The sequence below is a fragment of the Lotus japonicus genome, chromosome 2 (assembly GCF_012489685.1).
Source record: "Lotus japonicus ecotype B-129 chromosome 2, LjGifu_v1.2".
NCBI lineage: Eukaryota > Viridiplantae > Streptophyta > Magnoliopsida > Fabales > Fabaceae > Lotus > Lotus japonicus.
This window is the reverse complement of record NC_080042.1, coordinates 90947943-91008890: the sequence shown is the minus strand read 5'-3', so window position 1 is coordinate 91008890 and position 60948 is coordinate 90947943. Positions and strand designations below refer to the sequence as shown.

Below are 60948 nucleotides of genomic sequence, written 5' to 3'. Positions count from 1 at the left end.
TATAGGTGTGTTAGGATTGTTAAGACAAAATAACATGTTTTATTGTATCGGCGGAGAGCCCTTATCTTATGCATTGCAATTATGCAAATCATGTAATTACATTGTGAAAGGGGAAAGAATAAGAAAATTAATAAGAAATGCATGGTGGATCTAAGGGGATTGACAAAGGAGATAGCACCTCAAGAATTTTAATTTATTTTCCGCTTATAGGCTTTTACATATAATCTTTTTAATTCTTACTACGACTTTCGAAATATTTTGTAGATTTCTTAGTCCCCCAATTATGTTTGTAGATTTCTTCACTTTGTAGAATTTTTGATGTTTTGTCGTCTTTTTACGTCATTCCTTTTCCAATTGATATTATTGCTACCTCGTATAGGTTTTGGGCTTTACCCCAAAGATGCATTAAGAAATCTTTTCATTTTTGTCAATATTTTAGATGCTCACATACAGACCTTAAAAAAAAGACGGATCTCGATATGAATAAGCAAATAGTGAGGTTCTAGTTTTGATGGGTTTGGGCCTATCGCAGTATGGACCCATAAATAGTGACATATATAAACTAATGTATATCGTTGACCAAAACAAAAATGAATTAATGCGTAGCACATCGAAAAAAAAAATTAAAGAAAGATATTGCAAAATGCAAATGAACTATACATTCGAAGCATTTTATTTTAGAAGAACCAACTCTTTTGTACTATGAGATACCGTGAATATACTTATAAGGCTATAAGATGAGTGTCGTCGTCTAATAGAGGATGTGTAGGTACGTAAACACGAACATCAACAAGAGCAAGCATCCCTTAAGGGCTTCCCTTAACCTGACCTTATGTTCCTCTTCAGAATCCGCTACCATTATCTTCTCGGCAATATATGGGGAAGCGCTTCCCGTAATGATATGCAACCACAAGATAAAGAGAAAGATTTTTTCTGTTCGTAAGAGTAGAGTATAAACTTGGATAGAACTAAAGGGTGTATGTAAATGCATTTGAGTAAACAGTTTAATTAAGTGCTTATGATAAACACTTATTTATAAGCTAGTTTAAAAAATTTGTTGAAATATGATGAAATTAGATAAGGGATAAACATAGTTTTATTCATAAGGAATAGCTTAAGAAAATAATTTTAACAACTTATAAGCGTCTATCTCAAACAACTTAAGAAAATAATCTCAAGAGCTAAAGCTCTTCCAAATTCTTCCAACGAAATATTTTCAATGCATTACAATCAACAAAATACATTGTTCTCTTTCTTTCTTTCTTTCTTTCTCTTATTTCACTCTCTTCCATACAAAACAAAATGAGAAAACAAACCCACAATTTCAAAATAAGTTCTCTTTAAAATCAAATAGCCCGAGGACAAGTTCAAGCCACTCATTTCATATTTGGTTTGAACATAGCAACCAATTATGTATCTATCTATCTAGTATACAAGATTAACCAATTCTCAAACATTTTTTACTACATTTAACCCTATATATACCCCTCCCACTCTACACCATCCACCCCAAAAAAATGCCTTTTTATTACTATTTTTCAGGAAAGAAACTTTGATCCTTCCAACAAGCCTACTACATAATTAACTTACAGATACAATCATATGTCAAGAAAATATGCAAATTATAATAAAAGCATGGCAAGTAATGCGAACCCAAGCAAACGTAAAGATAAATGAAAACAACAATACAAATAAGGTCTTACAACATGAAAATGACATCGTCTCTTAACATTAAAACAAATGCCCTAACAAATATTGAAATAGAGCTCCAAAAGGCCCAAACTCTCACTGAATCTGCACTCCAGTTCAAGCTAGTGCACTAGATAACCTGGAATTGCAAACATAAATGAATGAATTACCTTTTAGTGTAAGACCAACCATGTCCTACAATGAACCCTTCTAACAAACAAATTTCAAGTTTGCATAATTAAAAAAGTTAGCATAATTAAAAAAAGAATCACATAGTTCTTTTTTTCTGACCAAATACTAGATTTGAATACCCAAGGAAGAAAAGATCACATAGCAATAAAGAATACATAATCCAAATATACAAGAATACAAATAATAGCAAACATAAATTGAGTCCTCATATAACATTTCATTTAGAATAAAAAAAGGGAGAAAGGACACACCTAAGATTTTCAATCCCCGTCTCTACCCCTCTTGCAAGGAAGGAGTAGGCATCCATTTTCATCTTGTTTATCACGCGAGGGGCCGACCTCGGGACATCCGGGAAGGAGATCTTGATCGCCACCCCCACCGCCAAGGAAAGGCGGTAGGAAAAATTGCGCCGCCCAGGCCGCGACGTCTTCAACTTCCTCATATCCTTCAACTTTCTCATCTCGTTCAACTTCATCATCCCTGACCATATTCTGAATATCGGCACCGGGTCCATCTCCAAGAACATGCACATGGACATCTCCATACGCATAGACGTGGTTCTGAACAACGTCGTCCTCCTGGAGGACGACGTTACCATGGCCGAACTTATTCACTCTGCGACCTCTTCTCGCTCCAACAACACCAACAGGGAGGGGGAGCGGGGACCAGCAATAGCAAATGTGCGAGTTTAGCAGATTTTGAGCAGGTGGTGATGCACACACTGCCCTGTCAATAGCCAAGTACAAACTCTTAGCTTCCTAGATAGTCTTGTATCTAGGAAGATTTAGAATCATCTACCCTGTCAATAAGTGTTTATCATAAACACTTAATTAAATTGTTTACTCAAATGCATTTAAATACACCATTTATCATTTTTCTGAAGATAGAAAAGGATATGGATAATAGTTCTGAGGTAAGAGATGATTTTGTGGTGGTATATAACGGTCATTCTGCTGAAAACTTGTGTAGTGAAAACTAAAGCAGCCGATTTTATCACTATTTTAGAACCAAAGCAATACTACACCAATTTTTAGATATATCTCTTAGAGATGTTAGTTTTCTTGTAAAGTAATTTTCTCAAGCGAGTTTGTTCATAAGAGATCATCAAACCTAACCTATACTCGGGCACAACGAACAAGAGACTAAAGCAGTTGCACAATACAGTGACATATATAGTCTTGAATACACCTATAAGGCTATAAGATGAGTGTCGTTGTCCAGTAGAGGAAGTGCAGGCACGTAAACGCGATCAGCAAGAGCAAGCATCCCTTACGGACATACAGAGTTTGCTTTAAGTGGCCCTGATGAAACAATGTAATTTTCAATAGTTTTTTTTTCTTACAGCTCAGAAATTATGTGCATTGCTTTTTTTTCTCAAGCTAGAGAGATGTTCAGCAAAACGTGTTTTAGGGATTGTGTGACATCATCAAACCTTACTCGGGTAGAACAAAGAAGAGACTGAAGCGGTTGCAAAGTGAACTAAGACAAGTCAGAGAAATACAGAGTAATACAGAGAGTATATTATATTAAAAGATGCTTTTTGTATAGTGTTGAACAAACACACATGTGTTGCAAAAAAAATTAAAGGGGAGGAATATAACACTTTTTGTCGGCCCTATATGAAAAAAATCTCCCCCTAAACTGGACGGAAAACAGTGGGAGTCTTGTAGGTTGACAAGGACATAACACCTCAAGAATTTTAATTTATTTTCCGCCTATAGGCTTTTACATATATTTTTTTATTTCTTACTACGATCAATTATCAGTCCCCCAATTATCACTATTAGAAAATGCGGGACTTAGTGGTAGATGACCATCTAACATTTATACTTCGCGTTGGTTGCCCAACCGATGTTAGATACTGGCGTTTTATTTTACTTATTGGCGTTTCAAACCACTAGAAAATTTATTATAGTTAAAAAATGAACTAAAATTACATAAACCTATTCGATCAGTTCTCTCACTCCTCACATAAGCTCTCCATCACCATCGTCCCTCTCCCTGGCACCACCGCCCCCTCCTTGGCGCCACCGTCCCTATCCGCCATCGCCTCAAGTTCACCTCTCTGCTTTCTTCCGATCTGTTCGATCTCTTCTTCACCTTGAACATCTCTCTTCCCGAAGGTTAGTTTTATTTCCAAATCTGAGATGATTTTCGATCTCTTCTCTTCACATGTTTAAGTTTCTTTCAGTTATTTTTCTTCAATTGCCAATCTGAGTTCACTTTCATTTCAAAATAGGGTTTTGTTCAGCCTGATTTTTCTTGCAATGGTGTTACAAGTGGGATCCGTAGCTTTCTATGCTGTCCTGCAGAATCTGAGTTCACTTTGATTTCAAATTAGGGTTTGTTTTTGTTGTGTTTTTGCTGCACTTTCTGTGTTCCTTTGTGTTGCCTCTTCAACCTGTTTGTTGTGTTTGCATGATGTGTCAGTATGTACTTACATGCATAAATTTCTACTGAGATATATACATTAATATCAGTAGAATTGTACTTCTTCCACAATATGTTTTCCATCAAGGTGTAGGTAGAGAATAATGAACAATATTTCTAAGCTTATAAAGTTCGAATATGAAGTTTATGCAGAGATTTTAGCAAAATGAGTAGGTAGTGCAAATTCTTTATTATCCTGATTGTGTTTGATTCATGCTATTTGTTGTATTATTGATTGTTGACATTTGAGGATTACCCTATGAAATGTATTTTTTGTCATTTGGGGATTACCCTCTTTATTTTGCCTCTAGAACTTATGTCTATCTTGATGAAAATGTTATTATGTATTTGGGATTGCTAAATATGTATCTTATGTCTAGGAAATGTGCTAGGGTGCTAGATATAAGTCATGTTGCTTTTACTAAATAAAATTTGAAAGTAGAAATTCAAAAAAAAAACATAATAATAAATGATAAGGTTATCGCAATGGTTTTATGCAGAATAAATTGCAGCAGTTTAAACCGCCAAAAAGTATAGGATTTAATTCTTCGTTAACTCGCGGCGGTTTAAACCGACGCCATTATGTAGAACAAGTTGCAGCGGTTTCAAACCGCCAAACAAAGTGGACCGTCATGAATCTGGGCCGGTTGGGCGAATCTTGGATTATTGGGCCTAGAGGAACTTAGTCATAAGCTCACACCATGCTTGAGAAAGGTAGAGAGGTCAACAAATAATTGGGTGTCCCTCAATCCCGGACGCAGTTGAGGAAAGTAATCATGACCTCTCCTTTATTGGTGCAACTTGTATGTTTGGTCGACCAATGTATTAAATGTTTCACTTAGGGTTGGGGGCCCACCTACTATAAAAGGGGGCCTCCAACACTCAATGTATGTTCATACTATCACCAGAATAATACTCTTGAGCTTCTTTGCTCTGTCTTACAATTTTATTCTAGAACACAAAGTATATGATAAAATACTTTATTAACTCGCGACGGTTGCAGCCGATGCTATGTTTAAATTGTTCCTTTGCGGCGGTTTAAACCGTCGTTACGACGGCTGCTAAAAAACAGCGTTAAGGTCACTCACGACGCACAAAGCAATGACGGTTGGACAACCGACATGAACTTTTTTTGCGGCGGTTTAAATTGCCGCTATTTACAAATCCAACCGCCGCTAAATAGGGCATTTTGGTGTAGTGTATGTTTGTAGATTTCTTCACTTTGGGTTGGGTTTTTTATGTTTTGCAGTCTTTTTATGCCATACCTTTTATAATTGATACTATTGCTTCCTCCTATAATAGACTTTTGGCTTTACCCCGTAGATCCATAAAAAAAATTCTTTTCATTTTTGTCTATGCTATTTTTGACAATATATATTTTAGATGCTCATATACAGACCTTAAAAAAAAGAACTGGATCCCGATATGAATAATCAAAGAGTGAGATTCTAGTTTTGATGGGTTTGGGCCTATCACAGTGTGGACCAAGAAATATGGACATATATAAAATAATGCATATGGTTGACCAAAAAATGAATTAATGCATACCACGTCGGGGAAAAAAATATTGCAAAATGCAAATGAACTTTGCATTGGAAACATTCTATTCTAGAAGAAACAATTCTTTTGTACTATGAGATATCCTGAATACACCTATAACTCATGAGAAACCATAAAAGCCTCACATGCCATAGTAGATGACTTTTCTGAAGATAAGAAAAAATAGAAATCCGAAAGCTATTCCTTGTGGTTATAATGCCAAAATATCAAGTCGGCTCATTTGTCTTTATCTTGGGGGAGGGTTATATTTCTGGGAGCGAACTCCAGGCGAATATGAAGCGCATGGATACAAGTTATGCTTTGGAATAAAAGAGAATTCCAAATTAGCTTTGTCTACGGTAGACGTGTAAGGATGGAAGAAATTTGAGGCGAGAGGAGAATTAACTTTTCATTTACACAATCTGAAGCAATGTAGTTATGAATATATATTTCATAATCATCTGGCTGAGTGAGCTGGGAAACATTAAGGAAAAGGCTAATTTGCAATGTCACTTTCATGGGAAGAAATTTTATTTACGTTTTGTGCACAACATCTATGATCCGAATTTTATGGTGAGATTAAGATATTATATTAGAAGTCATGACTTAGCGCTGGAAATTTATAAAACAGTGAGAAGGGAATTGTGGGGATGGGGATTCAAGGTCATTGTCAAAATAATTAAGCCAACATGAAATCAAATTAGATTTATTACAATTGGCATCCATTTTTGTAAGGATATATACATGCATGAGTACATCGTAATCTTCTCCTCACACTAGGCCATTCTATGTTATGGGAATTATTTGGCATATAATATTAGAAAGCCCTGAATGGACATTGTATTGTATTAATATATTGTTAATATGATCCTTGCTTTATCGCACTTTTACCTATAAAATGAATGCGGGGAGTACAGCGGAGTAGACACTAATGATTTAATATATAGTTATTCAACAAATAACATTGTACTCCCTCCATTCCCTATTATAAGTCACATTTTTTGAAAATATTTTGTTACAAAATATAAGTCACTTTCTAATATTTAGGAAGCATTAAATAATTTTTTCCAAGTTCACCCTCATATTTAATATGAAAGAGATGATAAACTTTAGAAGTATTAACTTGGAGAGAGAAAATCATAGGAAAGTAAATAAGGGTAATCTAGGAAAGTAAATCATTTTTTTTACAAATTTATTACTAGTAACTACTTTTCTTAATCTAAGAGAATTAGTTATTTGTGACTTATATATAGGAACGGAGGGAGTATCATTGAGTTCAAAAAAACATTGTATCATTAACTAAATTTAATACTTAAGATTTTTATTATATATATGAAAATTATTAGTTATATTTAATTTAATTTGTTGGTTTCTTTTATTAAGTTTTTTTTATTACATCGGAAAAATAAATTGCACCAGCTAGGAATCGATCCCTGGACCTCCCTACCCACTCATATCTTCCCAATTACCACTCGAGCTATCCTATGATAACTTCATCAAGTTTTTATTGTGATAAATTCATAAGTTACACAATTAATAGTTAATATAATTAATAACTAACTATTATTATTTATCATTAATGTGAAACTCGAGACAATTTTACAATATGTATTTAATTTTTTTTTAACTCAAATTTTAAAATGTTAATTATACATATGATAAACTCATAAGTTACACAATTGATAGTCAAAATAATTAATAACTAGTTAATATTATCATTCATTTCAAAAAAATATATATTATCATTCATTAATGTGTTTTTTTTAACCATCATTCATTCATTAATGTAAAACTCAAGATAAGTTTACTTATAAATATAGCCATAGATAGATTACCTTAAGGTTCATGCACAAGTACAACCGCTAATAAATAGTACTATTAATGTTTTTCTTTTACTTTCAAAAAAAAATTAATGTTTTTCTTTTATTAAAATATTTATCTAATTTTTTATAGTAAATTATAATTATAATTTTTTTACTAATAATGTTATTTTGAGAGTCAAACTAGTGTTTCTCTCTCTCTCACAAACAGAACAGTAGTAACTACGTAACGCAATAAGTGTAATCTCTCTTCTTTGAACCGTTCCCCTCATACAAACAAAACACACCGACCTCACTTTCATTCACTCGTACAATGGCCACCGTAACCAACGGCGGCGGAGACAAACCAAAACCACCAAGGCCCAAACGAATTTGCTTCTCATTCGCAGCCTACGCCACCGACCTCATCGAACGCCTCAAATCCACCAACGCTGTGGTCGAGGAAGGCCTCTCCGACACCGAATTCTCATCCATCGAATCCAATTTCGGATTCACCTTCCCGCCGGACCTCCGCGCCATCCTCCAACAAGGCCTCCCAATCTCGCCTGGATTCCCCAATTGGCGCTCCTCCTCCGGGCAACAGCTCCTCAACCTCCCCGCCTCCTCCATCCTCCGCCGTGTCTCCAATAATCAATTCTGGCATCCATCATGGGGCCCGCACCCGGAGGATCCAGTCCAAGCCGCGCGCCGATTATTGAGCGACGCGCCGCGACTTGTTCCAATCTACCGGCATTGCTACATGCCTTGCTCCCCTAACGTCGCCGGGAACCCTGTTTTCCACATCGATCACGACGGGCACGTCAGAGTAGTGAGTTTCGATGTGGCTGGATTCTTCTGTGAGGTGTCGAAGGAGGAGGGGCCGGTGTGGGCAGCGACGTCGGCGAGGAGGATTGGGTTCTGGTCGGAGGTGGCGGACGGGAGGGGGTGGAGGTGGTGGTGGTTGGGCGGTGGTGGTGAGAAGGCGAAATTGGGTGGGTGTTTGGAAGGGGTGTGGCGGAGGTTGAGGGAGGGAGGGTGGAAGGAGGAGGAGATACGGGAGATGATGACGGTGGCGACGACGGAGGAGGAAGGGAAACGGAAGTTACGGAACCGGTTGAAAGATAGAGAGGCGATGACGTGGCACGTGAGAGTTTTGTCGATGATTTTGCTGCGTGCGGGATGGAGCAGGGAAGATGTGGTGTACTCGCTTGGGGATGAAGGAAATTCATGGTTGGAATATCATCAAAATCAACACTGATCTCTATTCTCTAACCTGTGTTTGGGTTCTTTGTCTTTTTGCTCTTTTCCTAGATATGCTTCTAGTAATAGTTCACTAAAAACCAAAATGTCACCTTAGACACCACCACATTTTCTTATTGTTCCCTTTACACACAATAGAGATAGAATAGAATACTAATAAATAGATAACCATAGAAGTGAACAATACTATTGTTGTTTTGTGGGGCCAGTAAATAGATGATTTGCAAGACGTATTTGTTTTTTGTTTTTTCTCAGTTTGTGCACCTAACAATAATCCCTTGTTTTCTGCCATGAAAAAGGAATCGAATCATGATGTAATTTGTATGGAATATGAGATTGATTAAGGTCATTTGTCACGTATTTCGCTTGGTCTGTTTGTTTTAAGCATCCTGGACCAAAATTGGACCACGTACTAGTACTAGTTTGATTTTTTCATGAAGGTTTTAATAGCAACGATGCAATTTATATGTTTTAGTTTATTTGCTTTTTGTAACCTGGGTGGACTAATAGTGTTGGTAGGTACGAGGGGGTTGTTGATTTCAATTAAGCAAAACTTGCCACATTCAACTCTTAGTTTTCCAGAACCCATTGCACTCATACTTGATGAGAGAGATAAGAAATTAGGACTGAATGAGCATGAGAGATAAAAAAAAATAGGAATGGAAGAATAAATAAAATAAAATTAGTGAAAAAAATAAGATGAAAGAAAATTGTTTTAGTAAGACTTGTATTAATTGATCCCGATTTTGAAGCACATTAAAACTACTACGTATGGGTGCTTATAGTTTTAGATCCCCAAATGTTTTTCTTTTGAAAAAAACTTCATATATTTAAGAAAATGAGATATATTTAGAGGCCATTATATCAAACTGAACGAAAGATAAAAGATTTGATGGAACCTCTTCAATCCAAGCTATACTAATAAAAGAAAAGGACTTCCTAGCCAAAAAATCTACCGTCTTCTTGCCGCTCATACGATCCAAAGAAAGATTAGAAAAATCAAAAGACACCCAACAATTCCCAACCGATGCAAGATACAAACATAGCTTCCACAACTCAAACAATTGGAGCAAAGCAATCCAATTGAGAGCATAAAGCCCCATGAAAGGAAGAGTATCATCTAACACCGGTAAAAGCACATCAAAAGAGTGAGTTGTCGCGGCCGCTAAAACTTCACCATGCGAGCAACCAGCCTATATCCTTGCCAGAAGCGTCAACATACAAAACAACCCGACCAAATCAACTAATTAAATATGATCGCTACAAATTCAATGATACCTTAGCATCTTTTTTTTTTTGGTATATATTTCTCTCATTATTTTTTTGAGAATGCAGTGATACAAGGTTGGGCTTGACAATCAACCCAATAACAAATGGTGTTCGTTTTTTCAGTTAACTCTTCTTATTTGTTTTTGCAGGCACAAAACTTGGAGGAAGCTAAACCTGTTTTCAAACTGGTTTGGTCAATACCGGTCCCTTCCAATGTTAGAGCTTTTGCTTGGAGGGTGCTGAAAGACAGAATACAGACACGTGACAACCTTCGCAGGAGGCATGTTATTTCGACTGTGGACGAATCCTTATGCCCCTTGTGCGGGTTGCAGGAGGAGTCATCGACCCATCTATTTCTTCTGTGTAATGCTACAAAACACGAGTACTTTGAGTGGCTAGGGGTGCTATCTACTTTGGTGGCTACAACAAAGGAGCATCTACTCCAATTTCCTTCAATTGGTTACAGTAAAGCACAACGGGAAGGGGAATGTGTAGAAATAAAGCAATTTTCAATGGGACAAATTTTGACAGTAACACAATCCTGGCAGTGGCTGAGGGTAAAAGTTGAGGGCTTTACCTATTCTTGGTTTGAATGGAAGCAAAACTCGGGGGCTTGCATTCTATCCTTATAAGAAAGACGCTCGCAATATAATAGGTATTGGCGTGGAATTATGCAGTGAGGAACCAATAAAGGGTGGGCTACCAAATTTGTTGCAGCACCTTGGACAATTGCGAGGGACAAAGTGGGTGACTAGTGGTGCTTATACCAATCACGTGAATGGTAATCTTGTACCATCTCACAGCTTTTCTTACTTCTGGGAAAATGGGAATTCTGTTTTGGAGTGGACAATAGTATTTTTGTGTTAGGCTACTGATTCTAGAAGTATGGCTCTTTGTAATTTGTATTTTGTAATTTACTTTTTGTTCTCTTGTGGGTTCTAGTCTTTTCTGACTAGTTCCCCTCCTCTGTATTCGGGTTAGCACCCCTTGTACTATGTTGAATGCAATTTTGACTTATCAAAAAAAAATGGTGTCCGTTTTTATGCAAATGGCACCGGCAACCCATTTGGAATCATCGGTATCCAGATGTTAGGTCTATAATCAATCCGACCACACGCCACACGCACAATGTAAACTTCAGTATTACTCTTGACCATAAGAAAACTTCAGAAAAAATATTGAAACAAAGTACTATTCCATTTCAATAACCCCACTTATTGAACACATTTAAAAGGAAATGAAACTACCCTATGTTTTGAAATTTTAAAGGTGAGTGGAGTTGTTCATAACATATTAGTACACTATACAGGCTTATTTGCTCCACCCCGTGATTCATAAACTGGAGTGGAGTTCAGCACACAGCATTCCAATTCCTAACTATAGCTTTATTATTGGCTTAGTGACTATGACTCAGGGTTCTGGGGCATGACAATATAAAGAAACATATAGGGGTAAACATGGGCTGGGTAGATCCAATGAACCCGTCCAACCCAATCCGATCCAATCGAAAAAATGCGGGTTGGATCGGGTAATCGGGTTAATCAGATGAATTTTACTACAATCCAACCAAGTTCGGATCGGATTTCGGATTCAGTTCAAATCCATCCAACCCAACCCAGAATCCATACATATAATAATAATTTTTTTTATAATTTTACTCATACTTGGAGTGCTAGTGTTGGAGTGATGACTTTTTGAATCTTTGAAACTTAAGTATTTGTAGTTATTTATCATATTTGAACTTAGAGTATTTGTTTGTAGTTATTTGTTACATGTCTATATATATTATTTGGCATGTTGGAGACATCTAAGTTCTAAGTGTCATGACATGACATTTAGTGTTACTTTTCACTTTTTAGGTTCTATTTATGTTAGATTGCTTCATGTCATTTGGTAATGAAGTTTTATGTTTTCATGATATTTTGTTATATGTCATTTATGTGATATTATTTCATGCTATTTGGTATAACTTTTTGTGTCATTTTCATGCTATTTAGTATTATAACATATTTAGTATTTTTTATAACTTTTTCTGAATTTATAATAATATTTGCAAGATTTTTTAATATTTCAAATATATTATTATTTTAATATAGTGACCCAATCAATCCATCCAACCCAATCCGAACTTCGTCGGTTGGTTCGGATCGGGTCCGAAGAAGAAATTCGTGAAATCCAACCCAACCCAACCCAACCCAGACAATTTTGATCGGTTCGGATTTTATTTTGACCAAAATCCATCCAACCCAACCCATGTGCACCCCTAGAAACAGAGGTCCATAGTCCATCTGAACTAACATGTAAGCTGTTCTTCTGCTATCTTTGAAAATTTGAAAACACTAATTCCAACATTGTAACTTTGAAAATTAACATAAAATACAGCAAGGTAGTGGAGCTTGACCCCATAACCTGATAAAAGAGTGAATGGAAGGCTTGTACACAAAAACATAAACTACAACCTATGAAGCGTAAATACTTCTCTTTCTTGGAGTGTCAAAGTTTCAAATAGGTTGCTAATGCTAACATCTGTCTCATAATTGTAGGACACATGTTTGACACTCCTCTATATTATTAAATAAAAAATTTCACTGGCTTGGACACGGCACACTTAGCCAAAAGGATGTGACTCATTAAAAATAATTGTTCTGTTTTCATATAAATTTTAGAAATGTCAACTTAATATATTAACAAAACTTGGAACCTTGAGAATGTCAACAGACTTCATTTTGGGAATGTCACTCTTCCCCTTGTTCATCCTTGCAATCTGCACATGTTTACATAGGTATATAAGAAACAGATAAAGTTTGAACACAAAAATTGAGAGGAGCTAATCTTTATAATATAACCTTTGTATGAATGGTTAAGATGAACTCCTCTAATGTTTTCAACTAATATATTCTTATTACACAATATCTCTTTCTGTGTGTGGTGTCCTCAGTCCTGTATTGAGCACAATATCCTTGTAAATGTGTTTGTGTGTAGCGTGTTCAGTGTCCTATATTGTACACATTATCAGTGTCCATGCTCAATAGACTGGTACTGTTACAAACACTAACTAATAGATCAGTGTCAACCTTCTAATTTCATGTTGAATCAACTCAAAGAGATCTATCTATATTCCATCATTCCATGTCACTGTTAGCAACTCACAATATTTCAAAAGCTTGAATCTAAAAAGGCCAATGAAATGTAGGTTCTTTCATGGCAATAGCGAGTGCAAACTTTCAAGTTCCAACCTAAAGGCTATGGCCAGCTAAACCGCTTACATGACTACACAACATGAATCACACAACACAACAACCAAGTTTTGATTCATCAAAAGGCTACACAAGCATTGTCTAAATGTCCTACTGTCCAAGCCTAGGTGAACTTAAGATAACCTCTATACCAATAATCTATATAGTGAAAGAGAACCATTCCGATTATGTAGATCCACATGAAAAAATTGAGATAAATTATGCAAGTGGTTGTAGTTCCTCCAAATCATAGCAAAATCAGACATAATAAGTGAAAAGCAGGATAAAATAACAAAACATTGAAATCACATTGTAATGCAGGAATGCCTTATCCACATTCAACAAAAGGAGAATAATAATCATAACAAGAGTCAAGAATCACAAAACAAAATGAATCAAATTTCCCAGAGTTATACCCTTATTATTCAGTAGGGGCCGGATCCGATCCGAATTCAGTGGATCCGGTGAGGCTGTTCTCCATCCACGAATTTAGTTTTCAAATTAATTATTCAAAAATTCACACAGTTTAATTAAGTTTTCATGTTAAATCCACAAAACATAAATAAGAAGCTAACAAAACTAAAGCAATTTCATAAATCTCAATATATAAATGGAAAAACGAGAGACTTCAGCATGAATAAATTTTGAACTAAACAAAACACACTAATAAATCAACTTAAAAGAGAGAAAAAAGTGACGGGTGAGACAAACAAGCTCCGGAAGCAAAAGTAGCATTGTCGGGCTTGAACACAAATCTGAGACTTCTACAATAAAATCGCAAGGTGTTGTAATGAGCTCCCCTATTAGCAAACATTCGAGCAAAGAACTTATCAATAAAACTGTTGTCATCAACTCCTCTACTGATTCCAAGAAATAATTCGAGCCCAAATTCTATTGATCTATGAGCATTGTGAGCAACAATGTTGTTATCCACAAACTGATCGACCAAATTTAATTGAACTGGAAGTTTGGTCTCACTCCGGTTAAGTTGCAAGAAAGGTGGCAAGCGAGTGATGGCAATAGCACTACCACCGTATAATAGAGTGGCATTAATGGTGTTACAGGATATGTTGTACGTGTTACTAGGGTTTGCGATGATGAAATTGATGTTTGATTTGGCATTGAGGATAGGACTAATGGTACCGTTGGGGTTGAGTAAGGTGAAGGAGGCTGAGTCGAATCGGATATCCAATCTAGCGATGTGTGTAAGTTCGCTGTAAACACTTGTGAGTCCGAATAAGATTACTAGAAATAGGCTGAAGCCGATAGTTAAGAGGACCTTCATGAGTTTATCCAAAAGGGAACCACGGAGACTGGGGTCGTTGACCACCATGCTTTTATCATTCAGAGCGACTTGCTTCGGCGGCGGAAACTTTTCCAGTTCCATCGGAGAAAGGAAACGATCAAGACGATGAGTTTGTTTTATTTGGAATAAAAACCTAGTGACAACACACACTTTTAAATATATTCCTCAACCCCGTGTTTTGAAAAGATAAAGAGGTGATGACGTGGCACTTCGGAGTTTTGTTTTTGTTTTTTCTCCTTTTGTGCACCTAACAATAATCCATTATTTTCTGCCATGAAAAAGGAATCGAATCATGATGCAATTTGTATGGAATATGAGATTGATTAAGGTCATTTGTCACGTATTTCGCTTGGCCTGTTTGTTTTGAGCATCCTGGACCAAAATACTAGTTTGATTTTTTCACCAAGGTTTAATAGCAACGAGCCAACGATGCAATTGATATGTTTTACTAGTTTATTTGCTTTTTGTAACCTGGGGCTCGGTGGATTAACAGTGTGGGTAGGTACGTAGTTAAAGATTGGCTTAAAAGCATTTTATGTCCTTGATGTTGTTTAAGCTTTGTGCAAATGTTGTTTTTATTCTTTTTTTCGTCTTTGTTTATATTTTTTATGTTTCTCAAAAGTGCAACGAATATTCATCTGTCACTCTAACGTTAAAAAACTAACGGAAGGAATTGATGTGGTTTTTTTTTACATGCCACGTGGAAATCCATCAATATAGATTAGAAAAGAATGAGAAATTATTCTAATTTTTTTATAAGCAGGAATTATTCTAATATAATTAATAACTATTAAATGCAATATTAAAACATTAATTATTTTTAAAAATATGTAATTATTTAATATTTAAATTACCAAAAAAATATGAAAGTATAAATATGACATCATCTACTTATTAGTTATAATATGAGAGATAAAACTTATGAAAAAAACATAAAATGAGATGAGGACACTTGTTGGAGTTGACAATTTTTTGTTTCGAAAATAGTATATAGTATATGATTAGTTAAGTAATCAGGTGCTAGTTAGGACAAAGATGAATTGAAGTGCAAGCAACATCAACTCTAATACCCTTTTACAACATTCTTCACTCAATTGATAAAAAATCATGTAAGTCATACTAAATTGGAAGTGTGATCCATATTTTTATTTTTAGTAGACTCTACATGAATTTCAACTAATAAAATAGAGTACTAAAACAAGAATATTGGAGTGCTACTACCATTTTTCTTTTAAGGAATGCCAAGGAAAATAGTCCTAATGAGAGGCATAGTTTGAAGAAGAGTGCTGCTCCCACACACGCTTTGATAATTTTTTAACACTTACTCTTTTATTTATTGAAATCTATTTAAAGTTCACCGTTCCGCTTCTAATTTGATGGGAGTTATATGGTTAAAAAATAAAATAAAAAAAATCCTTAAAGTGAGTTTTAGGCATGTTTGTTTGCAGTTTTCAAAACTTTTCAGTTACGACCTGTTTTTGAAAAACTGTTTTTTAAAACAATTCTCATTTTCAGCAGATAAAAGATGTTTTCAATTTCTGTTTTTTTTTATTTTTAGATATTAGTTTTCTAAATATTGGAAAACATGTCATTCAAACTATTTTCTTCTTTTCAAACTGTTTTTAATTTTTAGATATCAATTGAATTGAACATTTTATCAGGACGTGATTCTACCCTTGATAATGGACCACAGCAATCATTGCATTGATTGCGATGTAGGAGCAAATTATGGGAACGATGAAACCCGATGGCAGCAAATCACGTAAAGTGTTATATTTTTTTGGCCTTAATACATCATAAGGCCCCTGAAATTGTAAAGGGAATCAATTCCAGGGCTTGAAAATTTTTCGCATCAAATTGGGTCCCTAAGAATTTTTTTTAATTCAATTAAGGTCAAATGCTGCCAGATCTCAATTTTGTCCTAGTCATCAATTACAAGTGGCTTTTATAATTTTTTTTAATAACAAAATTTTAGAAAAAATAATTTTTAATTCCAACTCAATTATTTAATCAGAAAAAAATTTTAAAAACTTAATAAAATCCTAATCTAATAATCTCTTAACTAAACAATTACATAATCTAAATAATAAACTAACACAATAATCTAATTATAATCAATCTCTAACTAAACCCTTTCATCCCCAAATTGAACCCAATTACAAATCTTCCCCATCCCCAAATTGAATCCAGACAAGAACCAAGCTCTCCTTCCTCCTCCATCACCAAGAACAACAACCAAAAATAAAATTCCTGCACCTCTGTGGTAGAAATTTGGAATAGATCTGAAGAATATGTGTTTGGAGTGAGAGGGGAGACCGAAAGAGAGAGGAGTGTGTTCTTGTTGTGGCTCATGATTGAAGAAAAGAGAGTAAGAGAAATGGGTAATGGGTTTTTTTGGGCAAAGAAAATAGTATTCATCATCTTCTTCCTCATCGTGTTCAATATCATGTTCAGCATCATCTTCAACAGCTTCAACATAGTATTCATCATCTTCATCCTCAACCACAACAAAAACAAAACCCAGAAAATACCTAGATTCTACATCAAACTCATATCGCCCCACCCACCGCAACCCAATCTTATTCTTCAAACCCATATTCATAAAAAAAAAAAGATCCTGCAATCGAGAACCACTGAAAAAGAGAAAGGGAGGAAGAAATGGAGAAAGGGGAAGAAGAAATGGAGAAAAAAAACCCAAAATCACAAACCAGATCCTCTTCTTCATAGCTACCTGAATCACAAACCCTAACTTTCTTTTCTATTCAACAGGGCCAAGAAATCGTGGGTGCTGGGGAAGGTTTTGGGGCTTGAATATGAAGGTTCAGATGAAGAAGCAATACAGGGCCTAGAAGCAGAAATTCGGAGCATTCATTCTTACCAAACTTGATGCAACGTCGGTGGGTCTCATGGCCTCGGGTGGAAACAGCACGAAGAAGAGAAATTGGAAGAGGGGATGAACGTTTCCTTGCATCTCTTGCAAATAACCCAGATCTGCTTGTCTCAGTTCCTGTGTTGGCCAGATGGGGATGAAGGTGGGGAGAAGATGGTTCTATCTTCTTCCACTCTAGGGTAGAAGTTGGGGATGAAGAATAAAGATGAATAGTCAGGGTTTAATTGAGGATTCTCAGATTAGATTAGGGATTAATATTTGATTAGATTAGGTTTTTTAAGTTATTAGGTTAGATTAAGTTTTTTTTTAAGTTATGAGAAGATGATTTGGGGTTAATTTGAGAGGGTTTGGAATTAAAAAATTAAGTTTTAAAATTTTTCTGTTAAAAAATAATTCTAAATGTCACGTGGAAAAGCTGAGTAGGCTAAAATTGAAGCCACTTCAGCATCAGACACTCTTTGGCCTTAATTGAATTAAAAAAAATTTCATAGGGACCCAATTTGATGCAAAAAAAATTTCAGGCCCTGGATTTGATTCCCTTTACAATTACAGGGGTCTTCTGATGTATTAAGCCTATTTTTTTTTATAAGCAAAATATTGTATTCAAACTTAGCATAAAGGGTGTAAAACCCAAATACAAAAGAGAAGGAAAAAAAATAGCTAGGAAACAAAACTATGCTACCAATCTAGAAGACTACACATGCAAAAAGCATGACAACATTACACATAAAAAAGAACGACTCAACCAGCCCCATAATAATTACCCAACGACCAAAATTAACCCTAAAAGCATGACCAGACCCCTCAAAAGAGAAACCAACAATGAAACCAACGTAAAATGTTATACCTAATTTTTCATTGCTCTGATTTTATCTTATGTGGCTATTCGCAAGAACTAGTAGAAAAGGCCCATAAAGCTGACTCCGATGATACCCACGTAAATGTAGCTCCCAGACACGCTTGAGTTGGGCCACGTTTGCAACACGATGGGCATGGATGTGGATGCCATCAAACGTAGAACATCGAAGACGAACAATGGCGTAGGGTGACGACTGAACCGGCGGCGGTTCCGGGTCGGCATTAACGACCTCCATCTCTATGCTTTAAAAAGTCTCTCACTTTTCAAACTTTTTCCAATGCGGTGAATCTTGATGCCGAAATAAATTTTTAATACATAAATCAAAATATTTTTTATCAGTAATACACATAGATGTTCATAAAAAAATCAAAGATTAAATTAATTCATATAATATGAATATTATAAATTTATTATAAGTTATGTTAATGTTTTTAAAAATTGGCTTCTCAATTTTTAAATTTTGTATTCTCTCCATATATCATTGCCTTTTAATAAAAAAATTATCTTCATCATATTTTATTATTCTCCTGAAAAAATGATTTATTCCTAAATTTTTGCGATTGTTTTTATGGAGAAATTTATCTCATTTGTATATTTTTTTTAAAAAATAGTTATATTTCAAACTCTCACTTTTATATGAAAAGAAAAAAGACTCTACAACAATTATGAATAGAAAAAAATGAAGAAACCTCTCACATCCTGCTCAGGTTTGCTCTGATTGGAACGTAGCTAGCCTGCCACTATTCTCTAATGGCTCCAGGGTGGAGTATCAAATCATCAATGATATCAACATAATACACGGCAAAACTGGATGACTTTTTGTAGAATCATAAACCCAACCCCTATCAAGAAGGTATTAAAAGTCGTTGCATACTTGGGCAACCGGAGCTTAAAGCACGTAGAGTGTTATCTTCAATCCTCTTCGGGGGTGGTTTTCAAGAACCAAAAGAAAAGCCTCATAAACAAGACTCCAACGAAACCAACATACATGTAGCTCCAAAAGACTTTTGAGCAACAATATGGAGATTGATGCAGATGCTATCAGAGATAGATAAGCAAAATGAACAATGGCGAAAGGAGGAGACGGCTGAGCAGAACCGGCGGCGGTTCTGGGTTGACATTTCAAACTTTTTACAACTGTGATGAATCTTTGATCCTTCTTTCGGTTGTATGTTGTCACGTCACAGTGCTTTTTTATATTGAACTTTTTAATGGAACTATAACCGAAAACGGAATTCAACTGAAAGAGCGGTTGCTTTTTTATAATAATAATAATAATAATAATAAAATTATAACATATATCCATATTATACAATATGAGATGTACAAAAAAAAAATATTATACAATATGCTTTTGTTGCAAATTTTGCTTTCCTCTTGTTACCAAAAAAATATTATACCATATTAAATACATGTTATTTTTAGACTTAAATAAGCCTCTACCCTTTACCATATGTTTGACATTAGTTCCTCGCCAGAGTAAATGTGAGCTTTAGTCCCTAACCTTTGTCAAAAGGTTTTGGTCCCAACGGAGCTCTGGGTCAATGCCGGAGCTCCGGTGGCCCATGTGGCATGGCCACGTAGGATTAATGAGCTGACGTGAAATTTTTTTCTTTTTCATTTAAATTATTTAAAAAACATAATCAAATAAAAAACTCTCAACCTCATCCTCTTCTTCTTCTTCTTCTCCTCACCAATCACACTCAAAACCCCATAGCCAAAAGCTGAAACCCATAATGCAACCCTACTTCTTCTTGAAGACCCATAATGCAACCCTACTTCTTCTTGAAGAGTGAAGACACATCCAAACCCTGCATTGAAGAGTGAAGACACATGACCAACCCCAATCCACCAACAACCCTCTCAACTCAAGAACAATCCAGAAAACCCAGAAATTATGAAGAAGAAGAACAGCAATACCAATTGCCAGCCAAAAAACAGCATACACTAGACAAAGCTCATTTTTCCTCTTTAATGGAAAAAGAAAGAACATGAATCAAATCGGAAATTAGAGAATCATCACCGCAACCCAAACCTTCGGGCTCTCGCCTCTGCCATGAAACACAAACCCACTGTTGCCCAATTCGGGGGGGGGGGGGGGAGTGGACATAATTAAAATAACCCCACTTATTGAACACATTTAAAAGGACATGAAACTACCCTATGTTTGGAAATTTTAAAGGTGAGTGGAGTTGTTTATAACATGTTAGTACACTATACAGGCTTATTTTAAAGGTGAGTGGAGTTCAGCACACAGCATTCCAATTCCTAACTATAGCTTTATTATTGGCTTAGTGACTCTGACTCAGGGTTATGAGGCATGACAATATAAAGAAACAGAGGGCGATACTCCATAGTCCATCTGAACTAACACGTAAGCTGTTCTTCTGCTATCTACAAACTGCTCAATGGTAATGTATTCAACAGACTCAAACACTATTCCAACATTGTAACTTTGAAAATTAACATAAAATACAGCAAGGCAGTGAAGCTTGACCCCATAACCTGATAAAGTGTGAATGGAAGGCTTGTACAGAAAAACATAAACTACAACCTATGAAGCGTAAATACTTCTCCTTCTTGGAGTGTCAAATAGGTTGCTGATACTAACATCTGTCTGATAATTGTAGGACACATGTTGACACTCCTCTATATTATTAAAGAAACAAATTCATTGGCTTGGACACGACAGACACTTAGCCGACAGTCATATAAGACATAGTAGCACTTAAAGGATGTGACTCATTAAAAATAATTGTTCTGTTTTCATATAAATTTTAGAAATGTCAACTAATTATATTAACAAAACTTGGAGCCTTGAGAATGTCAACAGACTTCATTGTGGGAATGTCACTCTTCCCCTTGTTCATCCTTGCAATCTGCACATGTTTACATAGGTATATAAGAAACAGATAAAGTTTGAACACAAAAATTGAGAGGAGCTAATCTTTATAATATAACCTTTGTATGAATGGTTTAGATGAACTCCTCTAATGCTTTCAACTAATATATTCCTATTACACAATATCTCTTTCTGTGTGTGGTATATCCTTGTCCTGTATTGTTCACAATAACCATGTAAATGTGTCTAAGTGTGTAGCGTGTTCAGTGTCCTAAATTGTACACATAATCGGTGTCCATGCTCAATAGACTGGTAGTGCTACAAACACTAATTATAGATCAGTGTCAACCTTCCAATTTCATGTTCAACCAACTCAGAAATCTATCTATATTCCATGTCAATGATTCGCAATTCACTGTTTCAAAAGTTTGAATCCAAAAACGCCAAGGTAATGCATGTTCTCTCACGATGTAACACTATAGTGAGTCCAAACTTTCAAGTTCCAACCTAAAGCCTACAGCCAGCTTAAGATAACCTCTGTCCAAGCCTAGGTGAACTTAAGATAACCTCGGTACCAATGATCTATATAGTGAAACGGAACCGTTCTGATTACGTAAAACCACAAATTGAGATAGATAAGTTATACAAGTAGTTCCTCAAAATCATAGAAAAATCAGACATAATTAGTGCAAATCAATACATAACAACAAAACATTGAAATCACAATGTAATGCAGGAATGCCTTAACCACATTCAACAAAAAGAGAATAATACAATATGCATCTACAAAAATTAACAGATTAGAAAAGAGATCAAAATTCCCAGAGTTATACCCTGATTATTCAGCAATTCAGTGGATCCAGCGGTGAGGTTGTTCTCCATCCTGAGGCGTTCAAGAGCTTTCTCGTGGGCCCAGGTTTCCATGGTCAAATCGGGCTTGGCGTTGAGACCAACGCCCAAGATCACGATGGTGAGGAAGCTGGTGATGTAGCAGGGGAGTTCCCAATCTTCCCATGAGCGAGACTCCCACGGTGCTAGTGGAGTCCGGTTGAAGAGGTACCCCTTCGGATGCTCCTCATGGCCTGCACTCGTCCACCGGGAGGAGGAACCGCCGCGGGTTCGAAGTGATGGGAGGAGACGCCGGCGGAGCATGGCGGAGGCGCTGCTTAACGGTGTTGGGGTTGGCATCCTCGAGCTTGTCTCCGGAGAGTGTGAGAGGCTTGGCTTGCCAAGAGAGAGAGTCGAGCGCAAATATTTTTCTTTATTTTTTAGGTTTAGGAATTCCTTTTAATTAAAATTAATGTTTTAATCCATTAAACAAAGGTGTTAATTTCAACAAAAAAAAAAAGTTGTTGTAGATTTGATTTCTAACTCTTATGAATTGGGAAAAATAAATCATTCGCAGTCCCTATCGCTTTATTTTCCGATGTAAAAAAAAAAAAAGTTTCTATCGCTTAGTCCGATGAATGTGGGGTGAGAGATTAATCTCACAGTTTCGTCCTATGAAGATACATTGGCTAAGAAAAGAAATTAATGTTTAGGTACACCAAAATGGTGTAAACACCTATAGATTGAGATAGAAAGAGAAGAAAGATAAGTGATATATGATGTAATGTGATATGAGAAAAGTGATAAAAAAAAATGTTTATGAACGTTAGTTATTTTGTGTTTGTGGTCTACCAATCAAGACTAGTTTAAATTAAAATTTTGATATTTTTCTCGCAAGGAACCTAAAAGAGACCAAGTTTAGAACCTAAGAGAGAATTCAAGACTCGATGTTTATTCTGTATTCAAAGTAAACCTCATGTCTCATTTCAACAAGACCCCTTTGTAAACAAGCTGAACCCTAATCTTCACGAGTAGTCGCCCCCATCCACGTAGATACATAGGGGGTGTGCGTTGCAACCTATCAAAATTACAAAATATCCCAAGTGGTTTTAAGCCACATTTTCGCCATTAAGAGATTTGCTCATATATATTACATCGCCCAATTTGGGCCTCGTGAATCTGATTGAAAAGCTCACTCGATGGGTTTGATTTTGATTTCGCCCACACTCGAAGAACAAACTTAAATTTTGTGATATGCGCACAAACATCCCTCAACATTAAGAAGACTCAATCTTAGGTATCCCTTTAAGTCCACAAGCCCCAAGCTTGGAGCCTTTAAGCGAAGTGTGTTTACTCGTGCCAAAAACATCTTCAAATCGCCCTTTTTGAGTTTCCACACCCATATATATTCACACATTATGCTTAATCTCATTTCACCAATTTTTTCTTCACATCTCTCTTCTTTTCTTAACAAATCATACTTCACATCTCGCCTATTTTTATTTTATTTCACTATACAGGAAGAGGTAGAACAATACCAATAACTATAGAGGGCAATAGATAGTTGACAATACTTTATCTTAGTAAATAAACAAATTAATCCCTGAAAATAGACGGGGCTCACGTTTGTATACTTTATCTTAGTTTTTTTTTTGCTAAGCCATATACTTTATCTTAGTAAATAAACAAATTAATCCCTGAAAGTTGAAGGGGGCTCAAGTGAAAAACGCCAATGACATTAATCTTGACTACCCAAATGTTAGTGAAGGTAAACATAATAGCTAATTTGACATGTTAAGTGACATTTGGACCACATGACACCGCTAATTTGACATGTTAAGTGACATTTGGACAACCACATGACACCCTAAGTGCTATTACGCTCATCCAATCTTTCTCCTATCAATTTCAGTTTATCACATGTTGTGTTATGATCCATTTCGTTAAAACCCACTGCACTTGAGACATTATCAGAGCACACCATAGAATGACAACTTGATAATACAATGGCAAGAAGCATATAAGCGAGCTTGTATAAACTTTAAATTGGCTCCGCAGGCAAAATCCATGAATAACTAGTACTCTAAGCTCCAAATAAAATAAAGGGTAAAATAAAAGATTGATCAAGCAGAAATAATATCAGTACAAAACTTTCAAGACAGCTCTGTTTAAGTGCTGCCACAAAACTAGGAACTCAGCGCTTCCCGCCTCCACCACCAAGCTTAGGACCCTTGGGTGCAGCAACCTTGCCGCCTTTGCCTTGTGACTTTTGTGCCTTTGTCTGAACTTCTGCCTTCTTTGCCCTCTTCTCATCCTTTGTTTTCTTGACTCTCTCTTTAATTTCCCTGAAAAACAATGCAACTTTATTTTGTGAGAATGCTAACCACTTAAAAACAGAGATGATTCATGTAAGCAATGACAACGTTATATATGTTCTTGATAACAGATGAATAAAGAATACAGAACAAGGAAGAAATAAAAAGGAAAACACACCGAAGAGCGGCTTCTCTAGCAGCATCTCGAACCTCAGGCTTTTCAGTTCTCCTTTTCTGAATAACTTCCAATGTAGCACCAACAATTGACCTGGAGTAAGGCTTTTTGGTAGAGCGACGCTTCTTCCTCGCAGCCTCTTGGGCAATGTCCTGCACATCACAAGTACAATAATAAAAAATCAGTACATGTACAATCAAAATATAAACAAAACCACAAGCAACCGTTAACACTGCCTATGTCACACATAAATAATTTCAATCAAGCCGTCACCTTCTTGTGTTGCTTCCTAAACATGGCAGTCCAGGTGAGCTTCGACGGCTTCAACCTGTTGTGGAAATACCTTTTGCATTTCGAGTTGACAAACAGGAAGACCTGATCAAACAACAAACAGAAACACACATACACATAAGCAACCATTAAACACCATGGCAAACATTACATTACATTTCATGAGCCAACACTATAATTCAATGCATGCCACATTTGTGTCACCTGAGAATCGCTTCGAATAAATCTTATGCCTCTTCCAGGGTAGATCTTCGCCCCACTGAACCGGCAAAGCTCGGTCCTAACACATCAAAGACAATATACCAGTGAGAAGACACGCTGATTGCAGATAACATCATTAGAAAATACAATTCCTCATTTCAATCAAAATACATCAACACACTCAATAACACAGTAATTTCAAAAAATACAATTCATCATTTCAAGCAAAATGCATCAACACATTAACAATAATTTCAAAAAATATAATTACATGATCTAAAATCAATTGTTCCATGAGAAGGGCGAAACGACATTAAATGAAAATCAAAGCGCAATTGGTTGGTTTGAACAAACAGCATTACGTGAAAATCAAATTTGAATCCACAGAAACATGAAAATGATAATGATGATTTGATTGATTTTGAAGGAAAGCAAGAATTCTGAAATCGGAGGAAACTCACTTGAGAACCATGTTGCCTGCAGCTGCTGATGCTCCTGATTCTTCTTCCGGGATGAAACCCTAGAATCCAATATGCGCTAATATCTATACCTTCAAAACCCTCGATAAATAACCTTTGGGTATTAGAAAACCACGAAAATGCCACCGCGATGAGCTCGGCCCGTGTTAGAAATAGCCCAACTTTAACTTTCCGGGCCTTTCACCAACCAATTTGTCACAAAAAAAAACAACCAATACTAAAAAAACTTATATATATTTATAAAGGGGAATGCTAATGCACACCTACTCTTTTTTTAGAAGGAGTGCATTAGCAACATACACCTTTTTTTTTGGACAAAAAGCTCATCTATCACTTTTTAAATTAAGTCACTTGATAAGGATACTAAAGTAATTTTTCAATCTACACTCCCTCTCCAATTCAGACATGTACATAAGCTCTATCATTCTCTCTCTCCCACTCAACCTTTTGTGATATGTACTCTTTCTCTCTCTCTTAGACTCTAATTCCTTCCATTGCTGCACACAACCTCCATCACGTCTTCTCTCTCTTAGACTCTAATTCCTTCCATTGCATGACCACAACCTCCATCACTTCTTCATCTCTGTCAATCCCTCTCCTCTAATTTGGGTTTGTACTCGTTTGGAAAATTTGGGCATTTGGTATTTACCCTTAACGGAGACTTCCATCCTTAATACAACTTTAATTTCTTTCAAATAGTAACTAATTGTTTATGGTGGGAAAGAAGATGAAGGATGTGCAATTTGGTTATTAGGATAGTAATAGGATGTGAATAAGAAATAAAATTGGAATAAACAATCTAGTGTTCTGTTGGCAACTTAAGGTGTTGTCTTGATTATATGAAACACTTCTGTTTGACAAAAAAAAAATAATGTTGGTTGAAAGCTCCATATCTCTGGCTCACGCATTTAATGACTTTGATACATGCCCTGGTTCCACAACACTGTTGGATAATACAACATCACTGAACTTATAGGAAGAGACTCCACAACTAGTTATGTGCTTATATGAAAGGTTGAAGATAGTCATATAACAATATGAAGCTTTTTTTTCTCCTATTCCTCCTTTAGTCTCTAACAGACACTAAATACAGATTTTGGAAAGCAAATTGACATCATTACCAGTCTCATTATGGTCGCATTTAACTGGTAAATACCAAATGCCCGAATTTTCCAAACGGGTACAAACCCAAATTAGAGGAGAGGGATTGACAGAGATGAAAGAAGTGATGGAGGTTGTGGTGCTGCAATGGAAGGAATTAGAGTCTAAGAGAGAGAAGACGTGATGGAGGTTGTGTGCTGCAATGGAAGGAATTAGAGGCTAAGAGAGAGAGAAAGAGTACAGATCACAAAAGGTTGAGTGGGAGAGAGAGTGATGAAGCTTATGTACAAAGTCTGAATTTGAGAGGGAGTGTAGATTGGAAAATTACTTTAGTATTCTTATCAAGTGACTTAATTTAAAAAGTGAAAGCTGGGCTTTTTGTCCAAAGAAAAAGGTGTGTGTTGCTAATGCACTCCTTCTAAAAAAAGAGTGGGTGTGCATTAGCATTCCTCATTTATAAATTATCAATTAAAAATAAGAGTCAATCCTCTACTTGGTCCCTGTGATTGGGTGGCCGTCTGAAATTAGTTCCTCCCCGGAAAATCTGAAAATCTAAGTTCTCGCGTTTGAAAAGTGTGTGGAGCAGGTCCTCGCCGGAGCCCAGAGGATGAATAAGCATGTTGACTAGATTAATGAGGCTGACGTGGCAATTAAAAAATAAAACAAAAAATAAAACATAATTACATGTCAGTTTTATTAATCTAACTAACTAAAATTAAACCTAATTAATTATCTAACCCTAATCTAATTAACAAACCCAAATCCCCCCCAAATTAACCCCAAACCCTTCTTCTTCCGCAAAAATCCAAACCCTTTCTTCTTTTTTCTCTCATTCAGAGGCGAAAAAGGGCTCACAATCTAGCTTTCATCACCATATCCATCCAGAAATTCATCACAACATATCCAACTCCTTCATCTCCTCCTCCTCATTCATCTTCTTCTTCTTCTACTGCAACCAGAATCCCAAGGCCCTACCCCACCACCCCCTGCAACCTCCACCTCCACCTCCACCTCAATCCCCACCTGTAATCAGAACCCCAACCCCACCGCTAACCAAAACCCCAACACCCACCTGCAACCAGATCTGAATCGAAAACCCCAACAACCAACATCTCCATGGTAAATCGAAAACCCTAGCAGATATGTGAGGGACACCATCGCTTCTCCTCCCTCATCGGCAACGGCAGAAGCCGGGACCGATGCTGAGGCATCTGCAACAGGAGCAGCGAAGCTATCATCATCGGATTTCGACGATTCGTCTTCGCTTGAGTAATCATCATCGATTCTGGAAGCTTCGAAGTGGGTTTTAGAAGGTTTTTTGGGTTGTTTATGGTGATTTGGAGCTTCGGATTTGAGGGAAAGAGGGAAAACGTTTCCGAGTCGACCCAGCACCGCACACTCGCCGGACACCACCACGTGAGACTTGAAACCAACAGAACGGGTCGACAGTGGTGTGTTGATGGCTCCCAGATATGTTTGGGTTTCTGAAGTGAATTTAGATGACTAGAGGAAAAACAGGAGAAGAACAATTGGGAATTTAGGGGAATTGGGGTTTATCCTGTTGATGTGGGTTTCATTGTTGAGGATGTGGGTTTCATTGTTGAGCGTGGGTGCAATGAAGAAGAAGATGATTATTTGATTTTCTGGATTTGTTGAAGGTGGAGATGAAATTTTCTAATGAATGGGTTTCATGGTGGCTGGGTTTGTTGAAGGTGAAGAAGAAGGGTTGATTTTCTGGATTTTTGTTGTTGATTCTGGGTTGGTTGATCATGTTTGGGAAATTTAATTATTTGGGGGGATTTGTTTATGACTAGATTAACGAGGGTTAATTATGGTATGTTAAATAAATAATTTGGATTTGTCATTTTTTTTTATATTTTTTTAATTGCCACGTCAGCCTCACAAATCTAGTCAGCAAGCCTAATCATCACTCGCCGGAGTTCCGAGCTCCGGCGAGGACCTGCTCCACACACTTTCCAAACACGAGGACTTAGATTTTCAGATTTTATGGGGAGGGACTAATTTCAGACGGCCACACAACCACAGGGACCAAGTAGAGGATTAACCCTAAAAATAATTGTGAAATGCAAATACTTACTAGTTTTTATTTGAATAATATAAACAGAAATTAGAAAAAAATGGCATATTAAAGGAAAATTACAAATTAAATTTTTTTTAATAACATTTTTGCACCTCTACCTTTTTTTTACTGGTACAATGGAAAAATCATGTTTTTGTGTTCTTGAACGAAACCTAATGCGTGAGAGAAAACTTTAACTTGTCAGATTAGAGCAGATACCTTTCACTAGGCTTAAATAAATAACTCAGCCATTATGTGTTTATCATAAAAGCTCAGTACTAATATCCATCAAGTGGTTCTGCTATCGGTATTGCATTCTCATCCATCGCTATCAAAAGTCGCAACAATGTTAAGAAAATTGTGTTCAACATTAGAAACTTGACCTGGTTTTTTAGTATTTATCTGTCAGAAAATTGGTGTAGGAGTTTCTACCTCGATTGAATTTATTATCCAATGCGGATGTTTCTCCAAAATTATGCTCTGCTGCCACGTTTGAAGATGAAGGGTAAGCACCATCAGAATTTAGCTTAACTCAACCTTCATATAAAGGAGTTCAACGAATCACCAATGCAACTGTCACCGGATCTGATGCGAGTGGCACGCACCATGCGAAGGGCGGGCCTCATTGGTCAAAGCATTAAATTTAAAAGGCTTAAATAAGTTTTTGGGCCCGGTCCTTTACCTCATTTTTAGCTTTGGTCCCTCCGACGTTGACCCAAATTTTCAGAGGGACCAAAACCAATCGTTTTGGCAAAGGTTAGAGACGATTCTCCACATTTACTCCGGTGAGGGACCAATATAAAAAATGAGGTAAAGTACCGGGAGCAAAAACTTATTTAAGCCAATATAGAAATGAACACACATATTTTATTATTGTAGTTCAACTATCAAACACTTCAACTAGATTAAATATTTTGTTGGTGTAAAGTTTTGGTGAATTTTCCTTTGAACACTACCACGTGTCAAGACATGCATTAAAAACTATAAGCGATTTACAAAGGTATTTACTTATCATCCACTAAAACAACTCTTACATTAGCAATAAAAATTAAACACATAATTTTTTAAGGGTTGTGAGGCATCAAAATTTGAACTCTGTCAAGTTTCACCGAACCAACTGCTTGAGTGTGTTTAAGAGAAAAAGAAAAATATGTCCAACACGAGCACCTTACATAAGTTCACCCATCCTATCCTAATTGTATCAAAAAACTATTACCCAAATCAACTAGTTAAACAACTTACAATTTCTAACTAAAAATTAGTATAAATAAACTTATCAATTAATGTTAAGAGAGAGACGGTTTAACTTTGGACAATGTGATGACACGAGTGATTCCCCAAAAGTGGGGAAATATATATATTTGTTCTGTTCCTATCTCTCTTCAAAACCCCAACAAACATAAATTAGGTCTTTCTCATCTTCCTCTTTCTCACTTCGCCAATCCGATAAGGAAAGTGTGGGACTAATCTCAACGATCCAATGACCTCTAAGCTACTTGCTTCCACCCTCCGTCACCACCTCACAAAACCCACCCAACTCCTCCGCCGACACTTTCTCTCCACGGCGGCAGCAGCAGCGGCAGAGCCCCAACAACACCATGACGAATCGGCTGGCCTGACGATGAAGGGAGTCAAAATCGCCGGAAGACCCCTCTACCTCGACGTGCAAGCCACATCACCGGTGGACCCTCGAGTCCTCGACGCGATGCTCCCCTTCTATATCTCCCGCTATGGAAACCCTCACTCTCGCACCCACTTCTATGGCTGGGAATCCGATGAAGCCGTCGAGAACGCTCGCGCTCAGGTGGCGTCTCTAATTGGCGCTTCCCCCAAGGAAATAGTGTTTACCTCCGGCGCCACCGAGTCCAACAACATCTCGATAAAGGGTGTGTTGCATTTCTACAAGGAGAAGAAGCGGCACGTGATAACGACCCAGACTGAGCACAAGTGCGTTTTGGATTCATGCCGCCATCTTCAGCAGGAGGGTTTTGATGTTACCTATCTTCCGGTTGAGTCTGATGGGTTGGTTGATTTGGAGAAGCTTAGGGCGGCGATTAGGCCTGATACTGGGCTTGTTTCGGTGATGGCGGTGAATAACGAGATTGGGGTGTTTCAACCGATGGAGGAGATTGGGAGGATTTGCAAGGAGTTCAATGTTCCGTTTCATACCGATGCGGCTCAGGCTTTGGGGAAGGTTCCTGTTGATGTGGAGAAGTGGAATGTGAGTTTGATGTCGTTGAGCGGGCATAAGATTTATGGGCCTAAAGGGGTTGGGGCATTGTATCTTAGGAGGAGGCCGAGGATTCGCGTGGAGCCTCAGATGAATGGTGGTGGGCAAGAGAGAGGGATTCGAAGTGGGACGATTCCTACTCCTTTGGTTGTGGGGATGGGTGCGGCGTGCGAGGTGGCTATGAAGGAGATGGAATATGATGAGAAGAGGATTTCTGCATTGCAAGAGCGGTTGCTTAATGGGATTAGAGAGAAGCTTGATGGGGTTGTGGTGAATGGGAGCATGGAAAGGCGTTATGCTGGGAATCTGAATTTGTCATTTGCCTATGTTGAAGGGGAGAGTTTGCTTATGGGGTTGAAGGAGGTTGCTGTCTCCAGTGGTAGCGCCTGCACTAGCGCTAGTTTGGAGCCTTCTTATGTGTTGAGAGCATTGGGAGTCGAAGAGGACATGGCTCACACTTCCATTAGGTTTGGTATTGGGAGGTTCACTACAGAGGCTGAAATCGACAGGGCAATTCAGCTCACGGTTCATCAAGTGGAGAAGTTGAGGGAGATGAGTCCGCTTTATGAAATGGTCAAGGAAGGTATCAACATCAAGGATATTCAATGGGCACAGCACTGAGTATTTGCCATCCGCCTTCCTGGTAGCCTTTTAGAATCATGTTGAGAATCACGATAGGTAGTTTAGGATGAAACATGATATAAATGATTATGTATAATAAGTTAATAACTTTATGGTATTATGTGTGTTTCATTGGCAATTACCTGAAATAGATAATGATGGTAGAATAAGCACTCATGATGCTTGTAAGCTTTATCAAGTTTTGATTTTGTGTTGTTTTTTTGTGCTTTGCTGAATCTTTAATACATCTGGCCAATTACGTATGGTGTACTCTTGGTGTTGAATACATTCTGCTACCTTATTATGAAACTAGATGATGATAACAGAATAAATGACTTCCATAAGCCATTGCCAACTTTTAAATTTGCTTGGCTATTTTATCTGCAGTATGTTACTTTATTTTCCTCAAGTGACCAGAGTCTGAAGTTCTTGAATACCACCAATTTAGAACTGAACACAACCTTGGTCATTGGTTACACTCTTGGCTTGATTCACATAAATTACGTTTCATCTTGCTGTCAACATGTATAAGTTGATGTCAAAGGGGTTTTAGTATCTTTAGCATGTAGTTCTGAGTTCAATTTCATTTGTGCCATGGATCTTAATGGAAAACATCAGTTTCAAATTATAGTTTACTTTAAGACTCAATTTCTAATGACAAATACATGAATAAGTGACAATTTTTGTCCAGGTTCTCTCGATAACCTGGGTGTTACTTCTATATAATCAGTGTTTTCTTTCTTCAGCTTTGGCTGGTTCCTATCAAACTTCTTTCTGTTATCGATCCTTATTTCCTTCATTATAAGTAAATATGCAGCTGTTTTGCTCAATACAGCTCATATCTACGAAATGTTGTATTGTGAGCTTTTGACCATATATATTTCAAAGTGTTTTTTTTGTGTGTCTGAGAGTTCTGTTTCCTGAGGTCTAGGCCATCTTATGCTATATAATATTCTCTATGTAGTTTTAGCTTTGTAGTTGCATCCTTTTTCTGTTTAAGTCATAGTTAGATGATTTGTGCTCATACTTACCCTGTGGTTGAAAAGTGGGAAGCTGGTGTTTGTAAATATCATCATCTATACATATTAGGTGCTTCTGGTTCAGGTAATGCAAGTTTCCTAACTCATAAGTCAATCCAATTTAGGTAGCATGCTTATACTATAGGGAGTTGGAGTTGTATATCCTGTTTTAAGTTGGTTTGTCCTTTGTTTGCATTTCACACATAATTTTGCCAAGCAGCAAAGAGCCACACAGTTTGGTAAAGTGTGATTTTGGTTGGAGTTCTTGAGACTCAGATTGTAGTTGTAATCTTGCACCTTAAAGTTACAGTGTAGTTATAATTTGACCTGGTGGATGCACTGATTGTTTCAAGGGATGGATGTCACTGGTTTTTATGAACACATAATCGTACTATATGGATTGATCTGTGTAAGCATTAGTCTAGTTTCAGATAAACTTCTCATAAACAGATACACTCTTCCTCCTCCAGATTAGAAATAGTGGTTTCAAGATTGTGATCCGAAAACGCTTAAGCTTTTGTGTTTCTTCTTTATTTGGTCCCAGAAATAGGATCTGCATAAGTAATCGAGTAATAGGCATGGGGCACCAATAGAACCCCGCCTTTGAATAGCATCTTACTGATCTGTCAAAAATGGTTGCTGAAGAAAGAACATGGTTTTTTAACTTGCTGATTGAAAGTGGTTGAAATGGATTCTTAACCCCATAAGGCCATAACAAAGTTTTATGGCGAAGTTTCAGAGCAGTATGCTAGTCTAGCAAGTGATCCCCCATTTTGACCTAAATCTTTGCACAAAAGCACATAAGGTGGACATATATACAGCTTTGTTCTACTTCCTAAAGCTCAACATTCTGCTTCCCAGGCAAGAGTGACCAAAATTTAATATTTATTGAGGTCCAAGTCCAGCAGGCCTAACCATATTTGATCTGAAAGAGCTTCATAGTATTAAGCAAAATATGATGTTCTTCCAAAATTTGTTCCACCATAATACTGTCCAAACAGATGCATAACTGTATCATTAAGATTAGTTATTATATGGTCAGTCCTAAGCTTTGGACAACCATGCTATTGCTGTTTGCTATATATTAGAGAACCATTCGTAGTGAAAACATCGAATATTTTCTCATTCTTAATGCTGATTTCTGATATCCTTCAATTTTCAGACAAAAGCAAAACAATATACTTTTCTTTATTATGAAAATTCTTCCGATTGCTCACTTTGCCCCATAAGTTCCTGATTCGCCCATTGTAAAAATACATTTATCTTTTCTTCCGCTTCTTATACAGCCAAATAACTTAACACTCTAGTGTTGCTGTTGGCCATCAGCATCAGATGGGAACTAGAGTACGATTGTTGTGTAGTTCAGCTCAGCACATCACAGTTTGGCCACACCAAACTTGAGAGGAAAAAGTACGGGAATATTGGAATCTGAATTATTCCTTTTTCTTCTTCCAGTGGTCCCAAGATTTTCAGTTGCCTCTACCTTCTTGACCTTTGCACCAACATTCTCTTTTATCAGTTATGAGTTTACCGTAGGGTAGGATGTTCTTGTCAACTGATCCTATCCAACTTTCAATCATTTTTTTTTGTTTTCTCTCTATTCCACTTCTATCTCTATCTAAGTGGATTTGAATAAATTCACCTCTCATTCAACTGTACTCACATATTCTTCTTCAGTTCTTCCCCTTAGGCCTTAGGTTGATCTGAACTCAGACCACAAACCATTATTATCGCTTGTGCATGTATGGTTTTAAGTTGAACTCAAGTGAATGCAGATGAAGGTCATGGTTTCCTATCACGTGCGTTACAAAGACTCATAATACACAATCTCACACTTCAGTGCACCGAATATGGTTTTCAACTAAGAACCAAACATTTAACTTTGTGTAGTCTTCTTCTTAGGTGATAGCATTTTATAAGGTTTCATATAATCACTAGTTTATAATTATTTATTTTGGCTATAGGTTTCAAGTTTTTAGTGATCTTATCACTATTTGTCCTTCTTAACTGAGAGAGCAGAAAATTGTACAGATACCGAATCACATCACATGCACATTGGTTTTCCTGCAGTTATAGAATTGGCCTTTTTTCATGTTGGGTGTGTGTGTCTCAAAACAGACCCACATTTCATACTCCATCTAATTTTGGGAAGTTGCATAACTATCTAAATATGCCTTGTTCTGCTCTGTCAACAAGTTAAGCTCATAGAATACAAGTTGTGCACATGAGATTCTCATTCAATTCACGACAAGTGGATTTTTGAAAACCAACACTGTTGCACATCATATTTATGCAAGGATATCTGCACAAATCAATCAATTCTGAATTCAACTCACTCATATATCATCACACCCTACACTACACAGAATTACATGGATCAGTGCAAGTTCTCACCACTTTCATTTCAAGCATTTTAATTTAGCTTGATGTTGGATGTAAGATGCATAAAATTCTGCGAGATCTCCACTTTGGCTAAGAATAAACAAGACAAATGAATTAAACACCATATCTTTCACTCGAAACATAAGCCATTTAGTGTACGAGCCCCTCTCATCTATAAGTTTCTCAACAAAATTTAATCCACTGTGAAATTTCTTACTCACAATTGATTGCTCATCAATCTGCTACAAGAGAAAAAGGTTAATTTGTTCTCATAAAACTTGTACACCTCCTATGGTGAAGAAACATGTTCTCCTGTTGAGGTAGGTAATATATATGTGATTCCCATGAGTTCGACTATTGTGAGCGAAAAAAACACATGTTGGAAGAGTTAGTCGCATCATGACATAGATGTTTGTGGCTCAAACATGTGGAAGAGACAAGTGCTAGAAGCTGTTCTGTTCCATCACTTCAACTCCTAAAATGAGAAAAGGAAACAGTGCATGTGAAACACTCCAGGTCTCCACCAATTATGCTAAGCTCAAAACAGCATCTGATCTCCTGCATTCTTACTGTTGATATACCAATCAAGAGGTACAAGATTGAAACTCGTTATCGTCTTGTCATTTTGAATAGAAATCACAAACTTGAGTTTCCTTCCAACTAACAATCTCCCTGTATTCACGGAAACAGTAGTTCACCAACATGTTATTGGAAAAAATTGCAGGCCATTTTGGATATCATATACACTGCTTCCCTTCTCTGACTTGTTATAATGTTATCAGTGCCCATTGCCGTTTGACCATACAAATACAATACCCGCTACAAATTTTGTCAATCTGTTTTTATGTGTAGTTAAATATTAAGAAATAATAGTAAAAATAAACATGAACACAGATTTTAATATAACATGTGACATGATTAGAAGATTCACTCCTAATTATATAGTGATTCTACTAGCATTGTGCACTCAAGTGCGAGATGCACTTTTTGTTAAGCCACACTGAGGCGAACTTGTTCGTGATGCACTTTAGAAGGTGCATTATAATAAAGTAAAAGCAGATGATTTCTTAATTAATCAATTATTACTATTGTAATTAAATACATGCATATAGCATATGTATTACAAATTGGGAGCGTATAATTAATTTACTATTTAATATGCATTTCTCACTATGAAAGAGCCAAATTCAATCAGCTTAAAGTAGAGAGTTGAACAATGGTATTGAACAATCATTTATGAAGAACGAACTTTCATCTCAATTTATAAAAAAAAGTTTTGAGATCACTTTTTATTTTAATCCGCATGCATAACATATATCCATACATAAACAGCTTAGTGAAATGAACTTAATGAAGCAAGTGGAGTATGAGGAAGTAGACTAGTCATGCTTCAGATTAATTATCTAAATGAACTACAATATTGTGGAACACTTGGCATCAGGGATTGAAAATGAGGTTCCCACATTTGCACTTCCAACTCATGGGCTTGTAATTAGATCCGTCATCTCCTTTAGTATAAGCCACTGTGGACACCATTGAGGGCTTCATCTGGTGGTTATGTGATTTGGGATTTGTAGGCACCTGAATGGCCTCACAGTGTTTACAGGTCCTGCACCTTGTCTCACAATTTGGTGGCCTTGAACCTATCTGTGCCCTCGCCATCGCCTTCTCATCAACTATTGTCTGCACAATTCACTAATCATCACAATCAACAGAAGCTAGAAAACATTTTTAAAATAAGCTGAATTGTACCTGGTAAAAATCATTCTGTTTGAAAGTCTTTCTCCCTATAAGAATCAAAGAAAAGACAATGTTAGTTGGAGCTGGTTTTTAATTTGGAAGCAGTGAGAATCACTAATATACCTTCAATAGTCCAGCTTGAAATGATCAGAAAGAGAAGAGAAAGGGTAACAAAATTGAGCCTTTGATCACAAATGACACCATGATCACGCCTCATTTCAGGTGTATAGGGAGGTAGACAAATGAAAATGGATGGAGTTAGAGAAGGTTGATCAAGAAAGAATAGGATGAAGCAAACAGCACTAACTCAATCAGAACATAGGAAGTAAGGAGCAATATATTGCTAAAGAGCTTTCTATATATTGAAGTGATGGAACATAGAAAGACAAATGAGAAAAATGCAGAGGAGGAGCTCCCAAAAGGGAAACAGCCCTCTCCTTCGGGTCACGAGCCTCTCTCTATTTATCTATACAACAATCCAAGAGTATATCATAATTGATGCATAATCATTAGAACCACAAATTCATATTTTGGATCAACTTATTTTACCTTAGAATCAATTCTAGCACCTAAATCCTACTCAGAGAAGCTTCTCCCTAAAATAAAATCAATTCAATCTTCAGAATCACTTTTGAATGCAGTGCATGTGAATTTTGTGTCTCATCACATTAATTAAGAATTAATAAGATAAAGACAATATAGATTAGATACACATATGTAATGTAAAGTTTTGAGTGGAGATATGATGTTTTTGTTTGTTGTGTTGTTTCCAACTACTCAAATATAAGACAACTAGAATTTTGAAACAGCAAAAAGCCAATACTGTCACCAGATGTAAGGGACAATCTCCAAGTAAGAGACATGCATTAACAGCTGTAGATTTTTGGTTTTTCATTTGTTTTACAGATACATTATACTTATACAATTGTTTCACTCCTCCATTTTTTGCTTTGGTTTTTAATATGTTAAGAAACTGGGAATGTGTGAGGTGTAACCTTCATTTATTCTTATTTTGAGTGTAGTGTGTCATAAGAGGAGTCCCACCATATATATAAGGCGATATTCCCCTCTGTGTTTGTATGCTGGAAAGAGGAAAGAACATTAATCTTTGGCTCAACATTATGGTATTATCTTTTCAATCTATCATTATGAAATCACATGAGGCCCTGCCAATCACTTCTGATGTGTTTATACTTTATACTGTCTATATGCTACCAACTAAATAACCAGGACTGATGTTTACATAGCACCTTCCCCCACTTTTGCTTGTCTTGTCATTTTCTTCAGGAGTACTAAATCCCATAATCACTTCTAGCCTGAATGTACAAAGTGCAGCTTATGAAATTAAGGTGATTTAGAATTTAGATTGTGTGCGCATCACCAACCAATCTAAATACACTGTAACTTTCATATGTTCTGATGAATTTTCAATCATCTGTCCTATGCAAGAATTAGGTTCCAGTAATAATCACAGAACAAGATAAGTAAAAACCTTGGAAGCAGCATAAACTTGAGAAGTGTGTTCAGGGTAGCACAATTATTTTATTATTATTATTATTATTATTATTATTATTATTATTATTATATTTTCTGATCTCTCAACCATCTTACAAAGTAATCATATCTCACGGAATGGGTGGGTCTTATTTTAATAATAAATTAAATATGAAGTTGAGATGTGGAGTTACCACATAAAAAAAACTCGCTCTCATTTCATGTCACATACGCAATTTTAAACTGTTGAAGCACTCTCCCTTTTTTATATTTCAACTTATCTTCTGATGATCATTCTTGCATTCCAGCTAAGATCCTTCAAATTCGTCACTATGTGCAATTAATTAAAGTCATACCAAAACTTCCACTAAAAAATTTCGCACAGAACCAATGTCCGAAATCATACGCAAAATTAATTAGTATAAGTTGGCTGTTTGACGAGTACGTATTTACTTTATAAAGTTATGAATTAATTTGATAACAACTACGATAGCTATTTTATTGAGTTGTCCTCTGAGATTTGCAATGTCTTCAAAATAAAAATCACAGAAGAGGATAAAAAATAACACTATATAGATAGGATCATCTCATGCTTAAAAGTCTTACCACCCATATCATCTTTACTTGAAAATTTGAACACGCAATAAGAAAAAAAAAACAGTTGAATGTTGGAGTCATTAATTCTTCATATTCAGTGGGAAGCAGAGGATAAAAGAGGTCCCAAGTATGGACATTGTGCTTGATGAATGCTTACCATAAGCAAGATGAAATTAAGGCAATTAAGCTGTTGTGATGGTTTCCATTTCATTGCTGCAGTGCAGCGTTCTTCATCCTATAAATAAGACACTTCGTCTCCTCCCACTTCCATTCCAATTCAAACACAATATTCAAACATGTCCATGGCAGGAAATAACATTGGTGTATTTGTTCTGTTATCAGCATTATGGATTCTCGTATCTGCTGTGTTTGTTTGGGGAGGACCCTCACCCTACCTTACTTTTCAGGAAGGCTTTCGAATCACTTGGTCAGATGATTCTCATGTCAAGCAAATTGATGAAGGCAACACCATCCAACTCATGTTAGACCAAAATTCTGGTGAGTAATAAGTGATTAAAGTAAGTACATGTTTGGCATTATTCATACTTCGCGCGTTAGCATTTGATTTGATTTGCTCACACTCTCTTTTTCACCTCAACTTTCTCTAGGTAGTGGCATTGGATCCAAAAGTAAGTACATGTTTGGCAAAGTCAGCGCAAATATCAAGCTTAACGCGGGCGATTCTGCTGGGACTGTTACCTCACTTTACGTGAGTCTTAATTTAATTCTTAATCACACATTCACACACTCATCTTTTCAATAAAAAAATTGCTGAAATTAAGCCGATGAAATCTAAGTCATTTAAGTTATAAAACGCTTGGATTGATTGTGGCATGCATATACTCTATGCAGTTGAACTTGACACGGACACGAGACGCGACGAACTCGATTTCGAGTTCTTAGGGAATCGTAGTGGGCAGCCTTACGCAGTTCAGACTAACATTTATAGTAACGGGAAAGGTGATAGAGAACAACAGTTCTACCTCTGGTTTGATCCTACTGCAGACTTCCACCTTTATACTATTTCGTGGAATCAACACCAAATTAGGTAAGATATATATACCTTACCGTTATTCATACTCATTCATATATAATCAATGTGGGACTCATTAAAATCTCAATATATACATGCAGATTCTATGTTGATGATGTTCCCATTAGAGTGTACAAGAACAATGAAGAGAATGGAATACCATACCCATCGAAGCAACCCATGGGAGTGTATTGCACACTATGGGCAGCAGGTTGGGCAACAAGAGGTGGGTTAGAGAAAATTGATTGGAGCAAGGCACCTTTTATTGCTTATTACAAGGACTTTTACATAGAAGGGTGCCCACTGCCAGGCGGGCCTGAAAACTGTACCACAAACCCAATTATTGGGTACCGGGATATTCCTTCATTTGACATCCGAAGGTACAAGTGGGCTCGTCAAAACTACATGATCTATGACTACTGTCAAGACAAGGCACGGAACTCTGTGACTCCACCGGAGTGCGTTGATGGGCTTTAAGCCCAAAGCTCATATCAGTTCAATAAACCAAACTACATGGGATGGATATCCTCTTATTTACACTACAATAAAGAAAATTACAGATAAATATTGTCATTACATTTTAATTTCAGTTTATCCCATGTGATAAGTCCCTACTATGAAAGATGTTCAGAGACAGGTTCATAATAAAATTGAAGTGGTTGCATATAAAATTAAAAGTGGGGTTTTTAGAAAATTATTAGTAGCATATATTGATGAAGAAATTTATGAAAATATCCGATATAGAGAGGGTTGAGTATTCGTTCAACAAATACCTGCTATCTTAGGCGTTCTAATTAATCAAAAATAAACTTATACTACTCTACCAAGTACCAAGTTCATTAAAATATGCTTTCCAATTAAGAATCTGCATCTATTCTTTCAATCCTTTATGCGAATAATCAAAGTCAACCCATTTTTATGTCTGTGTTAGCTTCAGGATCAAGTATAATAGGACCATATATAGTGATGCTCATATCATTTGACATATGAAATTGCTAACTTCTCGAAGGTTGATCCTCTTAATTGAAAAATTAAACTATGTTAAGTTTTTCTACACATTAATCACTACAACAAAAAAGGAATTCTTCTGCGGTTTGTAACCTTCGAAAAACATAAGTGATGAAAGATTTAGTGGTGGTTTAGAAAACCAATGCAAACCACCTCCATTTATTTAGGGTTTATTTAGCGGCAATTCCAACCGCCCTAAATGTGTTCTAAATATAATCTTTTAAAAACATTTCGCGACAGCTTCAACAACCGCCAAATCATATGTTGTATTTAACGACAGTCAAACTCACCCATAAATATGTTATAACTCTTGAACACCTTTGAGAACATTGTGCGAAATCAAATTTACCAGCAAAGCTAAATGATGTATTTCACGGTGATTATCTTTAGGGTCATTTTTTATTGTGTTTTTTAATTTTAAAAAAAAATTGGGTACTCCTTGTACCATTTTAGTGACTTTTTGGCTTTATATAAAAATCTTGATTTGTAAAGAGTTATATAATTTCTTAATTCTTTGAAAGTGAATAAAATTACCTCATACATAACCTCTGTTCACAAGCTTAGCTAGTACAGTAGCTAAAAAATCCACTGACAAGAGAATCCATTTATATCAGTAGCAAAAAAAAAAAGAGAATCCATTTATATCTCTTACATATGCAATTGCAAGCAAAGGAAGCGCCTCCTACTAAATTCACCCTTTGCGCCCAATGGGGCCCTGATGCCATAACTTTGTGTCACAACATAACCGGCAAAACATTCCATTCCAACTGTTTATGCCCCTAACCTCCCTCCTCTAGCATCTATAACAGATCGATCAGGTCAATCTTTTTAAATTTTGGGGCATGTATTCATTGATGATCATGGTCCATCCACCTCTCAAGTGTCCCTTAGTGGGACCTGTATGGTATGCAAACCTTTCCTTAGTTTCCAGTTCTTGAATATTGACACACTCAGTGCTGAGTGGACACAGTCACGATTAGTGGAGGAGTGACATGGATCTCTCTGTTTTCACCTGCTTTAGAACGCAAGCATGATGGTTATGTGTGAAACTCCACACCCACACAGCAAGTCTTGAAAAAAGGGAGAGTTTTAGTGGGACAAGTTAAACCCTTTTATATATGCTTTATCCGTATGTAGTCGGTGCGTTTGTTTCTTTGATGCTCTTCCTCTCGGATGGAAATATCAAACATAATGTGAGTACAATATCTATCTATTATTAGTAATTATGAGGGAGAATAATGTTATCTCAGCAATCCATTTCCACCTCCACCTCATGTAAAAAAGAAGAAAATAGAGAGGAACGAGTGATATGATTTGTGATGTGACAGAAAATGCAGAGAGAGATAGAAAGAAAAATGGGTGGAAATGAGATAGAAGAGAAAGTGAGGTGTGTATATATCATTATTATGGGGATGATACTTAAACATATAAATAGTGCAATCACGTAAGTAATTTCAAAAGGTTTACCGATCCATGCTAGGGACTAAATTCTGCCGATGATAAAGTTAGAGAGATCAAGTTTTGTCACTAATTTACAACTTCAACAATTTCACCACAAGGTTAATATTAGCAAAATGTTTTATTTTGGGTCGCTAATTATAATAATTTATTAAAATTTGTATGTATCAGTAACGAGTTTTTTTTTTTTGAAAAGAGTAACGAGATTTAATATGCTTACAAAATATGTAACAAACATGTAATCAAAAAATATGTAAAAAATAAACGGATTTAATTTAGTGACGATATTTGTTTTGGAAAATATCCTTAATTCCATAAAATTCATCCCTAATTTCATTTTTATTATTCATTGGATAAAGATTTTGTAACAGATTTGGATATTCTATTACAAAAGTTAAAAGCGGTAGGCGAGATAGTGTAGATTTTAGAAATGAAAAATAAAATTTAGTGTCATATGAGCAAAGTTGAAGACCTGAAAGTAATTACTAATTTAATTTCTTTTTTATAAAATACTTTTTAATGCAACAGAAAACTACAACGCTAAAACAAACTACATAACTAAAAATGACACTACAACATTTATCATCTACAGCCACGCCCAGATAACCGTTGCCAAATGCGAAAAACCGTTCTCTATTTCTTTTTGAAACGGTTTCCAATATGTGGTAGTCTAAGGCGTTGCCTATTCTTACGGAAACGGTTTTACTGATCAAAGGGAACCCTAAGAAAAAACCGTTTCCGTTGTTGTACTGTAGGAAACGGTTTTCTGGCTGTCCTAGGACAACGCTTAACAACATGTTTTCCTTTAGTGATAGAAAAACCGTTTTCGTTGCCTATATAAAAAACACATATAAAACACTTTTTGTCGGTGCTAAACCGCCAGAAATGGCTTTATAGCTGCCAAAAAACAAAAAACTCCACTTGCACCCCTACATAAAACTTACACTCGCACCAATGCCCTTACCATTCAATTAATTACCTATATGAAAATAAGTTCCACTAAAACTAAAATGAAAATATAATTGCTGACAATAAAAGCATTAGATAATAATATCTTCCATAATATTTTTCATTAAAAGCACACTATTTTGGTTTAACTACAAGGGAATGAAAGGACTTGCAACCTAACAGTAATTAGAGTAACATGAAATGATTACCCATCATTGCTAGGAAATCTTAACAAAAAGTTGCTCCTTCCATTTCCTCAAACTTCCATCATCCTTTTAAATGATCCAGTGCTTAACCCTGGTTGTCACTAATAGAAATTCCCCGAAGCACAGTTCTGCATAATGGGCAAAATCTTACCTGTGCAACAAAATCAAAGTGTAAATTTCAAAGCAATTAAGATTTTCATAGTATTTCGTTTATAAGGAAATTTGAAAACAACTATGCAACCTTGATAATTACACCTTACAGTTAGTAGAATGTTGGTAGCAATCAGTAGAAAAAACTCTGCAATACACCCAATACTAGAAACTCATCCGCTACCTTCCACAATCATACCAGGGGTAACAAGGAAATTTGAGAAAAAAAATATTTACATCTCAAATCGCTAAACAGGACTTGTCCAGCCAAATGGAAGTAATCCATGTATCAAGTGTCTCCCAATTTTAGTGTTTTTGGTGTGTGTATACTTACAGCAAACTTTCGAGAAATCCTTGCTCTTACTTACAGCAAGGTCCCTATCATAAATTTGCAAATTACAAGACAAGTATTGAAGAACTATGGCAAGAAAAAATGTATTACCAGATGTAAAGTTGTTGTATTAGAATTTGTTCCTCCAAAAAGTCTATAGTTGCGGCCCAATACTTCATCCCTCGCATATAACCTCTTCAAGTTACAGGGAAATTGAAAACATAAACTGAAAGTCTATATGTAAATCGATGTTATTTGCTTTACTCCTTACATAAGATGTCATAAAATTGGCTGAAAACAATCACAAGGCTATTATTAATTTTCTCAAGGTAAAGGTTTTAGACTCGTTATAGTAGGTTACCACAGAAAAGATGTTGTCCATGGCAGTGACAGCGCTACTCTTCTCAACTTTACTTGACTCACATGGCTCTTCACTCTTGAATTATGCATGCCATGAAGCTAAAATCAGCACCTACAATACAAAACCCAAACCACCAGTACAAATCAACAATCACTCAGGAAAAGCCCAAAAGGGGCTATAGAAACTGAAAGTGACAAATGACAAAGTTTGATTACAAAAAAAGATTCATCCATAGTAAACATATTACATTTTCAAAAAAAAAAAACATATTACTCCCAGTAGCGATGAGTTAATTATTGACAAACATGTGTTTAGATTGCTAACCAACTAACAACTTATCATTTTCTACTTAGAGGGAACTTTCACTGAAAGAATTGATAACTTGAGCCACACAAAATTCCTCTCAACCTAACTTTTTGCAAAGGCCAGATTTAACCATACACACATACATGTACAACCTCCAATAAGTAGTAATGGCTTCACTGACTTCATCATTCAGCTCAACATACCCTACCACAGTGCCATCAATTTCACTTCAGATTCACCGTTCCTTATCCTGCTATTGAAGATTGCACATATCACCCATGTGGTGCTAGACTGCTAGGTGCATAAACATTGAAGTTTCTCAGAGACATTTTCTCAAACATCACATGGCAAACAACACCAATTGATAGAGAGGATAAAATACAGAGCATGGAGCATTATGGAAGAGAAATCTAAACCATATCAAAATGGGAAATTACTGGAAGAGAAACAAGAAAGCTGAAAAACATTGAAGCATTACCTTCCAGAATCGATGAACATGGTGAAGTGTAATCCATGAGCATTCGAGAAGATCTCGGAGTGAAGGTCAGAGAACTAAGCTTCCTGACTGGAGCAGTACTCCGATTCATCGTCACAGCACGAGAATCGCAATTGCTCAGAGCAAGCGAGATCGAAATCGGCGCCTGAATCGTCTGATTCATGTTTCATAATCGATTGTGTGAGGCGAAGGTGAGTGGAATCAGAGATTCAAAATCTAAGATGAAGAAAAACCCTAGAGAAAGAGAGAAGACTGGGAAAGAGAACCAGAACCAGGGAGAGGCGAGGGTAAGACACGGTGTCGCGGTAGCTCAGTGGTAGAGAGAAACTCTACCAAGTAAAATCAAAGGAAGAAAATCAAAAGAAAAACTAAGAAAATAAGATAAAATAAAACTTCGTCAATTTTCTTGTTAATATTTCAAAATGGAGACCATACAACTTATACTAACTATCCACTCTAAGGGATGAACGATGACCTTACATGTGACACCATCATACAAAGTAGAATACTCTAGAATATGGATCTAAATAACAAACTAGAAATAAACATAGAAATAATAATAACTAATTATAATTGGCCTAGTAACTTGAGGCCCATAAATGATGTGGTTATAGAAGCCCATTAAGCATTCAACCCTCTACCATTACCATCCCCTTGAAAACATCCTTGTCCTCAAGGATGATAAATAGACTATCCAAGCAATAATAAGTATCCACTCAAGAAGTGTAGTGCTATGTGAGCAAAATCCAAGGAAGGAATACAAGGTCCGTGAATTAAACTCTGGCCTGAACCGAACCAAACATGACTTGTCCAATTCAAGTTCATGAATTTTGAGTTGAAACTCAAAGAAACAATAACCATAACCACGTCCAATTGCCAAAGATTCTTTAATGGACCCTTTACACAGCAATGGTATGCCAAGAATAATTATCACCAGTACATGACATTGCCAAAGAAAGGCCATACATGTGCTGTCCCAATGCCACGCTAGTAAGCTTTGTTGGAGAACCCATTCATATGTTGACCCATCAGAAAAGCAATCCATGATCAAGAAATATAGCTTTGTTGAGCTGGCTTTGGAATTGGGGAATAGTCCGTGTGACACTTTAAGATCAGCTGTGCTTTTACCATTTTCTGTCTCCACTTCCTTTTCGTCTTCACCCACATTAGGAGTCGAGACATTGTCTTTGGACCTTCTACCAATACTCCCCCTTTGGAAATAAGTCTTGTCCTCAAGTCTTGCTAAGAAAAGAGACAATGTTGTTGGCCCTGCTAAGACAAATTTGAACTTGGAGCATATGAATCCAAACGGCTGACCAAATATGAAGCAACCCAAGTGAGGCCAAGCAAGGAGGAGGGTCCATGTGAGGAGAGTAAGCCCATCTATCAATAAAACATTTGAGGCACAATCCATGAAAGTGTATGTTCGGTGGGTAGGCCAAGTTGCTTTAACAAAATGCAATACATGTATTAGCCTTAAATGGTAGGTGGAGCTCTTCACCATTGGCCGTGAGGAGGGACCCCAGTCATGATCAGAGGAAAATTGATGAGCCATAAGGCGAGACAAATCAGATGGTCCAAAATACATATTTATAGGAAAAAACAAGTTGTTGGAGCATGTAGTTGTGGAGCTCTCCTCGTGAGTGAACTTGGAATGTGTACTAGCTGGTGCTTGACTTAAAATTTGGTGCCAGGTCAGAAGTTGTTCCTTGCGCAGATAGAAAGACCAATGTTGGCAATTTGTGGGAACACAAGTTGCTGAGTAATCAATCTTGAGGGAAAGAGCAACAGATGCATTGAAACTCAAAGGCACAAAATTTTGAGTGAACAACATTTTGCCAATAGCACACATACAGGTAGCATAGGCATGAGACATGTGAAAAATAATGAGGCAGAAATGCTCAAAGTTAATGATGCCAGGGTCAAATATCACAGGGAGTGAATCATGCAACTCAAGTACGCTAGGTGTGTTTGTATTTGCAATAGAACTATGGAATGAATTGCCATAGTTAGTAACACAAATTAGCTCATGGATTTCCTCAAACATATGGTGTGAGATGCTAGAAACAAGTTTGGATGAGACCTCAGTGCTGGAATGAGGTACATTGACCAGTGTAGTAGCATATGACCAATCAAATAATGGTAGCAAGTTGCTGAACCGGGATAGAGCATTTGTAGCATCACATTTATTTGCAGCATACTTAGCAACAGTTAGCAACATAATAGGACCTGGGTAACTCAACCTTGAATCTCCAAAAACACATTTAGAGAAGTCACCATAGGATAGAGAAAAAATAGCATTGCAAATACCAGGATCAAAGGAAGTAATAATGAAGCCAAGTAAAGCAGGTAGAGAAGTTCCAATTAAAGATGCAAGAACCAATGAATCAAGGTTAGGAGTCCTAGGCATGATGGAATGCATTAGAAATTGTTCAATGTTAACCTGCTGCTCTTTATAAATCCGCTCAGAGCTATTGTCAAACACATGGTGGCTTAATATGAAGTCTCCAGCAACACATTTAGTCAAGGCCCCATATGCTAGCTTAGGAGTGTGAGTACAAATTCCAGGATCAAAAGAGATTATGAATAAGCCAGGTTTAGCCAAGAACTTAAATAACAGAGAGTCAAGAGCATAAGTAGAGTCAACTTGTTTCTCTTTATCTTCAGACGCATACATGTTGTCAAATAGTTTTCTCTCTTGCATTTTATCAAACAGTTGGGGAGGGCATGTAGAAACATAGTATTTTTTTGAGAAAACTGCATCAGGGGTAAATGAATTGATAATACAATCAGACCTGATCTGTGGAGGTGTGGAAATAACCTGGGAACAATGAGTAGAAATATCCAGAGGCTTCTTTGTTGGTGGTGTCTCAAAAACTGTTGGGCAAAAGTGTTCTATGTGAATAATTCCAGCTGATACCTTCTGAGTAGAAACCGGAGAAGAAAGAGCCATAAATGTTGGGGTGTGAGGCTTAGCATCAGATAAAACCTGAGGTTTCTGTTGTGGGTCTTCCGTTGTCTCCAATTCGTCATGGTAAACTGTCCCACCTTTTCGTGGAGGCACAACAACTGTTGTTTTCTCAAGCACAGTCCCACTTGATGCTGCAATGTGCTCAGATCTGAATTGTATAAACTGCAATTTGAACACCTCGCGAAATTTCTCCCATGAGTCAAGCTGGTGGCGCCATAAATTGAACCATGTTAAGGCTTGTCCCTCTAGATAAAGGGCAATGAACTGAAACCGAAGTTCCAGTGGCCATGGATGCTGCAGGAAAAACACTTCAGTGTTCAATAGCCAAAAAGTAGGATCGGATCCAGAGAACTTGATAAGTTTCAATGGGGGAGATGAGAGTGCAGAATGTTGCGTCTGGGATGGATAATTGTGATATGGAGCTGGGTTGTGATGGTAGATAGGTGGAGGTTGTGGTGGGATGGAGCGAAGGTGGCCATTTAGAAACGATACCTGATCAATGAGCCCTGAGATGGCAGAAATTCGAGTATCAAAGTCGACCTGTAACTTGGTGGCCATGGAAGCAAGTTTAGCGTCTATGGCATCAAGCACAGTGGGCATAACCGGTGAATCTCTAACAGGAGGCATAGAGATCATGAATGAAAGCACCAAATTGGTAGAGAGAAACTCTACCAAGTAAAATCAAAGGAAGAAAATCAAAAGAAAAACTAAGAAAAGAAGATAAAATAAAACTTCGTCAATTTTCTTGTTAATATTTCATAATGGAGACCATACAACTTATACTAACTATCCACTCTAAGGGATGAACGATGACCTTACATGTGACACCATCATACAAAGTAGAATACTCTAGAACATGGATCTAAATAACAAACTAGAAATAAACATAGAAATAATAATAACTAATTATAATTGGCCTAGTAACTTGAGGCCCATAAATGATGTGGTTATAGAAGCCCATTAAGCATTCAACCCTCTACCACTCAGACGCGGCGGACGGCCGATGCATGGCGGTGATGCGCGGCGGTGAAGCGCGGCGGTGAGTCGCTCGAATCGTGATTCGGCCAGATGTATCGTGAACTCTGAGAAGAGAGTTGCTCGACGAAGGGGTGACTTCTGAGAATCATGAACAATGAACCTAACTCAATCGTTTTTGTTTTAGTAAATTAAGTTTCTATTGAAAAAAGTCTTATACGCAACGGTTCTAAACCTGTGTTCTAAAGTAAACGTAAAAAAACCGTTTTCCATGAATTTTTTATCCCCAAAAACAACGAGAAACAAAACCGTTTTCAAATAGCGTCTAAGGCAACGATTTATACGGCGTATTTGCGCGTGGCGTTGCTGTAGGTGCAAAACGTTGTAGTGTGAGTCTCTTAACATATAAGGCTTTGACTCATAGAACGAAATATCTCGGATTTGGACACCCTAATGACACCTTGTTTCAGTTTCAGAACGTTAAACCTAAACCAAAAGGTGGCACAATTAGCCAAAATGCAAGTTCTCGTAGCAATGCAATGTATAGAGAGTCACTTAAAGGCCAAAGATAAGAGGAAAAAAACGTGTAAAATTGTGAATACACACAAAAATAAGCCATTTTTAGCTTTTATATGAAGCCCAATAACTGCAACGTCATCCAAGTTCTTCAGATGCACGTTCAAACAACTAAGTTGGGCAGCAAGCTAGAGGATAGATCGGGGATCATCACATAGGGCTTACATGAGCGCGCACACCACAAGTGGATTGGATACCACATCTTTCACTTAAAACCTTAAAGCATTAGGTGTATCTCACTTATAAAGTGATCATTACTCTCCTAATCTTCTAATGTGTGACTTCTTTACTCACACTTGACATCCCAATAAGTAATATTTGATATTTAAAGTAGCTCTATGCCATCTAGTGCAAAGGATGTCAATGAACAAATGGCAAATACCTGAGGAAGTAAGATGGACTGAACACAGACTTTGAGAATCCCAACATGGCCTCAATACAAGATGCAACCTAAATTACAGGAGCACGGGAAAGTGGTTAAAAACCTGGTTTAATGACATGATTAACTTTTAGGAGAGAAAAATACATTTAAATGCCAATCAGCGTACGCAGAAAATTTTACTCCCCGGCCCGATTCATGAACTACTTTGCTGCACAATATGCCTCCACTCCATGACTTACTTGTCCAGGTCTCCAGGATAAGAGTTTTGGCACCAACATCAACCTGGCAAAGAAACAAATGTGCAGAATGTTAATAAGTTGTGATTTATTAAATTCTCAATTCCAATCAGATGTTTAGAAATTAAAATAGTAGGAAATCAAAGTGTAAAAAAATTCAAGACAATACCCCAATTTGTAAGGCGCACAATCAAATGTAAAGCAACTAACCCTTAATTTCAACAACTCAGAAGTCTGAATTATATGGTGGCTGTTTCGGTACCGCTTAGTGCAGTAACTGTATCAGCTGCGGAAATATATTGATCAAGAAAAAAATGTTAGATATTTTGAATTACAAAATTGTTATCTTTTAAGAATATTTTTGGTGACCATTATATTATCCTCAATTGGTACACTATACCTTAGCTAGTTATATATGTGAAAATACGACAATCGATGAATGCTTACAATTATATATGATTAATTTTTTTCTCTCACTTTGAATTATAAATAATTTAATTCAATAAAATAATGTTTATTAAATATCTTTGGGGTTAAGATGCGTGTGGCAACTGCCTGCAGGGATGAGTGGACCCTGTAGTGCACTGTAGTGGAAAGGCTGAGTAAGGTAGTGTTTCCCTGATAAGGACATGTGGTCGACGACGCACGCTTAGCAGCAGAGTCGACATATTATTCAAATAGGATTATAAGAAACTAAACATAACTATTCTCTTAAAATATTCTTTAAAAATTAACTATTATTAGTTAATTTACATGTGTAATTCTCTTTTAAGTAATGTCTTGCATTCAAGTTTTATGGGTGAGAAAATTTTTATTGTAAGAACCAGCTAATTTTACCATGAGGTTAATGTTTTCTGCCAGAATAAAATGTCTCCCAAGTCCCATGAATGGCATCCCAAAAGAATAAAAATAAAAATACAAAGAAAAGAAAAGAGTTGAAGAGGAAGAAAGCAACATGGTCGGCTAGCCTTAAAGGCAGGAACGAACAATCAAAGAAACATGATGACCAAAAACCTTATCTGAAATTCTGATGATCCCTTTGAAATTCTACGCTCCATAATGATCTACCTCCCACGGAATCGAATACCCATCATACCAAATCATTGGTGGACCCTCATGTCTCTGCCCCCACACACATCCCTTCCCTCACCCCTTCCTCGTGCCCCCCATAATTGCTCGCCACCTGTTTCATTGTTATTTCACTATTAGTCTTTGTATTTCGTATTTTCTAGTGATAATGGTGGATATGACATGAGAACCACCACTTCCACTTGTTTGTTTGTTTGGTTTTAAGTCACTTAATTTGTTGTTTGTGCATGTGATGTGGAATCAGATAGCTTCAATGTTACTGTTTTTTTTGGGTCGAAACATGTTGTTTAAGCTTGAAACATTCACATATAAACTCTTTTATGCTTTTGCTTAATTTAAGATAGAAATATAGAAGAAAGAAAAAGAGTAGAGATCAGTTAAAAGATTTTATAAATTATTTGATATTATAGAAAACGAATAAGGAAGGAAAAAATAATTTTTAGAAGTTAAAAATAATTTTATCTATTTTAAACATGATATGATGGATGTGCTAAACTGTTAGAATAGATTATAAGAAGTGGGGATCACCTCTCTCTCCCCCAATTTTCCTATTCCCTTTCTCTTTTATAAAAAACAACTTCTTAATGAAAACTTTTCCCGTACACAAAATTTAAATCTTAGACTCTAGAAGAATCAAATTTTAATCAATTTAATCAACCATTAGTTGGTTTCTGCTGATTTGAATAATGCCAACAATACACCACGGATCGATTGATGCATTGGTCACTACTATGTCATGACTATTGTGATCATGTACCCAATCATCCCTTAAAAGCGTAGCTTAATGGGAGAATAATACTTGATATATACTTCTATAAAATTATTAAAAAGGAACCATTTACTCTTTCCTCGTAGAATATTAATTCCTTCACTGTTTCAAAGTCAAATTCTATCTACTTGAGTTGGGTCCCAAATCATCACAAAAGCAACGGTTACGCATTTACTTTTCTTTTTGGTATTCAGCCACTTGCTGACAAAAGCTCCACATAATCCTTTTCTAAAATATTTGGTACGTGACAGCTGATTATCTTACTCCTTCAATGATTATCAACTTGTGATTTATGGCTTTTTTTTTCTGAATGGCGTGAAAACAAATATTAATTGGAAAAAGGGGGTAAAAAAAATAAAATTTAGCTGTCTGGGGTAGTTTCTGACATGTACTTTATAGCATTCGAAAGAAACCTTGCGAATAGTAGTAAGACAAACAACTTTTTCAGAACTGAATGACCTGATGCAGCATGAACAGTAGCCATTCGCAAGGATCCTTGCGAATGGTAATAAGACAAATTACCTGTTCACGTCAGGAAGTCCCTTGTCTTATTAGCATTCGCAAGGATGCTTGTGAATTGCTACTGTTCATGCTGGCAAATGTGTCATTCAGTGCTGAAAAGGTAATTTGTCTTATTACCATTCGCAAGCATCCTTGCGAATGCCTACTGTTCAACCTGAAAAAGCTTCCATTCATGTCATTCAGTTTTGGAAAAGTGTTTTGTCCTATTACCATTCGCAAGATTCCTCTCGAATGCTCACAAGACCAAACCGGAAACTACCCCAGACAGCTAAATTTTATTTTTTTCACCCCCTTTTTTCAATTAATATTTTTTTCACGCCATTCAGAAAAAAAGCCTGATTTATGGGCCTTTCTAGCTATTAACTTAAATCGACACAGTTTCTTTTTTAAGCAAACCAATATTAAAGCTCGTGCACACTGTAGAGTGTTCTTTTCTAAACTTTTTAATGATTTTCATAATGAATAAAAATGTTTACCTGACGTCATAAAACTCACACATGACGTAATAAATAAGTTCATGCTTAAAAAATAATCACCTATATAGCCTACAAGCTTCTAGGATACAATTTCTTATACCCTACACAAAACAAAAAGGACACGCGAATAAATAACCATTATTTGTTGTTTGAAAGTTGAAGGTCTTGTTTCTTGCATTTAAAAATGAATAAATTAAAGAAAGTTGTTTATGTCTTCTTTTTTACCTTGTTGTGATCGAAGAGTAGATTGGAATTAGATTCAGGTACCGAAAGATAAACAACTTGCAATTCTTATTTTCAAAATAATCATTTGTCCTCACCCACTTTTTGCGTACCCTTGATGATGGATCCATTGAAGTAAAACCGAAGATTCGTGGCTTATTCTCATCGATCATAATATTCATATATACTGCTATCCATGAGGGCTCAATAAAATCATATTAATTTAAAATTCGATTTCAGTGTAACCAGTGGCGGATTTAGGACCCGGGGTCAGGGGGTTCAAATTTTTTAAATGAACACATCGGTAAAAATATAATTAAAAAAACTTTAACATGTTTTATACATCAGAAATTATACAAGTCATAGTTGTGCAAATAGGTGAATTTTTTATGCAAATAGGTGCAAAACTTTGTTTACTAGTATAATTTAAAATTTTCAGGGGGTTCAAAAAAAATATTATATAGGGTAAATAATTATTATAGGGGGTTATGTGCAATTTTTTTTTTCCAGGGTGAACCCCCTCACTCTAAGCTACATCCGCCACTGAGTGTAACCTTTAGAAGCTAACATATGACATTTTCCTTGGATCTTTTCCCATAGTTAAAATCTGCAAGAGTGAACAATGTTTAGAAAACCAAATTGGACCTATTGATCCGACTATTCCAATTAGGAGCCAGTTGGCTCAACCCCTGAATAAAATCGGCAGACACCAGAACCAACTCAAGGGTTGAAGTACCCCGTGTACTTCATTTCAATATATATATTTCATTGCCTACAAAAAAAAAACCCAGAAACAACTCAAAATTCGTGAAAAGCATTCCAGAACCTATGAACCGTGCTGAAAATCAAGTTGAAGAGGATGGTTTTTTTTATATTAATAATTATTTTAATTAGTTTTTATCATATAAATTATATAAGATGAACAATCTATAATTTCAAATATCTTAATTAATTTAAAATTTTAAATATATTATGTAAATATATTGTAAATGTTGATAAAAATATTATTTAATTACTATCAATTCCATCACAATTTGACCCTAATTCAACCATTGGACCATAAACCGGTAACCGATTCAATTTCCTATTGAGAACGAGTAATTAAGTATAATATAAATTTTTTGAAATTATAATTGAGTATAATATCAAAAATTCGTGTTAATAATTATCAACAATATCATGCAGTTGGGGTTTTCCGGTTTCTTTCTTTTTTCTTTATATAAGCTGTACAAAAAAAACAATATCATGCAGCACATGTATTAGTTTTAATTTATTTTAATTCATTTAACTTTTTTTAACTTAATTAAAGGTGTACACGGTAGCTAAATGAAGGTGTATGTATTTCCACGAAAAAAATATGGATCAAGCAATTTGTCTAATGACACGAGGCAAGCAATGCATCTATAAATGACAAATGGTGTTAACGCCGTTAATTACTGCTTATTAACTATTTGAGGTTTATCATTGATTACGGGTGACCTAACTTCTGCCCCGCATCGCCGACAATGCATTATTGGAAGTGCTTATTGTACTAACACAGAGAAGTAGGTCCCAAACACTCCCCATCAACTTTCTAGTTAAGCAAAGATCCGGATTCTTGTTGATGAATCATATTCTGGCACCATTATAACTCTTTGAAACCCCCCATTTGTGTCTTGCACCTACTTTTTTTTTTCTTTTATCTTATTTTCTATTGGAAACAAACAATTATTAGTGCACATCCCTTTCTACATCCTCCACATTCATAATAGGCTAGAGAAAAAACGTCCAAAACCATCCCTCACATTCCACATTCATTAAAAATTATGCAAGATTGGTAAGCAAAGTGACATGGTACCCATCTCTAACTAGTTCAATCAGGAATGGAGTGGGAGACAGTTCATGTGGGTCTGTTATAGAACTTTGTCACACACATATACGTATATACCCCTATTTCCAATCATGCTCTTCTTTTTTAGATTTTTTTAATACGTTTTTTTTTGGAAATAACTTTTATTCCGATGTTAACAAAGATATCCCTACAATCTTAATAACTGCAAGACTAATTCACTGTCTCACTGTTAGAGCATTAAGACAATATATAGGACATTGACTAATGAGTTCTATTTTCATAAGAGTTGAGAATCGAACCCTAACCACTTTACTTAAGAGATGAAATTTTAGGTCATTATGTCAACCCACTTATTTTTTCAGAAATAACTTGTCAAGTAATTTGGATTAGTGGATGGATAAATATTTATCATGCATTAATGTTATGCTTGTGTGTGGGAGAGAGAGAGAGAGGGCTATGAATTAATTTTCATAAATTATGAGAAAATGCATAAACACAAGAAAGAAAGAAAGAAAGAAAGAAAGAAAGAAAGAAAGGAGAATGAAATGTAAAGGGTGAAGGGACACACGAGTAAAGGAGGCCAATAATTGGTACAATGTGAAGTGAAGCTACCACATACTAGGGATGGCAGAGAAGCCCGAACTCATGGGCACCCGACCCGACCCGACCCGATTTCTTGGGTGAAAACTCGAGTTAAATGGGTTCGGGTTCGGGTTCGGGTTTTACCCGATCACTTTCGGGTTCGGGTTTGGATTTGGCCAAACCCGCACCCGAACCCTACCCGAACCCGAATCTGTATAAGTGAAACCTAAGTATTCTGCTTGTGCAGTACAATATATGCAGCATCTTGCATATTAATTTAACAGTAACATGGCAATTACAATGTTACATTACATAATATAGCTCTCTTCACAGTCTTTTTCAGGTCGGGTTTCCGAGTTCAACTGTTTGTTTGAGGTTGTGTGCGGGTGTGGGTACGGGTCGGGTGAACCCGAAACCCAATGGGTTCGGGTGTGGGTTTAAGTTCACCACCCATTTCGGGTTCGGGTGCGGGTGCGGGTGTGGGTTTTTGATTTCGGGTTTGGGTTTGGGTTTGGCAAAACCCGCACCCTACCCGACCCATTGCCATCCCTACCACATACGCAAGGAAGCATAAATAGGCAAAGAAAGTGTGATAGCAATAATATATAGTTATATCTGGTACGCTTGTGGGCGGCCAGGCAACCAGATTGATGTGCTTTGCTGGAATAATGCTAATTACTTATAATTATTTTATGTAAATCATAATCATCAAATCTACTCATAAACTTTAACTTTTTATGAGTGTACGGATGTCTAACTTCCTAGAGAGTAAAAAATGAAAACAAAAGAGAATAAATAAATGTGATATATAATATAATAAGATGAAAGAGACGAGAGAAAATAAGGTATTTATTAGACATATGTTGTTTATACTTTGTTTGTAGAATTAAGTATCAATAATTGATTAAAAGTTCAGGCGTAAAATTGTGATGCATAAAATAGTAAGAATAATATATCCTTTGTGCCATGGATCTTATAGAGAGAATTTAGAAAAAATTCTGTCATCATAATTATAATTATAATGGACGTCCAGTATTTCACTATTTGGACTAAAATGGTCAACCTTTTACTTGTGATATTCATTATTTCCGCTATATATCAAGATTCGTTGCTCTACTCATTCCCCCCATTGATTAACAATAATCATAGCCACCCACCCACCCAACGACCCCACAAAAAAAGTCTTGTATTCCTTCTTCTTAAGAGGTCCTTCATCAGTCTTTAAAATCATCACATACCTTCTAATTTTCTCCAACTCAACAAGAACGTCTCCCCCAAGTTACAGCTCTAATGGGTCTTGATCACGATGCCAGTAACCCAGGCCTTCACCTCGCTCTAGGCTTATCTTTGACTACCACCAACACTTCAAAGGAAACCACCACAACCACCACCACTTCATCACCTAAGCCAACAGTAATGAAGCCTTATTCCTCTAAAGAACCATCTTTAACGCTGGGTCTCTCCGGGAACAACAAGGTTTATTGTGAGGACCCTCTTGAGTTATCAAGACAGACTTCACCTCACAGCGACGTGGTTTCGTCTTTCTCAACAGCAAGGGTGGTCAAGAGGGAGAGGGTTGATCTTAGCTGTGAAGAGATAGAGGCAGAAGAGAGGCTCTCTTCAAGAGTCAGCGATGAAGATGATGATGGCACCAATGCCAGAAAGAAGCTCAGGCTCACCAAAGAACAATCTGCACTCCTAGAAGAGAGCTTCAAACAGCACAGCACTCTCAATCCTGTAATCCATTAATCATAACCTTTCTCGATCCTTAATCCTATCATGTGATTAAATTAATAGTATTTGGCTATTTGCTAATAGTTAGATTATTTGATTGGAATTTCAGAAACAAAAGCAAGCCTTAGCTAGACAGTTGAATCTCCGGGCTCGACAAGTTGAGGTGTGGTTCCAAAATCGGAGAGCCAGGTACATAAATTCTTCTACAAATAATTCTAAGTTGAATTAATTTGTTAAAGTTGATCAAGGAAAAAAATAATTAATTCAAACATGCTCTGAGATAAGGTGTGTTTGTGGTTTATCTAATTGAGATATTTTGGTTTGTGTAGAACAAAGCTGAAGCAGACGGAGGTGGACTGTGAGTTCTTGAAGAAGTGTTGTGAAACGTTAACCGACGAAAACAGGAGGCTGAAGAAGGAGCTGCAAGAGCTGAAGGCGCTGAAACTAGCACAGCCCTTGTACATGCCTATGTCTGCAGCCACCCTCACCATGTGTCCCTCATGCGAGAGGCTCGGCGATGGTGGTTCCAATATTAAGAGCCCTTTCACCATCACTCCCAAGCCTCACTTCTTCAATCCCTTCACTCATCCTTCTGCAGCGTGTTGATTATGGACTTCACTTAGGTTCACTTTTCAGAAACCAGACGTAAAAAGGAGGAGAAAAATACATGAGGATCCCCCACAACCTTTGTATTTTTTTGGTTGAGGGGTGTGTGTAATTAGCTAAGGGAAGTTGTAATTAGCTAATACTGTAGAAAGTAGTAACGGGTTGATTAAATTTTCTTTTTTGTTTTTCCACTCCCAATCATTATCGTTATAGAATACATAGATCTATGAAGAAGTTAGTATTTTTTTCATATATTTTGTTCAATTCTTAAATTTTAGTTGCATGATGGTGTTCGTGAACAACAATACCCTTTCATCAACAAACAAAAACAATAAGTTTCACTAGATGTGGATGATATTTGAGTATGAATGAATCTTTATTCCTTACTTTAATTTCCGTAATTAATTCTTCATGGACAGCTTAAAACGTTTGTTATCAAATTATTTTTTAAAAACACTTCTCATATATATAAAATAAAACAAGTTGGGTTTAGTAAAATAAGAAATATATATGGTCATTTTCTGCATATGATAATGCGTAGTTGAACTAGACGCATCTGCTGCATGTAATATATTGAGAAATCTAAGTTTTGCTCTGTTAATAAAATACTCAATAATTTTTTTTGACTTCTCACCACGTGTTAAGTTTAATTATATATAATGTTGAAATAAAAAAGTATCTTCATCACTTGTTTATAACTCAGTCAAGCAAAATGTCCCAAGTGTATAGATATAGTATCTTAACCACCGAGGCGGAAATAAATAAATCAAAATGAGACAAATCAACAAAAATAAAATATGTTGATAATAATGATCTATATTCCCTAATATTTATTGCACACCTAGCATAAATCATTAAATTTTCTAAATACTATACACATATTGCGTATATTTAATAGTATTTATAGTTGGTGAAATTGATTACGTATGTTGATAAATAATAAATATGAGTTGGATAGGATGAGAGGTTATGATTAAGTTGGGGAAAGGTACAAGGTGTGGATAGGGAAGTTAGGTCACGTGTTTGTGTCTGGAAATCAGTTGCTGAGAAAGAGAGAGAAAGGGGCCAGGGGGGTGTTGGCCAGAAAGAAAGGAATGGTCGAATGGATGGTTTGTTTCACTTTGAAAAAACAAAAGAGAGAGGGTTATGTGGTGGCGTCTCATGAGATGCTTTGCCTTTAAGGTACTTGTGGGCCACACACCCCACGTGATGGCCCAATGGTCTCTCTCTCTAAATCTTGACATTGGATTTTAAAGCTCTCCTGGGTCCAAAAAGCCCTCAAATTCCGCCTCACACGTCATCTCAGGTGCGGTGCTCACAATCAACGGTGCAGATCTCTTGCACCTTCTCCTAATTGTAGGTCTATCTTGACGGTCACAGTTCTCTTTTAGAGAAAATATAAAAAATACGTTTGATGGGTATAAATGCAACAAATCATATCATATACAAATAGATTTCATTGGGGATAATAGAATAAATAATGTATTGAGTTCCACGCATCACTCATTATGTTGTGGACCAATAAATATCATGAGAGGGACTTTCCGGGGAGAAACGGACACTTTCCTGGAAGCTGCTAATCTGCCTCCTCATCATCACTTTCATCACCATTTTTAACCCATCGCCATCGTCATTATATTCATATCTTCAACGCCCCCCTCCTTCAACTCCAACTCCATTCACATTAATTAAACTATTCTATAGATTTCGAGAATGCTGATCTAGGACCCAACAGATTGAATGAAGGCCAAGTAAAAATACACAAGTTTGAAATTTTCAAGTCTAGTTCAGTACGTTTAATGTTCTCAACCAAGTTATACATGTAATTGGTTGGAACTTAAAAATGAACTACAAAAAGGGGAAAATAGTTCATGCGTGGTCGCAGAATCAAAGCTACTTTGCGAAAAGTATATGATGTTTAGTTCATTCATTCACCTCTTTTGGTGATAGGACTTTGTGAGTTTGCTACGTGTGCACACACGTAATGCCTCCTTTACTAGCTCCCCAACTAACACCTTAAGACGTATGTCCTAAGTTGGCCACGTACTATGTCGACACTAAAAACGGAATTAGATCATAACATTATTTAGTGGATATTAAAACTGTGCATCAATCATTTAATGTTATTTGATTAGTAAACTTGAATGCCCCTCAGGTCTCAACCAAGAGACTTGAAGGAATATGGTTTAACAGTCCATGAGAGTTCAAACCACAACTAATATCACATTAAGGAGGTAAGCATCTCTCAACTAATCTTTCTCAATATACACAACTAAGGTGGATTATGGATTTAATGTTTCAGAATCTCAACTATCTATCAGTTATGCTAAACTTTATTAGTGAACGCGCTCGTTTGGATTTTAGAATGATACTAATGAGATTTGATTTGAATATCTGACTTTATACAAGTTGAACATTCAACGATCAGATTGAAAAATAGTTAAACTAATTACCAATTCGTGGCAATTACAGATTACATTGCCATGTTTCACGTTACATTGTCATGTTCCACGGCGTGTGGCTCATCAGTCATCACATTCACATGACATGCCATGTTGATTTCTTCGTGGTGGGGACTTCCGGACTTCTTTTCTAATTATTTTTATCAACTGGGACTTCCGGACTGAGTAAGAGAAACCAAGCTAGCCCAAACTATCACATGATGATGGCCCAAAACTTCTACTTGGGACAGATCCTAATCAGCATTGACTGGATCACTCTCAATCACTTTACTTTACTTTACTTTATAGGGGCCAAATCCGCATGCTTGTTCTCAAATTCTCAACTCAATAAAACATCAAAGCATGAGCAAAGAA

General features: G+C 36.5%; 7 protein-coding genes across 7 annotated transcripts; 4 read left to right on the top strand and 3 right to left on the bottom strand.

Moving 5' to 3' along the window:
• Window positions 1–7983: 7983 nt before the first annotated feature.
• LOC130737273 (uncharacterized) lies at window positions 7984–8907 on the top strand. The gene has a single exon (XM_057589024.1). The coding sequence runs from the start codon at window positions 7984–7986 to the stop codon at window positions 8905–8907; it is 924 nt and encodes a 307-aa protein (XP_057445007.1).
• Window positions 8908–20906: 11999 nt separating this feature from the next.
• Window positions 20907–22577, bottom strand: LOC130740947 (uncharacterized). The gene is made up of 2 exons (XM_057593680.1): window positions 22145–22577; window positions 20907–21348 (listed from the first exon to the last, which is right to left on the bottom strand). Exons 1-2 carry the CDS (start codon window positions 22497–22499, stop codon window positions 21320–21322), a joined length of 384 nt encoding a protein of 127 aa, XP_057449663.1. The 5' UTR covers window positions 22500–22577; the 3' UTR covers window positions 20907–21319.
• Window positions 22578–24141: 1564 nt separating this feature from the next.
• Window positions 24142–25732, bottom strand: LOC130740946 (60S ribosomal protein L24-like). Its single transcript, XM_057593679.1, has 5 exons — window positions 25583–25732; window positions 25125–25200; window positions 24903–25004; window positions 24633–24781; window positions 24142–24484 (listed from the first exon to the last, which is right to left on the bottom strand). The coding sequence occupies exons 1-5, from the start codon at window positions 25591–25593 to the stop codon at window positions 24334–24336; spliced, it is 489 nt and encodes a 162-aa protein (XP_057449662.1). The 5' UTR covers window positions 25594–25732; the 3' UTR covers window positions 24142–24333.
• A 4374-nt stretch (window positions 25733–30106) lies between these two features.
• On the top strand, window positions 30107–31895 carry LOC130740945 (cysteine desulfurase, mitochondrial). The gene has a single exon (XM_057593678.1). It carries the CDS (start codon window positions 30262–30264, stop codon window positions 31630–31632), a length of 1371 nt encoding a protein of 456 aa, XP_057449661.1. The 5' UTR covers window positions 30107–30261; the 3' UTR covers window positions 31633–31895.
• A 4273-nt stretch (window positions 31896–36168) lies between these two features.
• LOC130735861 (EPIDERMAL PATTERNING FACTOR-like protein 2) lies at window positions 36169–37312 on the bottom strand. The gene is made up of 3 exons (XM_057587737.1): window positions 36897–37312; window positions 36786–36820; window positions 36169–36716 (listed from the first exon to the last, which is right to left on the bottom strand). The coding sequence occupies exons 1-3, from the start codon at window positions 36988–36990 to the stop codon at window positions 36471–36473; spliced, it is 375 nt and encodes a 124-aa protein (XP_057443720.1). The 5' UTR covers window positions 36991–37312; the 3' UTR covers window positions 36169–36470.
• Window positions 37313–38911: 1599 nt separating this feature from the next.
• On the top strand, window positions 38912–40671 carry LOC130735860 (probable xyloglucan endotransglucosylase/hydrolase protein 6). The gene is made up of 4 exons (XM_057587736.1): window positions 38912–39362; window positions 39473–39577; window positions 39717–39912; window positions 39999–40671. The coding sequence occupies exons 1-4, from the start codon at window positions 39161–39163 to the stop codon at window positions 40372–40374; spliced, it is 879 nt and encodes a 292-aa protein (XP_057443719.1). The 5' UTR covers window positions 38912–39160; the 3' UTR covers window positions 40375–40671.
• A 16273-nt stretch (window positions 40672–56944) lies between these two features.
• LOC130740944 (homeobox-leucine zipper protein HAT22-like) lies at window positions 56945–58382 on the top strand. Its single transcript, XM_057593677.1, has 3 exons — window positions 56945–57529; window positions 57636–57715; window positions 57856–58382. Exons 1-3 carry the CDS (start codon window positions 57083–57085, stop codon window positions 58130–58132), a joined length of 804 nt encoding a protein of 267 aa, XP_057449660.1. The 5' UTR covers window positions 56945–57082; the 3' UTR covers window positions 58133–58382.
• The last annotated feature ends 2566 nt before the right edge of the window (window positions 58383–60948 follow it).

Bases quoted from the DNA above. Each gene is read 5' to 3' on its own strand.
- LOC130737273 (XM_057589024.1), top strand. From the start codon at position 7,984: ATGGCCACCGTAACCAACGGCGGCGGAGACAAACCAAAACCACCAAGG.
- LOC130740947 (XM_057593680.1), bottom strand. From the start codon at position 22,499: ATGCCAACCCCAACACCGTTAAGCAGCGCCTCCGCCATGCTCCGCCGG. The intron at 21,349-22,144 runs GTATAACTCTGG...AAACATGTGCAG, and splicing joins TGAATTGCTGAATAATCAGG to ATTGCAAGGATGAACAAGGG.
- LOC130740946 (XM_057593679.1), bottom strand. The intron at 24,782-24,902 runs GTGACGGCTTGA...TGTGATGTGCAG, and splicing joins TTAGGAAGCAACACAAGAAG to GACATTGCCCAAGAGGCTGC. The intron at 24,485-24,632 runs GTGTGTTTTCCT...ATTGTTTTTCAG, and splicing joins GCTAGAGAAGCCGCTCTTCG to GGAAATTAAAGAGAGAGTCA.
- LOC130740945 (XM_057593678.1), top strand. From the start codon at position 30,262: ATGACCTCTAAGCTACTTGCTTCCACCCTCCGTCACCACCTCACAAAA.
- LOC130735861 (XM_057587737.1), bottom strand. From the start codon at position 36,990: ATGAGGCGTGATCATGGTGTCATTTGTGATCAAAGGCTCAATTTTGTT. The intron at 36,821-36,896 runs GTATATTAGTGA...TGATTCTTATAG, and splicing joins TTCAAGCTGGACTATTGAAG to GGAGAAAGACTTTCAAACAG. The intron at 36,717-36,785 runs GTACAATTCAGC...TGAATTGTGCAG, and splicing joins AACAGAATGATTTTTACCAG to ACAATAGTTGATGAGAAGGC.
- LOC130735860 (XM_057587736.1), top strand. From the start codon at position 39,161: ATGTCCATGGCAGGAAATAACATTGGTGTATTTGTTCTGTTATCAGCA. The intron at 39,578-39,716 runs GTCTTAATTTAA...TACTCTATGCAG, and splicing joins TGTTACCTCACTTTACGTGA to TTGAACTTGACACGGACACG. The intron at 39,913-39,998 runs GTAAGATATATA...ATATACATGCAG, and splicing joins TGGAATCAACACCAAATTAG to ATTCTATGTTGATGATGTTC.
- LOC130740944 (XM_057593677.1), top strand. From the start codon at position 57,083: ATGGGTCTTGATCACGATGCCAGTAACCCAGGCCTTCACCTCGCTCTA. The intron at 57,530-57,635 runs GTAATCCATTAA...TTGGAATTTCAG, and splicing joins AGCACAGCACTCTCAATCCT to AAACAAAAGCAAGCCTTAGC. The intron at 57,716-57,855 runs GTACATAAATTC...TGGTTTGTGTAG, and splicing joins TTCCAAAATCGGAGAGCCAG to AACAAAGCTGAAGCAGACGG.